The sequence below is a fragment of the Crotalus tigris genome, unplaced genomic scaffold, assembly GCF_016545835.1.
Source record: "Crotalus tigris isolate CLP2741 ecotype Arizona unplaced genomic scaffold, ASM1654583v1 scf7180000019926.259901, whole genome shotgun sequence".
Lineage (NCBI taxonomy): Eukaryota > Metazoa > Chordata > Lepidosauria > Squamata > Viperidae > Crotalus > Crotalus tigris.
Window position 1 is genome coordinate 7440 of NW_024097776.1, and position 70600 is coordinate 78039.

The following is a 70600-nucleotide window of genomic DNA, read 5'->3' on the forward strand; positions in this document are numbered from 1 at the left end:
GAACTGGAGAAGATACAAAATACAAAGACCTACAAATAGAAATAGAAAGACTGTGGCAAAAGCAAGCAAGGGTAGTACCAATAGTCATAGGCTCCTTGGGTGCAATCCCAAAACAACTGGAGCACCACTTGAACACCATTGGCATTGACAAATTCGCTATTAGTCAATTGTAAAAGGCAGCCTTACTATTATTATTATTATTATTATTATTATCATCATCATCATTATTATTATCATTATTATTATTATATTTTTCTGCCTTTTTAATATTTCCTTCTCGGGAGGGGGGGGGCTGACTTCCCACACCACAATACCAGTTACACCACTGCTGGTCCCTCCCAGTGTTTATCCCGGGATCCAAATCACCATCAATGCTGCAGTTCTAATTCTATCCAAGCACAGCAAGAGATAACCAGAGCCACTGGGGGGATCTCTGAGGCTTTCCTGTCTCTTGCGTATCACCAGTGAGCGGGGAAAACATCCCTATCAGCAACCAGAGCAGGAAAGAAATGGGATCTGGCTGCAAAAGTCTCTGGATCATATCTCTGCTCTTTCCTGCCCCCCCTTCTGCATCCAAACCTATCATCACCCAGCTCAAATTAACTTTGGCAAAAAAGAGAGAGAGAGAGAGAGAAAGAGAGATTGGAGCGGAGCAAGGAGCAGTTAAATTTCTCTTTACGTCTTTTCCTTCCTTTATCTCCTCCACCAGTGCTGACCTCCAGATCCCTGATGGCCTTTTAAGAGGCACCAGGAAAGGGGGAGGCACGTTGTTTTGTTATTTTACTGTTCCACTACTCCATCTTTGCACTTAGCTGGGAAGGGACATCAAATTAAAAGTTCTTGCAACACAGCTGGCCCAGGGAAGGGTAGCGTTTCTGCCCAGCTCTTGTAGACTTGATGTCCGCCAATGCCTTCCACTTATGAATCAGAATCAGCACAGAGCTGGAAGGGACCTCGGAGGTCATCTAGTCCAACCCCCTGCTCAAGCAAGAGACCTGATACCATTTTGGACAAATGGCTGTCCAGTCTCTTCTTAAAACCTTCCAGTGTTGGCGCATTCACAGCTTCTGGAGGCAGGCGGTTCCACTGGTTAATTGTTCTCCCTGTCAGGAAGTTTCTCCTTAGTTCCAGGTTGCTTCTCTCCTTGATTCGTTTCCATCCGTTGCTTCTCGGCGCTTTGGAGAATACCTTGACTCCCTCTTCTTTGGGGCTGCCTCTGAAATATTGGAACACTGCTATCTTGTCCCCCCTCATCCTCCTTTTCTCTAGATTAACCAAACCAAATATCATTTTGTTGGATAGGGCCCATTGTTCAAGTCTGTCAAGATCTTTTTGGATCCCAAGTTTATCTTCTGGGGTGTTGGCTCTTCCTGCCAGTTTATTGTCATCTGCAAATTTGATGAGTTCCCCTTGTATTCCCCCATCTAAGTCATTGATAAAGATATTGAAGAGTCCTGGGCTTAAGATGAATAGAATAGAATAGAATAGAATAGAATAGAATAGAATAGAATAGAACAGAACAGAATAGAATAGAATAGAATAGAAATAATGACAAGAATAGAATAGAATAGAAATAATGATAAAAATAGAATAGAATAGAAATAATGATAATAGAATAGAATAGAATAGAATAGAATAGAATAGAATAGAATAGAATAGAAATAATGATAAGAATAGAATAGAATAGAATAGAATAGAATAGAATAGAATAGAATCTGGAAGGGACCTTGGAGGTCTTCTAGTCCAGCCCCCTGCTCAAGCAGGAGAACCTATACCGTCCCAGACAGGTGAATGTCTAGTCTCTTCTTAAAAACCTCCAATGATGGAGCACCCACGACTTCTGGTGGCAAGCTGTTCCACTGGTTAATTGTCCTCACTATTAGGAAGTTTCTCCTTAATTCCAGGTTGCTTCTCTCTTTGATCAGCTTCCAACCATTGTTTCTTGTCCTTCCCTTGGATGCTCTGGTGAACAACCTGAACCCCCACTTCTTTGTGGCAGCCCCTCAAATACTGGAACACTGCTATCATGTCTACCCTATTTCTTCTTTTCTTTAGATTAGCCAAACCCAGGTCCCGCAACCGTTCTTTCTATGTTTTGGTCTCCAGGCCTTGGATCATCTTAGTTGCTCTTCTGTGCACTTTTTCCAAAATCTCACCACTTTTTTGTGTGTGTGTGTGATACGGTGACCAAAATTGGCTGCAGTATTCCAAGTGTGGCCTCACTAGGGTTTTATAAAGCGGTGCTAATACTTCAGGTCATCCTGACTCTACGCCTCTGTTTATGCAACCCAGGATTGTGTTAGCTTTTTTGGCGGCTGCTGCACACGGCTGACTCATAGTCAAGTGATCGTCCACGAGGACTCCAAGGTCCTTCTCACAATTAATTTGCACCCACGCGTGCATTAATGCACTAGATCCAGTCTGGCACACGGGAAGGCAGGGGTCACACACACACACACACACACACACACACACACACACACAGAGATTGAGTGAGTGAGTGAGTGTGAGAGAGAGAGAGACAGAGAGAGAACAGAAAAACACACACAAACACACACACAAAACACACAGAGACCCGCCCGCCCACCGAAGCTTTAAGCCAGCAAGGCAGCGCAACCCGCCGGCAACTTTCCCCCGCGGTGACGTCACCGCGTTCTAATCCCCGGGGTTGCCCCGGGAGATCGAACCCTCCGGCTCCGCCTTCCCTTTCTCCCCCCTTCCCATGGGAAAAGGCGTGGGGAGGCGGGGCCCGGACCTCCCTTCGCCTCCGCCCATTGGCTAGAGGAGCTGCCCTTTCCAGACACGGCGTCCCGCCATTGGACCAAGCCGGCCCTGCCTGCGCTTGCCAGTCTCTGGAAAGGAGAAAAAAAAAAAAAAGGCTGGACGGGAGTCGGACCTCTCGGGCTGCGGCTGGGGAGAAAGCCAGGCGCTGGATGGAGGGCGAGACGGCGGGGGCCCGGGTTGCATGAGACCCCCCCCCGCACACACCGCCCCTCTTTGTCTTTTTTGCAACCCCTCCAGCTTTGCAAAGACCACCCCCCCCCGAAGTTGGCAGAGCTGCACATTTTGCAAGCCGGCCAGCAAATTTGGCATTTCGTGGGGGGCCATCGGGAGGCGCTGGGTTCCCCCCCCCCCCGTGGGCGCAATCCCACCACCACCGCTGGGGCGATTTGAAGGAGCCCCCCCCCTTAACCCCACCCTGGAACCCCCTGGCCGGAGCTGGCAGGGGAGAGGGGGGTGCTTAAGGTTCCCTTGAAGGCGTGGGGGGGTGGGTTTGGGGGGGTCCCCGTTGCCCCCCCCTCAATCAAGTCGGGAAAAGCGGCCCCCCCTCCCCAGAAAGGTTTGGAAAGCAGCTGGGTGGGGAGGGGCGCTGCTGCTGCTGCTGCTGCGATTCCCCCGGACAGATGCCCACTTCGTGCCAGCCCAGATGACCCCGGAAGAGGAGAGCCCCCCAGGAGGGGAGGCTGATGGGGAGCCAGCCGGCGAGCGCCCCTTCCCCAGGCATCTTTCCAAGAGCTGCAACCTGCAGAAGGTGAGGCTAAAAGGAGGTGGGGAGGGGGGAGGCAAAAGGGTGTGGGTGGGATGGGGAGGATCGAGCAGAGACCCCCCCCCGCCCGTGCATTTTTAGGTTTGTCTCTGCCAACAGCTCGGCTTCCCCTTGTCTGTGCCAGATTTCACGAAATTGGTACTATGGGTTCTCCTGCCCGAGCAGGGGGCTGGACTAGAAGACCTCCAAGGTCCCTTCCAACTCTTGTTATTCTATTCTATTCTATTCTATTCTATTCTATTCTATTCTATTCTATTCTATTCTTATCATTATTTCTATTCTATTTCTTATTTCTATTTCATTCCATTCCATCTATTCTATTCTATTCTATTCTATTCTATTCTATTAACTTATTTCTTATTTCTATTTCATTCCATTCCATCTATTCTATTCTATTCTATTCTATTCTTTCATTATTCTATTCTATTCTATTTCTTATTTCTATTTCATTCCATTCCATCTATTCTATTCTATTCTATTCTATTAACTTATTTCTTATTTCTATTTCATTCCATTCCATCTATTCTATTCTATTCTATTCTATTCTATTCTATTCTATTCTATTCTATTCTTTCATTATTCTATTCTATTCTATTTCTTATTTCTATTTCATTCCATTCCATCTATTCTATTCTATTCTATTCTATTAACTTATTTCTTATTTCTATTTCATTCCATTCCATCTATTCTATTCTATTCTATTCTATTCTATTCTATTCTATTCTATTCTATTCTATTCTATTCTATTCTATTCTATTCTTTCATTATTCTATTCTATTCTATTTCTTATTTCTATTCCATTCCATTCCATTCCATTCCATTCTATTCTATTCTATTCTATTCTATTCTATTCTATTCTATTCTATTCTATTCTATTCCCTTATTTCTTATTTCTATTTCATTCCATTCCATATATTCTATTCTATTCTATTCCTTATTTCTATGTCTATTTCTTTCTATTCCATTCCATTCCACTCTATTCTATTCTGTTCTATTCTATTCTATTATCCCATCCTATCCTATCCTATCCTAATCTTGAAATTGGACAGATTAGGACCTTGGAGCTAGCCTCACCAGGGCTGGAGACCATGTTGGGGAAGGCGAAGCAGATCCGTCAGCCCTTCCTTGCTCCTTCCAAATTTCACCCTTTTCACGTGGGGTGAACTTTCCACCTTTTTCACAAGGCTGCCTGATCTGCAAGTCCCAAAACTTAATTAATCAGAATAGAGCTGGAAGGGACCTTGGAGGTCTTCTAGTCCAGCCCCCTGCTCAAGCAGGAGAACCTATACCATCTCAGACAGGTGAATGCCCAGTCTCTTCTTAAAAATCTCCAGTGATGGGGCGCCCACGATTTCTGGTGGCAAGCTGTTCCACTGATTGATTGTTCTCACTGTCAGGAAGTTTCTCCTTAGTTCCAGGTTGCTTCTCTCTTTGATCAGTTTCCAACCATTGTTTCTTGTCCTGCCCTCTGGTGCTTTGGAGAACAGCTTGACCCCCCTCCTTCTTTGTGGCAGCCCCTCAGATACTGGAATACTGCGGTCATATCACCCCTAGACCTTCTTTTCTCTAGACTAGCCATGCCCAAATCTTCATATGTTGTTGTCTCCTAGCCTTTAATCATCTTAGTTGCTCTACTTTACCCTTTTCCTGAAGTCTCAAGATCTTTTTGTAAGGGGGTGACCAAAACTGGATGCAGGCTTCCAGGTGTGGCTTTACTAAGGAGTTGTAAAGCAGTACTCGGCCCTCAACAACTGTCTTGAGATAGAGAAAGACCCAGGAGATGGGGGGAGGGCAGGGATGGATTCCCAAGAAAGACGTGACCCGCACGCTCAGGAACATCTTGTCCGAGGCCTCCATCCCAAATGAGTCATCGTTAAGGGTGGAATTCAGCCAGGTCTTCCTGGGATCCACGGCCTCTGATCTGCTTCCAGCTAGATCACAGTTTAGGGAAAGGGTCCAAAAAAAGAGAATCTTTGTAGCTCGGGGTTGAAAAAAAAGGTCTTTGGTGCTTGGTTGTTTTCTTGCAGACGTTTCATGACCCAAACTAGGGAACATCATCAGTGCTAGAAGGGAGAGGAGGAGGAAGAGGAGGAGGAGGAGGAGGAGGAGGAGGAGGGGGAGGAGGAGGAGGAGAAGGACTGTGGGGTCCTTGGTGCTCTCTGAGCTGGGTTGTTTTCTTGCAGACATTTCATAACCCAACTAGGTAACATCATCAGTACTAGAATAGGAGGAGGAGGAGGAGGAGGAATGAAGGAAGGAAGGAAGGAAGGAAGGAAGGAAGGAAGGAAGGAAGGAAGGAAGGAAGGAAGGAAGGAAGGAAGGAAGGAAGGACGGACTGTGGGGTCCTGGTGCTCTCTGAGCTGAGTTGTTTTCTTGCAGACGTTTCATGACCCAACTAGGTAACATCATCAGTGCTGGAAAAGAGTGGGATTTATGTAATGGAGAGGAGGAGGAGGAGGACTGTGGGGTCCTTGGTGCTCTCTTAGTTGTTTTCCTGCAGAAGTGTCATGACCTCAACTAGGGAGAATCATCAGTATTAGAAGGAATGCGTTTGCGAGGAAGAGGAGGAGGACTGTGTGGTCCCTGGTGCTCTCTGAGCTGGGTGGTTTCCTTGCAGATGTTTCATGACTTAAACTAGGGAACAACCTCAGTACTAGAAGGAATGTATTTGCAAGGAGGAGAAGGAGGAGGAGGAGGAGGAGGAGGGGGAGGACTCTCTGAGCTGGATCTTTTTTTCCTACAGAAGTTTCATGACCCAAACTAGGAGAACACAATCAGCATCTGACGACGTTGTGCCTAGTTTGGATCATGAAACGTCTGCAAGAAAACAATTACACTCAGAAAAAGTTCCCGCTGGATTTGGACACTTCTACAGCGGTGGCGGGTTCGGAATATGACCTCCAGATGGGGTTTCTGGAAGACCATCTAGACTTCCTCAGGCTGAGCTGTTTTCTGCAGACTTCCTTGGGCAAAAGAAGACCTGACATGGCCACCGAGAGAGTCGGCCTCTTGAGACATCCTGTTCCCTTAATGCTACCTGCAAACAGGTTGCTTAATCACACCTGTTGTTGCGATTGCCTCGTAAACAACTTTGGTAATCAGCCCTTCTCATCCGTTGAGTGTTGTAGACCGGAGCTTAATCAGTTCCTGATTTCGGATCTGCAGGCGTGACAAAATTCCCTCGTTTTGTTTTTTTAAAATTTAAAGTCACGAAGGTTGACATCTTCTCTTTGTTGAATTTATTTGGGGAGTTTGAGGTCCATCGACACCCCCCAAAGTGTCTTTTTGAATGGATAAAGTGGCTTTTCTAAATGCAGCCCCAAAACACGGTAAAATTGTGTAAAGTTGTAACCCTAAATCCCTGTTTTAAAAAAAAGAGAGAGAGGATGATTTTTTGGTTTTTTGCTTTCGTGAAAAAAGTCTTAAAATGTTTAAACGTGCAGTGTATTAAATAAAAGCGGTCCTCAATTTATGGCGGTTCGTTTAGTGACGGTTCGAGGGTGCAACAGCACGGAGAAAGTGAGCGTTTTCACGCTTAGCGGCTGTCGCAACGCGATCAAAATTCGGAGAGTAGAGATTGCGAGAAAAAAGGGGAAGTATTAAATGTCGAAATAAGAGAAATTTGGGTTGTTAAATTTTAAGACATTTGGAAACTACTAGAAAATAAGAATATTATATTGCATTATTAACCGGCTGATGTAAGATCCTGGGATGAATTGTGATAAAGGAAATTGGGGTAATTTAAAACTTGGAAAGTATAAATTTTAAACGTTAAATTTAAACATTAATGGGAAACTAAAAATTGGGAAAAACGTATCAGGAGATTGATGGTCTAAACAGTCAGTTGTCTGAGATTGCATAGGTTCTCCTGTTTGAGCAGGGGGCTGGACTAGAAGACCTCCAAGGTCCCTTCCAGCTTCTATTCTATTCTATTCTATTCTATTCTATTCTATTCTATTCTATTCTATTCTATTCTATTTTCTATTTTCTATTTATTCTATTCTATACTATTTTCCATTTATTCTATTCTATACTATCTTCTATTTATTCTATTCTATTCTATTTTCTATTTATTCTATTCTATACTATTTTCCATTTATTCTATACTATTTTCTATTTATTCTATTCTATACTATTTTCTATTTATTCTATTCTATTCTATTTTCTATTTATTCTATTCTATTTTCTGTTTATTCTATTCTATTTTCTATTCTATTCTATTCTATTCTATTCTATCAGAATTCCGTATCAGAACAACAGCTGGAGCACCGCATGTTTAAACTTTCTTAAAAACTGCCTGCAATTGTGAGAAATTTTATTTTTCCAGAGTCGTTCCATATCATTAACCTGTTGGGCAGCCACCATGGCTGGCTTCTCTTCTAACTGGTTTACGCTAGAATTTTGATTTTTTTTATTTTATTTTAAAAAAATATCCTTGTTGACTTGACAAGCCAGCAAAAGAAAGTTGACTGGCTGCTTAAATATTTCCTGCATGAGGTCAAAAAACAGCCACAAAATGCCTGAGGTTGTTCCTCTGGAAATCCAGAAAGAATATTCTGTTTGACTTTAATTGTGGCTGCACCGTACTATACAGTCCTCGGCTTAGCGACCGGCTGCTTAGTAAGTTATGATGCCCCCCCCTCAGGGGGACGGGTAGTCCTCGGTTTAACGACCGGCTGCTAAGTAAGTTATGATGCCCCCCCTCATAGGGACGGGTAGTCTTCGGCTTAAATTAGCAATTAATTTTTTAACGTTGTTGTTGTTAGTTGCGAAGTCATGTCCGACCCATCGCGACCCCATGGACAACGTTCCTCCAGGTCTTCCTGTCCTCCGCCATCTTCTGAAGCTCACGCCTCCTGCTTCAGTGACTCCATCCAGCCCCCTCATTCTCTGTCGTCCCCTTCTTCTCTTGCCCTCCATCTTTCCCAGCATTAGGCCCTTCTCCAGTGAATCCTCATTAGGTGGCTAAAGTACTTGAGTTTCCACTTCAGGATCTGGCCTTCTAAAGAGCAGTCGGGGTTGATCTCCAGGACTGACCGGTTGGATCGACTTGCAGTCCAGGGGACTCGCAGGAGTCTTCTCCAGCACCAGAGTTCAAAGGCCTCCATTCTTTGGCGCTCAGCCTTTCTTATGGTCCAACTTTCACGGCCATACATTGCAACTGGGAAAACCATGGCCTGGACTATACGCACTTTTGTTGGCAGGGTGACATCTCTGCTTTTTAGTATGCTGTCTAGATTTGCCATAGCTTTCCTCCCCAGGAGCAAGCGTCTTTTGATTTCTTGGCTGTAGTCCCCATCTGCGGTGATCTTGGAGGCCAGGAAGATCAAATCTGTCACTACCAATGTCTTGTCTGGGTTTACATTTATCAAACATTCACTAACAGTTAAATTCTATAATCTATAATCCACCTAATAGCTTTAAACGATTTTCTCTTTTCCCCATAGTGTTCTCTTTTACCAACCTTAGGTAAACACAATTCATTGTTTTAATAAATGGTAATTCAACATAGAAGTTTTCTAGTACTTCTACAAATAATAATCACATCCATATAGTATTCCTTTTCCATCTAGTCATTCTGGCTGTCTCATCATAGATCCTGTTTACAGGTCTTGTTTACATTTGTTTTTCCTACAATGTTCTAAACATTTTTACTGGTTAAGATCGTCAACCTCAACTTTTTTTACTTACACAAAACGATGTAAACAAATTTGGATTGCTAAGCGAGACGGTTGCTAAGTGAATTGCTGCGGTTGTTGAGTTGGTCACACGGTCGTTAAGCGAATCTGGCTTCCACCCCCCCATTGACTTTGCTCGTCTGAAGGTCACAAAAGGGGTATCGCCTGTCCCCGGGGATGCTGCGACCGTCATCAATATGAGTCGGTGGCCAAGCGTCTGAATTTTGATCGCGTGAGCGCGGGGAGGCCGCAACGGCCGTAAGTGTGAAACACATAAGCCCCTGTTTTCAATGCCGTTGTAACTTCGAACCATCACTAAACGAACCGTTGTAAGTTGAGGACGAGCTGTACTTATATGATGGGTTCTGATGGTAGTGTTAAGATGTAATGTAATGATAAGAATCACTCAGCAGGGTCTGAGTCTCTTTAAGAGCCATTGTATAAAGGGAAAGCTCTGCTGCTGTGTTCTCTCTCTTCCGTTTCCTGCTGTAACTGTGGTTTGTTGGATCCTGCTGTATTAGCACGTGTATATCTATTGTTCCTGGTGTATGATATTATAGATAGTGTCAGATAAACCACCATTTAATACAAATCACTATTTACTGTGTTTACCCCTGGCTTATCTCACGCAATAAGGCTATGCACTCTCTGACAATAAGCTACCTGTACAGAAGTCTTAACACCCATTGGAAGGGATCAGGTGAAGGAGATCGGAGTTACGCGGACCAAAGTTTTGCAAAATAATTTTAACCCCTCCGGTGGAGGGAGGTGGCTTAGATTAAAAGGTGGCAAAGTTGACTTTCTGATAAGCAGTTCTGGGTAATGAAGGAAAACGTTTGCGAAAACTTTGGCTTAAGAGCTTTGGCAGAGTAGAACGATCACCGTGGGATTCCCGCTAGATGGATTTCCTGGCTCCTTTGTTTTTTCAGTGGGCTTGCCAAGGGGCCAGGCCTTTAAATGGAACCCGATAAAATAAGTTAAAATAACACGTGAATAATCCTACAAGATTGATGTTGGGAGAGAGGGAGGGAGGGAGGAAGAAAATGGAGGGGAAGGAAGGAAATAGGGTAGGAGTGAGAGGGAAGGAAGGAAGGAAGGAAGGAGAGGGAGGAAAGAAAAAGAAAGGAAAAGGGAGGAACGAAGGAGAGAAAGAAGAGGGAGGGACGGAGGGAAAAAGGAAGGAAGGTAGAAGGAAGAGAAATAGGGAAGGGAAGGAGGAAGGGAGGAAGGAAATGGAGAAGGAAGGAGAGAAAGAAAAAGGAAGGAGAAAAAGAAGGAAGGAAGGAGATAAAGAAGAGGAAGGGAGGAAGGAAGGGAGAGAGGGAAGGAAGGAAAAGGGGAAAGGAAGGAAGGAAGGAAGAAAAAGAAAGAAGGAAGGAAGGAAAGAAGGAAGAAAGAAGGAAAGGAAAGTGAAAGGAAAGAAAAGGAGGGAAAGGAAAGGAGGAAGGAAAGAGGGAAAGGAAAGTGGAAAGAAAGGAAAGGAAGGGAAAGGAAAGGAAAGGAAGACCCAACAGTAGCCCAAACTCATTGCTAGACCTAGAAAAGCTCAGAGACCACTTACTTCCCACAGATTATTTTGCTCCCCTTTGGGGGCTCTGGGAAGAAGCCCCCGGTGTCCACCGGACCTGAAAACAGAGCATCCCACAAGAGGGGGGGGGTCCCTCTTTTTTCCAAAAGTTTTTGAAAAGTTCTAGTCCAGTCCCTTGCTGAAGCAGGAGACCCCCTACAGAATAATAAAGTTGGAAGGGAGCTTGGAGGTCATCTAGTCCATCCCCCCACCACCACCACCCAAGCAGGAGACCCTTCCACCATTTCTGACAGATGGCAATCCAGGTCTCTTTTTGGAAGCTTCCAGGGATGAAGCTCCCACCACATCTGGGGGCGACTTCCGTTCCACGGGCGAATTGTCCTCACTGTCAGGAAGTTTCTCCTTAATTTCCAGGCTGAATCTCTCTTTGATCAGTTTCCATCCGTTATTCCTCGGTTCGGCCTTCGGGTGCTTTGGAAAAAATAGGTTGACACACCCCCTCCCCCTCCACTCTGCGGCAGCCCCTCAAATCTTGGAACAGCTGTTTAATGAAACATCTGCAAGGAAAGCAGCCAAGCTCAGAGAGCGCTAAGGACACCACCGTTCGACCCTGACCTTCAAATACTCTTTTCTTTTAACTCTTGAGTCCTGTTTCCCTCCTCCTCTTCTGCTCTCCTGCTTTTCCTTGCTTTAGCTTCCTATTCCCGGACTTGCTTTGCTTCATTTTGCAAAATGTCCCTTCCCCAGATCGGGACCTGTGTGTGATGGGAACGTGTGTTTGTGTTTTGCTTCCTGCTGATTGCAGGGAGTTGCAGTAGACTGATAGTGCACCTCGTTACAGGCCAAATCGGTGAGAGCAGCCCAAAAAAATGCCTTAAATTTGTGCAACCACGGCTGATAACAACTTGAGGCTATTCTTTGTCAGCAGAAAGAACCTCTCTTTTGCAAGTTGAAATACGGTCACACCTGAGGGGATACCACTTTTGCTATCCCCCCATACGTGGGGCAGATCCCACGAATGGCTGAATACACGGAAGAAGGCTCCTGACACGGAGGTTTTCTTGGGGTGGAACTGCCCCGAACCGAAGTCCGGGAACTACTTTATTGATTACAGTATGCAAATAAGCATTGATTACATGTGATACATTTGTGCCATACATATAATTTCTTGCTGCGCCATAAGCTTAAAACCACTCCCATTACTTAGTCTCAGAGCATGTCAAGAGTACATGTCATGTTTGACCTATATTGCCCACCTGGCTACACAAAACAAAACCCTGTGGTTAGTGCCTTCTCGAGCTTAGTTCTGCATAACATCCTGTTTAACTGTCATGCGGTTTGCCATTTGTGTTACGAGCTAGCGAGCTTTGCCGCAGATGTTTCCTCAAGAAAGGGCAAACAAAGGGCAAGGAGGGGGCGAGGAGGGGGCTACAACTCCAACATCTCCCCTGTCTTTTTCTAATTAAAGGAAAAATCATCTTCTTCACTGCTAAGGGTTATGGCTAAAGGGTCCGGTATGTCCATGGTTGGCAGTTTCTTGTACCTAACCAGGTGTATGGTCCTCTTGTCCACCATACCCTCCACAGTGCTTTGTATCAAGTTTCGAAGAAGGGGAATCAGGCAGGGAAGTAAAAGGAGACCTAACAAGATTACACCAAACATGAAGGCTGCTTGCTTCCAGTTCCTAAAAATCCCGCCCCAAAAATCCTCCTTCATCCAAGATCCCAGTCCATTTTTGTACAGGCACATGGACCAGCTTACGGAGTTCCTTAGTCAAATCTGCAACTACCTTTCCGGTTTCATCAATTTCCAAACAACAGTTGGTCAAATTAAATTTTCCACACACTCCTCCCTCCTTAGCAAGAAGATAATCCAAAGCCAAGCGATTTTGGTAAACAGCGGTGCGCAGCTTGTCCTGAGCAGTGGCAAGAACGGTTAAAGCGGCTGAAATGCATCGGCTGCGTAACTCAAGCACAGCCTGCAAGCGAATAATGCGATTAAGCATATATATGGGGGTCCTATAACCCCAGGACCCATCCTCAGCCCAAGTGGCAGGATCGTAGTAGGCAATGATTCTTTCGGGTGGCCATTCATCGTCCTTCCAGTTGCCCACCCGTATACCTGCATAGCCTTCCGAGGGCACATCCCTCTTTTTTCTACCCCAATTGTCATACACCGGGGCACCCAGGGTCTGTTTAGCAGTCAGGGGAAGGAGGAAAAAGGAAGGTTTGATCCACCCTAACACACAAGCCCCTAACCAGTCTGGAGGTAAGTACTCGTATGCAAAGGAACCGCATACCCAATACATGCCTTGCGGTGCTGTCCAATTGAGAGAAGACCTGTTGAGATAATTGAAAAAGGTATGATTTAATAGTGCAGGAGTGGACTCGTTGGTGGGGGACACCCACTGACCTTCTTCCCATTGTCCACGGCAAAGAAGCATACCAACAGGGATGGAGCCATTCTTGAAAAAGCAATTAGTTCCTATAACATTTGTAGTCAAGGTCCACACCGCAGGGTCTTTCAGGTTTCTAAAAGTAAAATTAGCAAATGTTGTTTGATTGTTTAAATACTCAGGATCTGCTTCATGAACCTCCCATGGCCATTGTTCCCCCATGTTGGTACCTCCGCAAACGAAACAATTTTTAACACCCAATGCAGAGCCTATTTGTTTTGCAAATTCTATGAAAAGGTTTCGTGCTTTGTCAGATATTAGGGGAGACGCTTTGGCCTCTAATTTGGCTAGATGATCATAAACTGACCATTCAATTCTTTGAACATTCTCCAAGTTCTGGACCTTTATGGTGATGTGTGTCAATGGGTCTCTTCCAGATCCATCAATGCCTATGCCATAGGTTTCCATGGGGGGATGATTTTTTTCTATTTCTATGGTTACCTTGTTGCTATTTGATTGTCGGACAAAGGAACGAACAAGGTGCTGGTTAGTATTGAGTGGATTATAGCAACCCCTGTATCCCCCATTCGTGTGCAGACAAATTGCCCGCCAGGCTGTGTTTTGGTAGTTGTACCAACCGATGCAGGGCTGTGGAAACTGATAAGGCTCTAGGGGTTGGGGTCTAGTGCACAAGTACTTGTGATCGTTGTTATAACCAGCAGGTTGTGTCCCACAGCCACGGAAGGATTTTTTTTGACATGGCACTGCAGACATCAAAGGTTATAGCCCAAATTTTGGCTTTAGTGACCACTGTGTGATTCACGTACCATAACCGAGCTGCTTGAGGCGGTCCCTTGACAACCCCAATGCCTGCCCAAACGGAGATGTTATACCGTGTGGGCAGGGCCGGGTTATGACACGTGAATGACAACCTGTTGGCGCAGGTCACATATTGAGTTTTGTTAAAAATACAAGAAGATTTCTGGGGACAGGGAGTCGGTACAATATTGGAATGAATCAGGGTAAGAACAGTTGACAGACCTTGTTTTACCTCAACGATGCACCGGTCACAACTGGCATCCACCTCCCTGCGCACTCTGCGAAGGAGTTGTAGTCTGGTTCCAGTTTGGATTTTTCTGATTGGTATTTTTAGCCTTGTCACCCTCTGCAAAGGCCACCCACATAGCCAAAAAAATACATAGCATAAACAATGTCAATATTATGAAATGATATACAAAATGCGAGCAAGACATGCGCGCGGTTAGCAAATCAGTAAATGTCAGATCACCTCGAATGAAGGGACATCGTGGCGGATCCTTATAGGGAGGAGGGGAGTCTTCGGAGGACCCCCGACCGTTTTCCTGGTAGATCGGGGGGCTATCCGGAAGTCCATACTCGGGAAGCGGTGGGAAAAGCGAGGGGTCTGGTTTCCCTCCGAAGTCAGGAATGGATTCAGGCATCATGATGTGAGGGAGGATCAGGCTCCGATGCAATGGGTGGGGCCGCAGGTTTGCAAAGGTAGGGTCTCACTTGCTTCCCTGGCACCCACAATACTCGATCAGGCAGTTAAATTGCTGCGTAGCCTCGCCCCCAGGTGATGAGATCAGCCGGACCTTTCCAAGTAGGATCAGGCAACTCGCGATAGTACACTGGAGGGCGCAAATCTTTGGTTGTCGGTGACTCTGGCGTGGCAAAGTGGCGTTGCGCTGCCGACAGAGGCGGAGTGCCTGTGAGGTTCAGAAAATTGAGAGAATAAAGTGCTCGATTTAAGGTATCTTGCAGTGAGGGGAGGCCAGGAGTTATTTTCTCCTGTTCGAATCGTTTTAGCATGTTTTTTAGGGTCTGATTAGCACGTTCAACGATCGCTTGACCGGTAGAATTCCAAGGAATCCCAAACTTGTGGACAATTCCCCATTTCTGACAAAAGGAGGAAAACGGCGCGTTGCAATACGCTGAGCCGTTATCTGTTTTTAATTCTTTGGGGCATCCCATCACTGCAAATGTACGGAGACAATGATTAATTACGTGCTTGGTAGCCTCGCCCCTTTGGGGGGAGGCCATAATGAAATTTGAAAAGGTATCAATTGAAACATGTAAAAACTTCCACGGGGAAAAAGGGGAATATTGAGTGACATCCATTTGCCATAGGGAGCAAGTGGCCAACCCGCGTGGATTGACTCCCATGGGTATAGCATGTGCTTGCAAACTGCAGGTAGCACATTGCTGGATGATGGCCGAAGCCTCGGCCGATGTCAATGACAACTGTTTCATGAGGGCTTTTTTATTTTGGTGAAAGTAGCTATGACTTTCCCAGGCCGTGAGCAGAGTCATGGGAAAAAATTGATGAGACTCTTTACCCAAAGGTTCCTTTGCTAAAGGCTCCTTTGCTGCCGCATCCGCCCTTGCGTTACCTTCTGTCAGCATGCCTGGAAAGGGCTGGTGACTTCGGATGTGGGCGATAAAAAAAGGGTGGACACGGGCATGGATTAAGTCTTGTAGCTGACAAAAAAGAGCCATTAGAGATGTATCTAACGAAGGTGAAAGATAGGACTGAAAGATATTACTAACAACATGAGCAACATACAAGGAGTCAACAATCAAGTTAAAGGCAGAATCTTTAAACATGGAGAAAGCCAATACAGAAGCGGCCATTTCAGCCCTTTGGGCAGACTTGTGGCCATGAGTGCGATGGGTTTGCCAAACACCATCTTGTAAGAAAGTACAAACGCCTGTGTGGGCGCTTCCATCTGCAAAGACTGTGGGGGCAGAAGGAATAGGAAAGGACACACATGGAGATTGCCATTTCACTGGGACAGTTTGGACAAGAGTCAGACGAGGATCAGCAGGAAAATGGTACTTAGCCTGTCCTGGCCACTGGGCTAGAGCAGCCTGGAGTTCTTCGGATTCCCTGTACACCTGTTCCCACAGAGGGAGTCGCAGGGGGACAAAAAGAGCAACTGGCTCAGTGCCTGTTAGTTGGCGGCATCGAGCACGTCCTTTGAACAACAGAGAAGCATACAGGGAGAAACGAGAGGTGATAGTTTTGCGTGGAGTGTGAGGCAAATGCATCCATTCAACAATCAACAAGGGCGAGGCAATTTGAACCACAACCAGAGTGGGTACAAGAAGGGTGTTTAGAAGTATGAGAGACAAGGGAACATCAGGCAAGACACGATCAACCCATTTGACAGACAACATTCGAGTGATTAATTCAAGAACTTCCAGGTGTTCAGATGTTAGAAAAATCTTGTCACCGGGAGATTTGTGACCTTGCAGGGCTGAAAAAAGAGGTGCCAATTGCGAGGTGGTTAAGCCCATGTATGGTCGTGCCCAATTGAGGGTTCCCCAAAATTGCTGCATCTGAACAAGGGTAGCAGGATTGGGAAGTATTAGTTGGGGCACTATTGGAGAGGAATTGGAGGCCATCACCTTATGGCCCAGGTACAAAAATGGTTCTTTTGTTTGAATTTTTTTGGGTGCCACTGTCAGTCCATTGTTAGCCATATGGTCTCTGAGCTCAGAGGCCACAGTGGACACGGCATCAAAACAATCAGAAGAGGCAATTAAAATATCATCCATGTAATGATAAAATAAAAAGGTGGGATACTTCACACGAAATGGCTTCAACAAAAAGGAAATAAAATATTGGCACATTGTAGGACTGTTTATCATTCCTTGAGGCAAAACGGTCCATTCAAAACGCTCAGATGGGTATGCATTATTAAACACTGGTATGGTAAAGGCAAACAATTGGCGATCTTTGGGATCCAGAGGGATGGAAAAAAACGCATCCTTTAGATCCATGATAATTAAAGAAAAATTTTGGGGGATTAAATTTGGGTTGGGAAGTCCCAGTTGGAAGGATCCCATAGGAGCAATCAGTCTATTTATGAACCGCAAATCCTGCAAAAATCTCCAATTCCCAGATTTCTTTTTTATTACAAAAACAGGTGAGTTGTATGGACTGGTAGATGCGACCAGATGGCCCAATTGAAACTGCTTAGTGACCAGCTGTTGTAATGCTTCCAATTTTTCTTTTGTCAAGGGCCACTGATCCACCCAAACAGGAGTGGGATCCAAAAGAGTGAGGGATAGAGGGGTGGGGGCAGTTTTTGCCGTTCCTAAAAGGTTAATGTGGCCCCAATTTGGGATAAAAGATCCCGACCCCAAAGATTAACTTGCAGGGGAAGAACAACAGGGCGAATACGTGCCTGTTTGTCGGTGTGAAAAGAAGTGACTAACAAAGGCGAGGTACTAATTCGGGCCGTTTGGATGCCTCCCACGCCTCGGACGGCAGGGGAAGAGGTGGTAGGCCAGTCAGCAGGCCACTCAGAGGTTCTGATTACTGAAATATCCGTTCCGGTGTCTATAATAATAATAATAATAATAATAATAATAATAGTAGTAAAGTTGGAAGGGACCTTGGAGGTCATCTAGTCCAACCCCCTGCTCGGGCAGGAAACCCTACACCATTTCGGACAAATGGCTGTCCAGTCTCTTCTTAAAAACTTCCAGTGTTGGAGCATTTACTGCTTCTGGAGGCCAGCTGTTCCACTGATTCATTGTTCTCACTGTCAGGAAGTTTCTCCTTAGTTCTAGGTTGCTTCTCTCCTTGATTAGTTTCCACCCGTTGCTTCTTGTCCTGCCTTCAGGTGCTTTGGAGAATAGCTTAATTCCCTCTTCTTTATGGCAGCCCCTGAGATATTGGAACACTGCTATCATGCCCCCCCTTGTCCTTCTCTTCGTTAAACTAGACATACCCAATTCTAGCAACCGTTCCTTATATGTTTTAGCCTCCAGTCCCGTTATGCCTGAAAAGGAACGATAATTTAACACAAAGGTAACAAAAGGCTTAGAAGAATGAATAGTGGAAGTGAAAGCAAGCAGTAGGTGGTCAAGAGAGTGCTTTCGGTAGTTGTTAAGAGAGGGGTTGGGGGGAACAACTGGTTCCATGTCCTCATAAGCAAGGGGATCAAACTCCAGGGCCACTGGCATCACAATTGCAGCAAGGTCTTCCTTGTATACGATCAAAGGAGCATCAACAATGCAAATTAGAGCCAGAGAAGAAAAATCATCAGAGTCAACCAAGAAGGGGGAAGCAAGAACACCGCGGGAGATGAGGTCTCTAGCTGGATAGCAAAGCAAGGGAACTTTTGTCGGCATAGAAACATCAGGTAAAGTAAGAGGAAGAAAATATGTAAGTCCGGGTATTTGCATAGAAACAGTTTCGGCAGCAACAGCATGCATAGACGTTATAAAGGTTTCTTTTAAGTTAAATGTGGACAAAGAATCAGCCTTGGGGAGAGGGCTGGCTGAGTGCCCCCCCCACTAGTTTCCCTGGTTCTGATTGTGACCGTTGGCAGATTGAGGAGGGGGATTTGTGCGACACTGGGAAGCCCAGTGATAGCCCTTTTTACAACGGGGGCACACAGTTTTTGGCCTATTTTGATTTGAATTTGAGTGGTTTGCGCCGCCCCCAGGGGCACGACACTGTGCTCGAAAATGACCGGGCTTGCCACAGTTAAAACAGTTGCCATTTTTAGATGCCTCCCCTTTGATGTTTTGCAATGCCATTGCTAAGGTTTCCATGTTGTGGACATTGGTGCCGACGATTCGACATGCTTGGATGTAATCTGCCAGTTCGGCATGAGGCTCGCTGAGAAGAGGCTGAATGACACGTCTGCAATCTTCATTGGCATTTTCATAAGCAAGTTTTTTAATAAGTTCTTTTTGTGCTATGGGATTCCGGATTTCTCTAAAAACTGCCTTTTGCAACTGATCAATGAAATCTCCATAGGACTGGCTGGACCCTTGATGAATTTTTGCAAACGACCCTGCGGCAAAGGAGCCTGGGTCATCTATCTTTGAAAAAGCATTTTGCGCTGCTAGACTAGAGTGAGCAAACACAGGGCGTGCCATGTTCTTTTGGACATTTAATTGTGCTACCGTTACAGATTCCATCTGGGGGGGGGGGGTTTGAATGCCAAATTGATATGGCGGCGGGGGGTCTGGAGCCCCGACCATGGTATTCTTGTGTATTTTTAAATACTCCATGACAATCCGCCAAGTGATCAGTATTTTCGGCGGAGCCCTAGGGGACTCATGAAAATACGTTCCTAATTTAGTCCATACAGATTCTTTGAGTGACCCCTCTTCGGGGTAGGTTGGGCATTGTTGATAAATATATTTTAGCAGACTGACCAGGTCTGACTTGGTGGGAACGGCCAGATTTTTCCCATTATTAAGTTGGGTCTTGGTCAATTCCCTAAGTTCGTGGAGGTGTTTGACCTGAGGCTTAGAGAATTCTGCCCCCATACTCACGAGTTTGGGAGGGTGCTTCGTTCTGCGACGACCGGCCCTGAATTGCAGTAGGCGTCCCGCCGAGTGAAATATGAGGGTACCAAGAGATGTCTGGGAGGGTGTTTCGTTCTGCGACGACCGGCCCTGAGTTGCAACAAGACATGCACTCGACTTGCGGGTCGAATCACGTCGGGGTCACCACCTGAGGGGATACCACTTTTGCTATCCCCCCATACGTGGGGCAGATCCCACGAATGGCTGAATACACGGAAGAAGGCTCCTGACACGGAGGTTTTCTTGGGGTGGAACTGCCCCGAACCGAAGTCCGGGAACTACTTTATTGATTACAGTATGCAAATAAGCATTGATTACATGTGATACATTTGTGCCATACATATAATTTCTTGCTGCGCCATGAGCTTCAAGCCACTCCCATTACTTAGTCTCAGAGCATGTCAAGAGTACATGTCATGTTTGACCTATATTGCCCACCTGGTGACACAAAACAAAACCCTGTGGTTAGTGCCTTCTCGAGCTTAGTTCTGCATAACATCCTGTTTCACTGTCATGCGGTTTGCCATTTGTGTTACGAGCTAGCGAGCTTTGCCGCAGACGTTTCCTCAAGAAAGGACAAAGAAAGGGCAAGGATGGGGCGAGGAGGGGGCTGCAACACCAACACACACCCAGTCAGCTGTGTAGAAAGAAGTTTAGGATAGAGTAGAGTAGACTAGAGTAGAGTACAGTAGAGTAGAGTAGAGTACAGTAGAGTAAAGTAGAGTGTAGAGTAGAGAATATGGAATAGAATAGAATAGAATAGAGTAGAGTAGAGTAGAGCGGAGCAGAACAGAACAGAATAGAACAGAACAGAACAGAACAGAATAGAATATATGGAATGGAATGGAATAGAAATAGGAATAGAATAGAATAGAAATAGAATAGAATAGAATAGAATAGAATAGAATAGAATAGAATAGGAATAGAGTAGAATAGAATAGAATAGAATAGAATAGAATAGAATGGAATTAGGAATAGAATAGAATAGAAAGTAGAACAGAACAGTAGTATTTCTGCTTCTAGCACTGATGATGTTCCCTCCAAGGTCCCTTCCAACTTTATTATTATTATTACTACTACTACTACTACTACTACTACTACTACTTTGGTAATAAAATGTCTGCAAAGAAACAACCAAACTCAGAGAGCTTCAAGGACCCCAAAGTTGTCATTGTCGTCGTCCTCCTCCTCCTCCTCCTCCTCCCCCCTCCCAACCCTACTGATCAGCACTGATGGTGTTACTAGTTTGGTAATAAAACATCTGTAAGAAAATTACCAAGCTCAGAGAGCATCAAGGACCCCACAGTCCTTCTCCTCCTCTCCCCCTCCTCCCCCTCCCCACAAACCCTACTAGCGCTGAGGCTGTTACCTAGTTGGGTAATGAAATGTCTGCAAGGAAACCACCAACCCGAAAGCAACGACCCAACAATTATCCTCCTATTTTCCTTTCCTTCTTTCTTTCCTCCTTTCCTTTCCTTCCCTCCCTTTTCCTCACCTCCTTTCCCCTGCCCTCTCTCTTCCTTTCCTTCTTCCCTTCCTCCTTTCCTTTCCTTCTTTCCTTCCTCCTTTCCTTCCCTCCCTTTTCCTCACCTCCTTTCCCCTGTCCTCTCTCTTCCTTTCCTTTCCTTTCCTTCTTCCCTTCCTCCTTTCCTTTCCTTCTTTCCTTCCTCCTTTCCTTTCCTTCCCTCCCTTTTCCTCACCTCCTTTCCCCTGTCCTCTCCCTTTCCTTTCCTTTCCTTCTTCCCTTCTTCCTTTCCTTTCCTTTCCTTTCCTTTCCATCTTTCCTTCCTCCTTTCCTTTCTTTCCCTTCCCTCCCCTCACCTCCTTTCCCCTGCCCTCTCTCTTGCTCTCCTCTCCTTCCCCTCCCCTCCCCTCCCCTCCCCTCCCTCCCTCCCCCCCAAACAGCCAAGCTCAGAGAGCACCAGGGACCCCCCCCCCCATTTTAACCCTGAGCTACAGATGTTCCTTCATGGGGGACTTCAGCGGAACGGAATGCCCTGTCCTTTTTTTGTCCCCAGTTTGTGAAAGAAAATGGGGAGGGGGGGGCAGGCCCCTAGCCTAAAGGAATTCGGACATACTTGTACTCTCCGTTGCTAAGGCTCTGTGGGGGGGGGGGGGGGGGCTGTTTCATTCTTTGTCCCGGCCCAGAAGGAACGAAGGCTTTCTCTGGAGGTCATCCGAGGGTGCTCTACGTTGCTGACTCACCCCTCACTCACAAAAGGGGCCTTTTCTTCCCACGTCTGGAGAAACTTAAAAAGTTTTCATTTCACCATTTACTGGAATGGTTTCTCCTTATAATAATAACAACGCCAGTTCCCTCCCCCCCCCTCCCCAAGATGAGTCAGCTTGGGCCAATTTTGGAAAAATTAAAACTTCAGTGGGATTATTTCACAATGAAACTGCATCGCCCCTCACTTTGCTTTTAGTGATGATGATGATGATGATGATGATAACGATAACAATAATAATAATAATGTGCACTGAAATTAGTATATCAGGAAGGCTTACTGACTACTGGAGAGACCAAACTGGCCTACAAGAAAGACCAAATGAAGAACAGAATAGAGGCATGGGAAGACAAAGCACTACATGGCCAATACATGAAAAAAATAGCTGGGAAAGCAGATAATAATAAAACCTGGCAATGGCTAAGAGCAGGAAAATTGAAGAAAGAGACCGAGGGACTAATTCTGGCTGCACAAGACCAAGCCTTAAGGACAAATGCATACAAAGTCAAAATTGAGAAGACAGCAACAGACAGTAAGTGCCGCCTATGCAAAGAAGCTGAAGAAACAGTGGACCACTTGGTAAGCTGTTGCAAGAAGATTGCACAGACTGATTACAAGCAGCGGCATGACAAAGTAGCAACAATGGTGCATTGGAAGATCTGCAAAAAATATCATTTGCCTGTAAGCAAGAACTGGTGGGATCATAAAATAGAGAAAGTCATAGAAAATGATCAAATTAAACTGCTCTGGGACTTCAGAATTCAAACAGACAAGCACCAGCAACATAACACCCCGGACTTACAAATTGTCGATAAGAAAGACAAAAAAGTCTGGATAGTGGATGTGGCAGTGCCTGGAGACAGCAGAACAGACGAGAACTGGAGAAGATAACAAAATACAAAGACCTACAAATAGAAATAGAAAGACTGTGGCAAAAGCAAGCAAGGGTAATACCAATAGTAATAGGCGCCTTGGGTGCAATCCCAAAACAACTGGAGCACCACTTGAACACCATCATCGGCATTGACAAATCCACCATTAGTCAATTGCAAAAGGCAGCCTTACTAGGAACTGCTTCCATCCTGCGACGAGATCTGTAACACCCTCAAACTGCTATCACATCTCCCCTAGTCCTTCTTTTCTCTAGACTGGCCATACCCAATTCTTGCAGCTGTTCTTCATCGTTATTTATATTATATTATAGATAATTATTAATGGAAATACTTCAACAGAAAGCTTCAATTTTGATTTGAAGTAGGGGTTTATTTTTAGGGGTTTTCCCCCCACCACTTCCGTCAAATATGAATGCATGGTCTAGAAATTAAGCTGGAAACCCAACACGTGGTTCCGTTTGCAAAACTCTAGATCCCTGAGAGCAAGTTAACATTGAAATTTTAAGGAAATTTATAAGAAAATATCCTAAAGGTGGAAAGGACCTTGCATCTTGCTCCCAAATGTAAAATAAGTCTTGCAAAGTCAATTCATCCTAGCAAGATCGCTGCATAAATAAATACATTTGTTTTCATCTGCTGTATGAACAGCGATGCAATAATACCGTAATGTATGTGTGAACCACTTAACACAACTCTGGAAGGTGCCAGGTAAATATTACCCATGCTTTTAATTTAATTTGTGCTTGGAAGATCCAGCTGGTAAGATATGCAAATCAGTCCAATATTTCACGTGCTTAAAAAAAACAACAACCCTCATTTATGCCTTTAAGATCAGCCTTTTTCAAGCTCTAAGGAGAACCCTCATTTTAACAGGGAGACTACTATTATTATTATTATTATTATTATTATTATTATTATTATTATTACTACTACTACTACTACTACTACTACTACTACTATTATTATTAAACATTTAATCGTCAGTTCAATTCACAGTCTGGGACTGGTAAAAACTTAGCAGTTTTTACTTAAGAGCTGTTAAGGTAGCATCTGAGCAAAGTCAGGATATTCAGATTTAATCAATTCAAAATATCCATGTATCTAGGCAGCGCTTTGGGTACTGCAGACTTTTCCCCACTTTTCCATAGTTGTGATCTCAGGCACGTTGTGAGCCAGACCTCTTTCTGTTTGGATCCGAAAGTCCCACAGGATCTTGACCTGTTCATTTTCAAGAATTTTGGTCCATTTGATGTTCCCGGTCATTTTGGCTGCATTCGAACCCAAACTTCTGGCAAAGATTCTAATGTATGTAATAATTATTATTGTTGTTTTTGTTGTTGTTGTTATTTTTTGAATGTTCACTTGATTGAGGTTCATGTCTAAATAATAATAATAATAATAATAATAATAATAATAAAGTTGTAAGAGACCTTGGAGGTCATCTAGTCCAACCCCCCGCTCAGGCAGGAAACCCTATATCATTTCAGACAAATGGCTGTCCAGTTTAAAAATTTCCAGTGTTGGAGCATTCACCGCTTCTGGAGGCAGGTTGTTCCACTCTAACGGCCAAGAACTCAAGGGTCAAAGGTACAAGGACAGGAAACTGGGATAAAGCCCATTCTAAAATATGAACAGATCGAGCTCCTGCGGGAGATTATTTTGCTTTTCCAAAAACTTTGCTGAGTCTCATTTTTCTTCAAGTTCACTTTTCCCGAAAGCTATTTAAAATGCCAGCTTCTGGAGGCAGGTTGTTCCACTGGTTAATTGTTCTAACTGTCAGGAAGTTTCTCCTTAGTTCTAGGTTGCTTCTCTCTTCGGTTAGTTTCCACCCATTGCTTTTATCCTGCCTTCAAGCGCTTTGGAGAATAGCTTGATTCCCTCTTTGGGGCAGCCCCTGAGCTACTGGAAGACAGCTATCATGTCCCCCCTCGTCCTTCTCTTCATTAAACTATACATACCCAATTCCAGCAACCGTTCCTCATATGTTTTAGCCTCCAGTCCCCTAATCAGCTTTGTTGCTCTTCTCTGTACTCTTTCTAGAGTTTCAATAACAACATCTGTCAAGGTTCCGACCGACGAACCCAACCAAGCAAACACCTTTGAGACATTCCAATCTCTTAATATAAAACTTTATTGAGTACATCACTTTGGCATGTATGAAAGCAAAACCAGCTCTAGCAAACCCCAACCCCCAACCCCTATAGTAAAAAAATAGAATTTCCCCTCCCCTCCACGAACAGATCACATTGCCCAATGCGGTGCGATGATATTGTTATGAGAAGATGTCTCTGAGTCGGGTCAGGCATCTGGTGAATCGTCCTTGATTCTCATGGTCTGCCTTCTTTATCTTTGTAGCCTGCATTCCAATTCTCTATCCTCCCCCCCCCCCAATTCGTTGGCAAGCTAAGAAGCAATAGTTGCAGCAGCAAAGCGAGCTATGATTTTGGCAACTTGATCATGACGTCATAGATAATCGGTTTGTGAGATTTTTTTGGTTGCAGCCACTGATAAAGTAATCCCCTGTTTCAGCTTTCTCATCGTGTAAGTGATAGTTGCTGTTGTTACCGACATTTTGAGTTTTTGCTTTCATGGAATTGGTCTGCAGGTCTGCTTGTTCTTGGGCAGCCAAAATGAAGCCTTCAGTTTCTTTCTTCAGCACCCTTGATCTCAACCATGTTAGCTTTGCATCTATCTCTCCTTCAGGGACATTGTTATTATTGTTGTTGTTATTAATTTCTTTTTTGTCAGGGTTGTGATTCCTTGGCCCAGACCCAACGCACCAGGCTGCAACACCGCCGTGCAAGAATCAACCAGCAGATCAACAAAGAGATGAGGATGAGAACCGGCGCAGAGAATCTGTTCAGGTTTGTGTGGGCTAAATTAGCATCATAAAGGCGATTGTGAATTATGCTGTTCACAGCAATAAGACAAGTCACTAGAAGACGTAAACAAGGATTGTTTTGCTTGCTTGAAGAGTGAAAAACCAAAAGCAGCAACTTTGAGGCAGGTGGTATGCAAAGTTTTAATTAAAGAGCCAGCTGGGGACCCCCCACACATACCCTCTTTTCTGTCTGATGCTCAGCATTTTGTGGCTGCTTGGTGTTCAGAAACTAAGAAAAGGGAGGGAAGAAAAACATTTGTAGATGCACAGCAATGCGCAGGACTGCTTCCACACCCACCTAGTCCAAAGGAGGGAGATGTTAGTTTAAAACATTCAAAATGTCCATTTTAGAGAGGTCTGTGCACCCCGTTTATATCAATGTCTTCATTAAAGGCTTTTTCAAGATCCGTTGCCATTGTGCTAAATTCTCAACCAGTGCAATTTCTGACAGTTAAATAGGAGCCAGCTGTGTGCTGCAGCTGCCAAAAAAACCAACACAGTCCTGGGCTGCATTAACAGAGGGATAGAATCAAGATCAGGTGAAGTGTTAATACCACTTTACAAGGCCTTGGTAAGGCCACACCTGGAATACTGCACCCAGTTTTGGTCACCACGATGTAAAAAAGATGTTGAGACTCTAGAAAGAGTGCAGAGAAGAGCAACAAGGATAATTAGGGGACTGGAAGCTAAAACATACAAGGAACGGCTGCTGGAATTGGGCATGTCTAGTTTAATGAAGAGAAGGACGAGGGGAGACATGATAGCAGTGTTCCAGTAGCTCAGGGGCTGCCGCAAAGAAGAGGCAGTCAAGCTATTCTCCAAAGCACCTGAAAGCAGGACAAGAAGCAACAGATGGAAACTCATCAAGGAGAGAAGCAACCTGGAACTAAGGAGAAACTTCCTGACAGTTAGAACAATTAACCAGGGGAACAACCTGCCTCCAGAAGCGGTGAATGCTCCAACACTGGAGGTTTTTAAGAAGAAACTGGACAGCCATTTGTCTGAAATAGTATTGGGTTTCCTGCCTGAGCAGGGGGTTGGACTAGATGAGGATGAGGATGAGGATGATGGAAGGGACCTTGGAGGTCATTTAGCCCAACCCCCTGCTCAAGTAAGAGACCCTATTCCAGTTCAGAACAAATGGCTGTCCAGTCTCTTCTTAAAAGCCTCCAGTGTTGGAGCATCCACAACTTCTGGTGGCAAGCTGTTCCATTGATTAATTGTCCTCACTGTTAGAAAGTTTCTCCTTAATTCCAGATTGCTTCTCTCCTTGGTCAGTTTCCAACCATTGTTTCTTGTCCTGCATTCAGGGGCTTTGGAGAATAGTTTGACCCCCTCCTCAAATACTGGAAGACTTTCTCTTCCCCCATCCTTTTCTCTAGACTGGCCATACCCAAATCCTGCAACTGTTCTTCATATGTTTTAGTCTCCTGGCCTTTAATCAGATTCCTTTGGCTCAGCCTGAACGGAAACGCCGAGCGTTGCAAATTGCAGTTTCCAGGGTGCCTTCCCCTCGTGTGACACATACCAGGCTGTGACGCTCCTGTGTTGGGGCATGTCAGTTTCCCAGCCCAACAGCTGTCCAAACAAGATTGCTGAGATTGTATCAGGTGGGACACATCACTGGTGCTAGAGGAGGAGGTCTCACCCTTAATTTAATGAGCTGTTCAAAGCTGCCAGGGGGTAGAGAGTGGGGGGGGGGGGAAAAAAGCAAGTAGTTCATAGGTCTAGAATTGGGAAGAGGGAATCTTGGGTTGTTAAAGCGGACGCAGCTTGCCCCTTATCAGAAGCCAGCTGGGAAAGTTGCCCGTTGGGGACGTGACCCTGGGATGCTGGATATGACGCCAGTGGCCAAGTACCCAAATTGGGATCCCGGGACCGTGGGGAGCACCCTTACAACCGTCGTAGTGCAAAGAGACTTTGATAAGTCCTTGCACTACAAAAAAAATTACATCATATTTTTGCACATGACAAAAAAGATGGTGAGATTTTGGAAAAAGTGCAGAGAAGAGCAACGAAGATGTTCAGAAGCCTGGAGACTAAAACATACAAAAAAAGGGTTTCCTACCTGAGCAGGGGGTTGGACTAGATCAGCAGACGGGGGGGGGGAATAAAAAACAAACAACCTCACCCCACCCTTACTGCCAATCCTCAGCAGAAACGCTCACAACAATGAAAACCTCGGACAGGAGGAAGAGCGCCACCAGGTGGGCAGGCAGGTGTCTTGCTCGGCTGTGGCTTGGGGGGCACTTTTTTCAGTACCACTGTAACTTTGAACAGTCACTAAGCGAACTGTTGTAAGTCGAGGACTACCTGTACTTTATCACTTTTTTCCTTTTTTGGGGGGGGTCGTCAAGTTTTTGACACCTTGCTGGTGGTCCTCAGATGTCGCCATATCCTAAAAGGGGTACAATGGGTGAAAAGGTTGAAAAGCCCTGTCCTATGTCACTTTGTTCCATGCCGTTGTGACTTTGAATATCACTAAGCGAACCATCGTAAGTCGAGGACTGGCTGTAGAGAAGAGGTATAAATCATTTTTTTTCCCCTCCTCTTTTTTCTTTGGTCTCAGGGCCACCCGCAACCACAAAGTCAAGGAGACAGTTGCTCTGGAACTCAGCTATGTCAACTCCAACCTGCAGCTGCTCAAGGAGGAACTGGAAGAACTGAACAGCTGCGTGGAAGTCTACCAGAATGACAGGTTAGAGATGATTGGCACCTGTCCGTTTGGGGAGGGGAAAGTTCCGGAGGTGGACCGTCCGGGAAAAAGGAAAATGCAGTTGCCCTCTGCTACGTCCAAACATTCGGTCAGAGCATGCAGAGTCTGAATTTTGATCACGTGACCCCGGGGATGCGGCGACCGTCGTAAATATGAGTCAGTTGCCAAGTGGCTGAGTTTTGATCACGGGACCCCCAGAGACATGGCGACCGTCGTAAATATGAGTCAGTTGCCAAGTGGCTGAGTTTTGATCATGTGACCCCCGGAGACGCAGCAACTGTCGTAAATAAGAGTCAGTCGCCAAGTGGCTGAGTTTTGATCATGTGACCCCGGGGTCGCGGCGACCGTCGTAAACATGAGTCAGTTGCCAAGTGGCTGAGTTTTGATCATATGACCCTGGGGTCGCGGCGACCGTTGTAAACATGAGTCAGTTGCCAAGTGGCTGAGTTTTGATCACGTGACCCCCGGAGACACGGCAACGGTCGTAAATATGAGTCAGTGGCCAAGTGGCTGAATTTTGATCACGTGACTTTAGGAATGCTGTGACGGTCGTGTGAAAAGCAGTCGTAAGCCACTTTTTTTTTAGTACTGTTACAATTTTGAACAGTCACTAAATGAACTGTTTTAAGTTGAGGATCACATGTAATTGGACTTTCTCTCTCTCTCTCTCTCTCTCTCTCCCAGTGACTCAGTTAGCGTCCCAATGATCCCGCTGGGGTTGAAGGAGACCAAGGAACTGGACTGGGCATCTCCTCTGAAGGTAATTTCCAATTTCCTAAAAACTGAGATCGATTGAGAATTGAGGGAAGCTGTTTTACACGTAGCCCCCGACTTGCCACGGTTCATTTAGTGACCGTTCAAAGTTACGACGGCACTGGAAAAAGCGAATTAGGACCCATTTTTCACACATAACGACCGTTGCAGCATCGCCGTGGTCCCCTGATCAAAATTCAGATGCTTTGCAACTGGCTCACACTTACGACGGTCGCAGCACCATGGAGTCGTGTTTTGCGAACTTTTCACAGATTCACTTAACGACCGTGTTACTAGCTTTTTGTTTGTCGGAAGCTGGCTGGCAGGGTCGTAAGTGGCTTCACTTGAACCCAGGACCCTGCCACCGTGGCGAATACACGCCGTTTGTCCAGAATTTCGATCCCAGGGCCGTGGGGACGCTGCCGCGGCCGTAAATATGAGGACGCGCTGTCAGTCGCCATTTTTCAGCACTAACCTAAGTTGGCACAATTGCTAAATGGACAGTCGTAAGTCAGGGACTGACCTGTAGGTCTCTTAGATGTGGATGAAATATTCCTACATCAGTTATTTACAGGGAGCCCTCAACTTACCAACGGTTTCATTTAGTGACCGTTCAGAGTTACGACGGCACTGAGGGAAAACAAAGCCGCTTCGGATCGTTTTTCACAGTGGCGACTTGCGATCAAAATTGGGACGTTTGGCAACCGACTCGTGTTTATGACGGTTGCAGCGTCCTTGGGCCAGGCGATTCCTGTTTTGTGACCTTTCGGCAGGCAAAGCTGGTGGGGAAGCCAGATTCGCTTAACGACGGGGTGATCGGCTGCCAGGGTTCGCTTAACGACTCTGGCGAGAAAGATCCCAAAATGGGACAAAACTTGTTTAGCCAACGTCTCGCTTACCGACAGAAATGGCACTGCGGTCGTAAGCCGAGGACCGCCTGTCCTTCGACAGCTTGATTTCGGAGGACTTTAAGGTGACCTTGAAAGTGGGACTTTCAGGCGAGGACAGACTAAAGTGTGTTATTTTCTACACAACTCCAGGCCGTGATTAAAGACCACTACAACGAAGAGGAAGACTCCTACAAGGAGGAGCTGAAAGCCCTTGTAGATTTACGCCAGGTAGGTGTGATCTTCGAGGAAGAGGCGTTGGGGGGCAAAGGCGCCTGGCCTGGGTGTGTACAGGTAGTCCTCGACTTAACCACGGTTTGTTTAGTGACCGTTCAAACTTACAACGGCGCTGGGGAAAAAAAGGGATCAACGACCACTTTCACACTTACGACGTCGTACCATTCCCCAGGATCACGTGATTTACATTCAGATGACAAGTGACTCACACTTACGACGGTCGCAGTGTCCCCCGGGGTCACGCGATCCCTTTTTTTGCGGCCGTTTGACTGAGCAAAGTCCGTGGGGGAGACGCCAGATTCATTTAACAACTAGGGTTACTTACTAACTTAACAACTGCAGCCGTTCCCTTCACCAGAAAAGTCATAAAATGGGGCAAAGCCCACTTAACGACATACACTTTGGATTGGGGTCGAAAGTTGAGGACTACCTGTATTTTGTGTTTTCTGCTTGAGCAGCGGGTTGGACTAGAGGACCTCCAAGGCCCCTTCCAGCTCTGTTGTTCTGCAAGGGTCTCCTGCCTGAGCAGGGGGCTGGACTAGAGGACCTCCAGGGTCCCTTCCAGCTCTGTTATTCTACAAGGGTCTCCTGCCTGAGCAGGGGGCTGGACTAGTGGACCTCCAAGGCCCCTTCCAGCTCTGTTGTTCTATAAGGGTCTCATGCCTGAACAGGGGGTTGGACTAGAGGACCTCCAAGGCCCCTTCCAGCTCTGTTGTTCTGCAAGGGTCTCCTGCCTGAGCAGGGGGCTGGACTAGAGGACCTCCAGGGTCCCTTCCAGCTCTGTTATTCTACAAGGGTCTCCTGCCTGAGCAGGGGGCTGGACTAGTGGACCTCCAAGGCCCCTTCCAGCTCTTTTGTTCTATAAGGGTCTCATGCCTGAACAGGGGGCTGGACTAGAGGACCTCCAAGGTCCCTTCCAGCTCTGTTATTCTGCAAGGGTCTCCTGCCTGAGCAGGGGGCTGGACTAGAGGACCTCCAGGGTCCCTTCCAGCTCTGCTATTCTGCAAGGGTCTCGTGCTTGAGCAGGGGGCTGGACTAGATGACCTCCACGGTCCCTTCCAGCTCTGTTATTCTGCAAGGGTCTCCTGCCTGAGCAGGGGGCTGGACTAGAGGACCTCCAGGGTCCCTTCCAGCTCTGCTATTCTGCAAGGGTCTCGTGCTTGAGCAGGGGGCTGGACTAGATGACCTCCAAGGTCCCTTCCAGCTCTGTTGTTCTATAAGGGTCTCATGCCTGAACAGGGGGCTGGACTAGAGGACCTCCAGGGTCCCTTCCAGCTCTGTTATTCTGCAAGGGTCTCCTGCCTGAGCAGGGGGCTGGACTAGAGGACCTCCAGGGTCCCTTCCAGCTCTGCTATTCTGCAAGGGTCTCGTGCTTGAGCAGGGGGCTGGACTAGATGACCTCCAAGGTCCCTTCCAGCTCGGTTATTCTGCAAGGGTCTCCTGCCTGAGCAGGGGGCTGGCTAGATGACCTCCAAGGTCCCTCGCAGCTCTGTTATTCTGAGTGTCTCCTGCCTGAGCAGGGTGCTGGACAAGGACCTCCAGGTCCCTTTCCAGCTCTGTGCTATTCTGCAAGGGTCTCGTGCTTGAGCATGGGGGGCTGGACGTATATTACCTCCAAGTCCCTTCCACCGTTATTCTGCAGGGTCTCCTGCCCTGAAGACAAAGGGCTGGCTTAGGACCTCCAGTGTCCCTTCCAGCTCTGCTGATTCTGCAGGTCTCGTGCTTGAGCAGGGGTCTGTGACTATATTACCTCCAAGGTCCCTTCCAGCTCTGTATATTCTGCAAGGGTCTCCGGCCTGAGCAGGGGGCTGGACTAGAGGACCTCCAGGGTCCCTTCCAGCTCTGCTATTCTGCAAGGGTCTCGTGCTTGAGCAGGGGGCTGGACTAGATGACCTCCAAGGTCCCTTCCAGCTCTGTTATTCTGCAAGGGTCTCCTGCCTGAGCAGGGGGCTGGACTAGAGGACCTCCAGGGTCCCTTCCAGCTCTGCTATTCTGCAAGGGTCTCGTGCTTGAGCAGGGGGCTGGACTAGATGACCTCCAAGGTCCCTTCCAGCTCTGTTGTTCTATAAGGGTCTCATGCCTGAACAGGGGGCTGGACTAGAGGACCTCCAGGGTCCCTTCCAGCTCTGTTATTCTGCAAGGGTCTCCTGCCTGAGCAGGGGGCTGGACTAGAGGACCTCCAGGGTCCCTTCCAGCTCTGCTATTCTGCAAGGGTCTCGTGCTTGAGCAGGGGGCTGGACTAGATGACCTCCAAGGTCCCTTCCAGCTCTGTTATTCTGCAAGGGTCTCCTGCCTGAGCAGGGGGCTGGACTAGAGACCTCCAGTCCCTTCCAGCTCTCTGCAAGGGTCTCCTGCCTGAGCAGGGGCTGTACTAGAGACTCCAGGTGCTCTGCTATTCTGACAGGTCTCGTGCTTGAGCAGGGGGCTGGACTAGATGACCTCCAAGGTCCCTTCCAGCTCTGTTATTCTGCAAGGGTCTCCTGCCTGAGCAGGGGGCTGACTAGATGACCTCCAAGGTCCCTTCCAGCTCTGTTATTCTGCAAGGGTCTCCTGCCTGAGCAGGGGGCTGGACTAGAGGACCTCCAGGGTCCCTTCCAGCTCTGCTATTCTGCAAGGGTCTCGTGCTTGAGCAGGGGGCTGGACTAGATGACCTCCAAGGTCCCTTCCAGCTCTGTTGTTCTATAAGGGTCTCATGCCTGAACAGGGGGCTGGACTAGAGGACCTCCAGGGTCCCTTCCAGCTCTGTTATTCTGCAAGGGTCTCCTGCCTGAGCAGGGGGCTGGACTAGAGGACCTCCAGGGTCCCTTCCAGCTCTGCTATTCTGCAAGGGTCTCGTGCTTGAGCAGGGGGCTGGACTAGATGACCTCCAAGGTCCCTTCCAGCTCTGTTATTCTGCAAGGGTCTCCTGCCTGAGCAGGGGGCTGGGCTAGCCCCTTCCCACTCTGTGTTGTTCATGGCTCTTGTGTCTTTCTCCCAACTTGTGTCCCCAACAGGCCATGCGGGCACCCAGCCGGAACAAAGCGGGACTTGAACTGCTGACGGAATATTACAGCCAGCTCCACTTCCTCGACAACCGCTTCGTCTCGCCCAGTAACAACCTGGGACTTTTCTTCCATTGGTCAGTGGGCCTTTTCAACCTGGTGGAGCAGAGAATCAACAGAAGAGAATCATTGTAACTCGGGATTGAACTGGGGGGTCCTGGGTGCTCTCTGAGCTTCATGGTTTTCTTGCAGACGTTTCATGACCCAACTAGGGAACGTCATCAGTGCTAGAAGGGAGAGGGGTTTGTGGAGAAGTGGGGGAAGGAGAGGAAGGGGGGGAGGAGCTGGAGGACGACTGTGGGGTCCTTGATGCTCTCTGAGCTTGGTGGTTTTCTTGCAGACATTTCATGACCCGACTAGGGAACATCATCAGTGCTAAAAAGGAGAGGAGTTTACACCTTCCAGCACTGACAGTGTTACCTAGTTGGGTCACAAGACATCTGCAAGGGAACCCATCAAACTCAGAGAGTAGCAAGGACCCCACAGTCGTCGTCGTCCTCCTCTTCCTCCTCCTCCTCTCCCCCACCCCATTCCCTTCTAGCACTGATGATGTTTCCTAGTTGGGTCATGAAACATCTGCAAGAAAACCACCCAGCTCAGAGAGCACCAAGGACCCCACAGTCCTCCCCCTCCCCCTCTTCCTCCTCCTCCCTGCAAGCCCAACTCTCTTTAGCACTGATGATGTTCCCTAGCTGGGTCACGAAACGTCTGCCAGAAAACCACCCAGCTCAGTGAGCACCAGTCTCCCGCCCAGTTCGACCTCCAGCTACAAATATTCTCTTTTATTGGACCCTTTCCCTAAAACGGTGATCTAGCTGGAGCCTTGCCTCTCCAGTGCCGTGTGGTTTTACCGCTCTGCTCTAACCCTTTGCAGGTACGATTCACTGACCGGGGTGCCTTCCCACCAGCGGGCCCTGGCTTTCGAGAAAGGAAGCGTGCTCTTCAACATCGGTGCTCTGCACACCCAGATCGCAGCCCGCCAGGACCGCACCACCCTGCAGGGGGTGGACTGCGCCATCGAAGCCTTCCAGAAGGCCTCTGGTACGGCGCCTATTCCACCTTTCCATTTAGGGGAGGGAGGGATTAGTGTTGTGATTCCTCGCCAGCCAGTGGACTCGGCAGCTGAGTCTGAGGAGGAGGAGGGGCCTGGAGTGACATCAGAGTCAGAGGAAGGCTCTGAGGAGCTCCAAGATTTACAGTCGGACGAGGAGCCCGGCCCCTCTACTTGCGCTCAGGCTGAGACACGGCTGTGCTGGGAGTCTGAGTTGGACAGTGATGAAGAACAGCTGGGACAAATCCCGGATGCACGAAGGCGCAGGCAAGAGAAGTGAGTAGGACAGAGGAATACAATGGGACGGCTGCAAAGGCAAAGGAGACGGCATTAGGAAGCCACACCTGGGCTGCATAATAAAAGGAAAGGTGTGGGAGGTGCTGGTGGCCGAAGACAACCGTTCTGTCATGGGTTCCAACTAATGAAGCACTTCAAAGAACTTTCAGGCATGTTTCCTAAAGTCTTTATTACAGAGCTACAAATTGCCAGTCACCATCATAGACGTTTTGATACCAGAATCTGACTTCCTCTCGCTGGCATCAAACTTTTCTTGCTAAACCCCTCCCTTATCTTGCAGTCCCAAGTCACATTATCCAATTAGTGTGAAGGTCAAAAGTTTACTTCCTCTTTCTTTCCCCGGGCTTTTTACCCCCCCACTCTAAGCTATGTATTAACCCAGTAAATACCAGACAGTTTTGCATATTGTCAAAGCAAGAATATACAATATTTGCAGCATTGACACGTTCGTGTTGAGGAATCGAGTTTCTGTGAACTGTGTTTTGTTTGCCTTGGACATGGACTCAGGTCTGTGAATAATAAAAGGGGGTTGGTTTTTCTTGGGGTTCCTGCCTGTTTCTTGGAAGAGTGGTTTCTCCATGTGAGCGTAACAAGGACTCACGTAGGCTGGGGCAGAACAGTTAGGCGGAGATAGCGTTGAGGTGGGATTCGTGCGACGTGGGATTCTCCACCGAGGTTACCAGGATGCAGCTCAATCTCCATCTTCTGAGAGCCCTCCACTTAACGACTTGGAATTTCTGCCATCAAGTGAGGTTTTCTACGTGGGTCGTGCCCAACTGTGGCCCCCTTTGGGAAGCAAATTGCGACGGTTATTAAGTGAATCAGGCCCTCGTTGCAGCTCACTTGGGTCTCAGACGGCGGTCCCGCGATCCCAGGACACGCTAAACACGTGCCCAGTGCTTGAATTTGGGTTACCTGGCTGCGGGAAGTCTTGCAACGCGGTCGTCTCTTTTTTCCCGGCGCCGCTGTAACTTCGAACGGCTACGAAACACGCCGTTGTAAGTCGAGGACGACCGATCAGCGCCTTGTGCCCAGGAAACAAACCCTTTCCCTGGCTGAATGAAATCTCTCCTCTGATTTCCCCCAACCTGCTAAGACAGAGGTTTCCAAATGGGGCCCCTTTACGACTTCTGGACTCCCAACTCCCAGAATTCCCTTGCTGGCTGGGGAATTCTGGGAGTTGAAGTCCACCAGTCTTCAAGTGGCCGAGCCTTGCAGAGCCCTGGGCTAAGGCGATGGTGGGGCTCCCCACTAGACTGCAAATCACCCCAACTTAGTAGAGCTTAGTTTAACCCATAGTGCAAATCCAAGCCTTTCCCTTCCTCTTCTCCTCTCCGTCCCTCCCTTCCTTCCTTCCCATTCCTTCCTTTTTCCCTTCCTTTCCCCTTCTCATCTCCCTCCCTCCCCTCCTTTCTTTCTCCCTTCCCATTCTCACCTTCTTTCCTTCCCCTTCTCATCTTCCTCCCTCCCCTCCTTTCTTTCTCCCTTCTTCGTCTCGCCTTCCTTCCTTCCCCTCCTCATCTTCCTCCCTCCCTTTCCCCCTTCCTTTCTTCTTCCCTTCATCTTCTTCTTCCCCCTTCCTTTCTTCCTCCCTCCTTCCCTTCTCCTTCTCATCTTCCTCCCTCCCTTTCTTCTTCCCTTCATCTTCCTTCCTCCTCCCTCCCTCCCTCCCTTCCCCTTCTCATCTTCTTCCCTTCACCTTCCTTCCTTCCTCTTCCCATTCCCTTCCTCCTTCCCTTTCCCTTCTCATCTTCCTCCCTCCCCTTCTCCCCTTCCTTCCTTCCTCCTTCCTTCCCCTTCCTATCTCCCTCCCTCCTTCCCTTCCCCTTCTCATCTTCCTCTCTCACCTTCCTTCCTTCCTTCCTTCCCCTTCCCATCTCCCTGCCTCCCTCCCTTCCTTCCTTCCTCTCTTCCTCCCTTCCCTCATAAACTTCCTTATTCCCAATTTAAGACCTTTCCCAGATATTCGCCTGCCCCGTCTGCGGAGATTTGGGGGCGAGTTAGACCTCCTTAACTATTGTGACCACTAAACCCGTAAAACAGTGGTTCTCAACCTTTTTAATGCCGCGACCCCCAACCGGTTGTAAGTCGAGGACTACTCAACCGATCGTAAGTCGAGGACTACTCAACTGGTGCAGCCCCGTTTGCAGAACGGGGCTTTTGGCAGGCTCAGCAGGGCAGAGACAGCCTGGACAATTCCTATTGGCTTTTGAAAGCCAATAGAATGAGACTCTATTCAAGAGAGTCTATTCTATTGGCTTTCAAAAGCCAATAGAATAAAAGGGAGTAGCACAGCTAAGGAAAAGGGGGGAAAAATGGCGGACAGCCTTGTTTGGCGACCCCCGTGAAATGGTCATTCGACCCCAAATGGGGTCCCGACCCACAGGTTGAGAACCGCTGGTCTAAAACGAATCGCATGCCAACTCGAGAAGCCATCCTTGGCTGGGCTACTCAAGACTCAGTCCTATTGAGTTCAATAGCATCGACTCTTGCTTCAAGGGGCCTAGAGTTGGGGCCCTTCCAGGTAGTCCTTGACTTTACGACCGTTCGGTTTAGCGACTGTTCAAAGTTACAGCAGCTCTGAAAAAAGGTAACGACCGTGTTTTTCCTGCACGTACGACCATTGTCCATGTAGACACTTGGCGACGGGCTCGTATTTACGACAGTCGCAGTGTCCCGACGGGAGGTGTGTGTGTCACGTGACCCCCTTTTGCGACCATCAGTGGGGAAGCCATTCAACCACCAGGTTACTAACAAGTTATAGCAAGAAAAGCCATAAAAATGGGGCGAAACTCACTTAAGAACCGCCTGGCTTCGCAAAGGAAATGTTGGGCTCCGCGGTGGATGTAAGTCGAGGACTTCCCCTGTGCTTGATCTCAGGCCCGCCCTTTTGCTCCGTGTGCAGGCGCCTTCAACTACCTGAAGGAGAACTTCTCCAACGCCCCCAGCCTCGACATGAGCAGCCCCTCCCTCAACATGCTGGTGTGGCTGATGATCGCCCAGGTGCAGGAGTGCGTCTTCGAGAAGGTCCTGTTGCTCGGAGCCCAGAGGGACTTCCTCGCTTGCCTGCAGCTGGCCCAGGAGGCGTCCCGGGTAGGGCATCCCGGCGCAAGGGGGCGCCAGGGGGAGCGGAGGCATCGGGGTCCCACCAGAGGGGATCCTGCGCAGGGAGGGGGGAGGTTCGCGCTCTGAGCTGGTGGGCTGGTTTCTGAACGTAGCGTTGAACAGGCTAGGAAACCTCTTCAGCGGAGTTCAGGGGATGTCATTGTTGGGGTTCTCCTGCGTATAAGGGCTTCGGGTGGAGAGTAGGTCTGTGATGGGGAGGTCACGTGAGGTGAGGGTCTTGGGGTGGATCATGACAGGTGAGGGTCTTATGGGTCAGGTGTGGGTCACATCAGATGAGGGTCTTGTGATGGGTTTTGTGATGGGTCAGGTGAGGGTCATAGGTAAAAGTCTCGTGATGGGTCAGGTGTGGGTCACGTCAGGTGAGGGTCTAGTGATGGGTCAGGTGAGGGTCATGTTAGGTGTGATGGGTCACATCAGGTGAGGGTCTAGTGATGGGTCAGGTGTGGGTCAGAGGTGAAGGTCTTATGATGGGTCAGGTGAGGGTCTTGTGATGGGTCACGTCAGGTAAGGGTCTAATGATGGGTCAGGTGTGGGTCACAGGTGAAGGTCTTATGATGGGTCAGGTGAAGTCTAGTGATGGGTCAGGTGTGGGTCACAGGTGAGGGTCTAGTGATGGGTCACATCAGGTGGTCTTGTGATGGGTCAGGTGAGAATCATAGGTGAGGGTCTTGTGATGGGTCATGTCAGGTGAGGGTCTAGTGATGGGTCAGATGAGGATCACAGGTGAAGGTGATGGGTCAGGTGAAGGTCTAGGGATGGGTCAGGTGTGGGTCAGAGATGAAGGTCTTATGATGGGTCAGGTGAGGATCTTATAATGGGTCATGTCAGGTGAGCGTCTAGTGATGGGTCAGATGAGGATCACAGGTGAAGGTCTTATGATGGGTCAGGTGAGGGTCTAGTGATGGGTCAGGTGTTGGTCACAGGTGAAGGTCTTATGATGGGTCAGGTGAGGGTCTAGTGATGGGTCAGGTGTTGGTCACAGGTGAAGGTCTTATGATGGATCAGGTAAGGGTCACGTCAGGTGAGGGTCTTGTGATGGGTCACATTACGTGAGGTGATGGATCTTGTGATGGGGAGGTCACGTCAGGTAAGGCTCCTTGGTAGGTGAAGTGCTGGTGGAAGTGGGGGATTGCGCGGGATGGTTGAGGGCCGGTGCTGTCGCTGGTTGTCTGTGTGGTTGATTTGAATTTTGTGGGGTTCGTAGGCTGGTTGTAGGTCGATGGGTCTGTGGATGGAATTGCTGGCGGAATGCCAGCCTACTCAACCCTCCCCCTAGCCATCACGTCACCTCCCAGCGACCCTCACCTGAGGTGACCCACCCTCCACCCTCCTCCTTCACCCCAGCTACAGATATTCACCAAGCCCTGCACTGGCCGTGGAAGCCCAGCCAGATGTGCTCCTGGTGGCCATCAAGGGAGGGTGATGGCCTCTTTCTGGCCTCCTTGGGCTTCCCGTCGTCATCTTGCCCCCCTCCCCTTTGCCTCCCCAGGTGGAAGAGGTCTACTCCTTGGTGCACCAGACCATGGACCAGCCCCAGGTCAAAGACTACGTGCCCTTCTCCTGGACCTCCATGGTGCACGTCAAAGCCGAACACTTCAAGGCTCTCTCCCACTATTACGCCGCAGTGGCACTTTGTGACTGCCCAGGTGAGTAACCACATTTGTCAAGAGCTTCTTCTGTTCCCACAAAGGACCATCTGAGGAGGGGGGGAGGAGGAGGAGGAGACGGCGGCAGGGGACTCCGTTGCGTAGGGAAAAAATAGATCTGAGCTGTAGGGTGTCCGTTGATATGGTGAAGCCTCTTTTTTCCTCCTTTCCTTTTTTCCTTCCTCCCTCCCTCCCTCTCTCCTTCCTTCCTTTCTCCCTCTCTTCTTTTTCTCTCCTCCTTCCATTCTCCCTCTCATCTTCCTTCCTTCCTTCCTGCCTGCCTGCCTTCCTCCTTCCCTTCCCCTCATCTTCCTTTCCTTCCTGGATGATTGAGAAACTCCATCTGGGAGTTGAAGTCCACAACTCCTAAAGGGGGCTCTCGTTCCCCACCCCTGTTCTAATCCATCTTGCTGGCTCAGGAATTCTGGGAGTTGAAGTCCCGAAGTCCTAAAGGGGGGTCCTCATTCCCCACCCCTGGTCTAAACCAAGGAAGGTCCAGCATCTCTCCATCCCTTCTTCCAACCAACCTTCTCTTTGTTTCTGCAGCCTCGTCGGAGGTGGCTTTTCCCGAGCATGAGAAAGCATTCCTCCAGTTTCACGTCTCCACGCCGGAAGGACCGGCTCCTTCCTTGCTTTTGCAAGACCAGGAAGCCCGCCGGCGACTGGGTGAGTGACACCTTCCCTTCCTCCCCCCCCCCCAAAAATCTTCCTGGGTGCAGAAATGAGGGCAAGAAGTCAAACAAGAACAGGGACCCCTTCTTGATTGCAAGTAGTATCCAGGAATCCTCAACTGCTCATTCAGTCTCCGTTCAAAATTACCACGCCACTGAAAAGAGTGACATCATCATAATAAATAATAATAATAATGATAATAATAATAAAAGTTGGGAGGGACTTGGAGGTCATCTAGTCCAACCTCCTGTTCAGGCAGGAAACCCTACACCATTTCGGACAAATTTCCGTCCAGTCTCTTCTTAAAGACTTCCAGTGTTGGAGCATTCACAGCTTCTGGAGGCAGGTTGTTCCACTGATTAATTGTTCTCACTGTCAGGAAGTTTCTCCTTAGTTCTAGGTTGCTTCTCTCCTTGATCAGTTTCCCTCCATTGCTTCTTGTCCTGCCTTCAGGCACTTTGGAGAATAGCTTGACTCCCTCTTCTTTGGGGCAGCCCCTGAGATATTGGAAGACTGCTATCCTGTCCCCCCTCGTCCTTCTCTTCATTAAACTAGACATACCCAATTCCAGCAACCGTTCCTTATATGTTTGAGCCTCCAGTCCCCTGATCATCTTTGTTGCTCTTCTCTGTACTCCTTCTAGAGTCTCAACGTCTTTTTTTACATCGTGGTGACCAAAACTGGATGCAGGATTCCAAGTGTGGCCTTACCAAGGTGTTACAAAGTGGCATTAACACTTAATGTGATCTTGATTCTATCCATGTGTAGGTCAAGATCTATTTATTGAATCTGCAAAGGTTTCTGCATTGATTTGAAAAGACATTGAAAAGCGATGAGCTTTCGTGAGCTGTGTAATAAGAATGACCAATAAGTTATAAATCAATTCCAATTATTAAAAAAAATTATTTAAAAATTGTTTAAGTTTTTAAATAAAAGTTAACTAGACATCCCCAATTCCAGCAACCGTTCCTTATATGTTTTAGCCTCGTCCTCTAATCATCTTTGTTGCTCTTCTCTGTACTCTTTCTAGAGTCTCAATATCTTTTTTGCATCACGGTGACCAAAACTGGATGCAGTATTCCAAGTGTGGCCTTACCAAGGCCTTGTAAAGTGGTATCAACCCTTCACGTGATCTTGATTCTCTCCCTCTGTTGATGCAGCCTAGCACTGTGCTGGCTCTTTTGGCAGACTTACAACTTACGATCCTCACAACATCCCCAGGGTCATGTGATCAAAATTTCAGCACTTGACATATACAGATAGTCGTCAACTCCAAAGTTCCTTCTAATTCTGTTCTTCTGTTCTATTATTTAGAACAGGGGTCCTCAACCATGACAACTTGAAGACTTCTGGACTTCAACTCCCAGAATTCCTCAGCCTGGCTGAGGAATTCTGGGAGTTGAAATCCATAAGTCTTCAAGTCTCCAAGCTTGAGGAACCCTTGATTCAGACCTCTGTCTCCTAGCCAACCGCCAGAACTTTGCATTGTGACCTTCGTTTGTTGTGGATTCTGAAAAGGGCCAACATTCCCATCCCACTTCTGGGAAGAATGTAGACTCGGTTCCATAAGAGTCAACAATTTTTTTGTCGGTGTGAATTGTAGATCTTTTTCTGGTAGAACTACTTCCGTTGTTTTGTTTTTTTTAATTTAAGTCAGTTCCATCTACTCACACGATTCTATTTAAATTTAGGGTAAGAATACTGTTTTTTTTAGCCCTCTGGTGAAATTTAGAGGATAATTTCGCGAGGGCAATTTCCCAGTTGTGTTGAGGAATGGAGCAAGTTTGAGGTTTCTTGTGCACTGAGGTGTTTATGAGACAGATCAGAATCAGAATAGAGGTCTACTCCTTGAGCTGGAAGGGACTTTGAAGGTCTTCTAGTCCAATCCCCTGCTCAAGCAGGAGACGCTATAGTATTTCTGATAAATGGCACTCCAATCTCTTCTTAAAAGCCTCCAGTGATGGAGCACTCACAACTTCTGAAGGCAAGGTGTTCCACTGGTTGATTGTCCTCACTGTTAGGAAGTTTCTCCTTAGTTCCAGGTTGCTTCTCTCCTTGATCCGTTTCCATCCATCGTTTCTTCTCCTGCCCTCAAATGCTTTGGAGAATAGCTTGACTCCCTCTCCTTTGGGGCAGCCCCTGAGATATTGGAACACAGCTATCCTGTCCCCCCTGGTCCTTCTCTTCATTAAACTAGACATGCCCAATTCCAGCAGCCGTTCCTTATATGTTTTAGCCTCCAGTCCCCTGATCCTCTTTGTTGCTCTTCTCTGTACTCTTTCTAGAGTCTCAACCTCTTTTTTACATCGTGGTGACCAAAATTGGATGCAGGATTCCAAGTGTGGCCTTGTATGTTTTAGCCTCCAGGCCTTCAATCATTTTAGTTGCTCTTCTTTGCCCCTTTTTTCAAAGCTTGTTGAATTGCTTGCCTTGATATCTGGGGAAGTTAATCATCATCATCATCATCATCATCATCATCATCGATAGGTAGACAAAAATGCCAAGTCCAGTCTGAACATCTGGCTGACTGTGCGATGATCAATAATAATAATAATAAAGTTGGAAGGGACCTTGGAGGTCATCTAGTCCAACCCCCTGCTCAGGCAGGAAACCCTATACCATTTCGGACAGATGGCTGTCCAGTCCCTTCTTAAAAACCTCCAGTGTTGAAGCATTCACCGCTTCTGGAGGCAGGTTGTTCCACTGGCTAATTGTTCTCACTGTCAGGAAGTTTCTCCTTAGTTCTAGGTTGCTTCTCTCCTTGATTAGTTTCCATCCGTTGCTTCTTGTCCTGCCTTCAGGCGCTTTGGAGAATAGCTTGACTCCCTCTTCTTTGGGGCAGCCCCTCAAATACTGGAATACTGCTATCCTGTCCCCCCACCCGGTCCTTCTTTTCTCTAGACTGGCCATACCCAAATCCTGCAACTGTTCTTTCATATCTTTTAGTCTCCAGGCCTTTAATCATCTTAGTTGCTCTTCTTTGTACTTTTCCCAAAGCCTCAACATCTTTTTTTTTTTTTTTTTTTTTTTTTTGTAGTGTGGTGACCCAAACTGGAGGTAGTATTCCAGGTGTGATCAACCAGTGGCCAAACACACAAGGCTGGTGTTGGGGCTGTGGGTTCTAGTCCTCCAAGGCGGACACGTGTTGTGTTTTGACAGGGAAAGCTCACCTCAAGAAAGCTATCATCAAGCATGAGGAAGCCATGAGGATCCACAGCTTGTGCAAAATCCTGAGGAAGATGGATATCCTGCAGGAGGTCCTCTCGCTGGCCCACAAACGTTCCCTCAGCAAATATTCCGAAATTGACCACGAGGAAGATTTCTTCGAAACGGCAGAAGCCCCCGACATTCGCCGTGAGTGTCAGCGCTGCCACTGAGCAGGGCGGCAGCCATTTTCCTGCTCGTTCTGGGTCACCACATAGAAAAGAAGGAGGGGGGCTGCCCAGATGCTTTGCTCGTCATAATACAGTGGTGGCCAAAATGGTGGAAACCTTTTGGGAAAAGTATATTTTTGAGGTTTGATGGCTAATGACACCACTTTTCTTTGGCGCAGTACCATAAAAGTGTATATCAGTAGAAAGATAATTTAATCAAGAATGTAATGCAACAAAGTTTGTTCAATTATCTGTACTGTATTCTATGAAAATAGCCAAATAACCAGAAAAAGGAAGCACAACTTGCTTAGATTGATCTCAGGTAGCTTTCCTTCATCTGATTGTAGCCAATGAGCACGAGTGCTTAGAGAGCCAATCGGATGTCATCTTGTTTTGGCCATGAGCCAATCAGATCACAGTAGGATCCACTGATTGATGAAGAGAAGGACGAGGGGGGACATGATAGCAATGTTCCAGTATCTCAGGGGCTGCCCCAAAGAAGAGAGAGTCAAGCTATTTTCCAAGGTGCCTGAAGGCAGGACAAGAAGCAACGGATGGAAACTAGTCAAGGAGAGAAGCAACCTAAAACTAAGGAGAAACTTCCTGACAGAACAATTAACTAGTGGAACCACCTGCTTCCAGAAGCGGTGAATGCTCCAACACTGGAAGGTTTTCAAGAAGAGACTGGACAGCCATTTGTCTGAAATGGTATAGGGTTTCCTGCCTGAGCAGGGGGTTGGACTAGATGACCTCCAAGGTCCCTTCCAACTTTACTACTACTACTACTACTACTACTACTATTATTATTTATTTATTGAAGCTGAGAGGAGGACATTTGTCAGTGTGTTCTGTGATCGCTATCAAGTTGGTTGGGTTTTTTGTGTTCTTTCCTTTTGTGAGCTTGTAAAATGTAATAAAATTAAAGTCATGGTGCAAAGAGTTGACTGGTCGTCCAGGAAGCAATGTAAAATAGTATTATTAAGTGAACAAGGCTACAGTTATAAAGAAATTAGAAGGAAAATGGGTGGAAACTTAACCAAAGGTGGCATTTCTACTGTACACTTTTCCCAAAAGGTTTCCACAATTTTGGCCACTACTGCAATCTTTTGTCCCATGGGAACCAAGGTCATGGGTTGCTCCCGCGCCGGCAGGCTGGGTGTCGTAGAAAAAGCCCACCAAATGATTGCATTGGGGAACGGGGTCGCTTGCATAGTTTTATGGGAGGGATTTTTAACTTTGCGTTGGGGAATTATTACGTGTGTATCCAGGCTTGGCTTCACTCTTGACCGTGCCAGTACTTCGTAACTAATAAATGTGTTCTTTGAGGGATTTCGCAAGACTTGAGTTTTGCTTTATTCGTCTCTGTCTGTCGGAACCATGACGGTAAATGGACAAGTGGATATGGATTGAGCTTTGCCTCCCAAGAGCCAGTGCCAAGCTTGTCTAGATCTGAAAACAGAATATAGAATAACAGAGTTGGAAGGGACCTTGGAGGTCATCTAGTCCAACCCCCTGCTCAGGCAGGAAACCCTATTCCATTTCGGACAAATGGCTGTCCAGTCTCTTCTTAAAAACTTCCAGTGTTGGAGCATTCACCACTTCTGGAGGCAGGTGGTTCCACTGGTTAATTGTTTAACTGTCAGGAAATTTCTCCTTAGTTCCAGGTTGCTTCTCTCCTTGATCAGTTTCCTTCCGTTGCTTCTTGTCCTGCCTTCAGGTGCTTTGGAGAAGAGCTTGACTCCTTCTTCTTTGGGGCAGCCCCTCAAACACTGGAAGACTGTTATCATGTCACCCCTAATCCTTCTTTTCTCTTGACTAGACCTACCTAATTCTTGCAACTGGTTTTTTTTTTAAAGTTTTTGTTTTTTCGGTGAACTTAGAGAAATTTGGCCTTTGCTATCCTTGAGCCTCGAATGAATAATCCTTTTGGCTCAAAAAGGGGTAAAATTGGAATAATAACAGAATAACAGAGTTGGAAGGGACATTGGACATCTTCTAGTCCAACCCCCAGTTCAAGCAGGAGACCCTATACCAGGGCTAGACAACCGTGGCTCTTTCGTGACTCGTGGACTTCAACTCCCAGAATTCCTGAGCCAGCCATGCTGAGGGGAAAGGGAGAGGTTCCCAAGCTGAGCCATGCTGGCTCAGGAATTCTGGGAATTGAAGTCCGCAAGTCTTGAAGGGGCCATAGTTACCCCATGCTGGCTGAGGAATTCTGGGAGTTGAAGTCCACGAGTCATGAGGTGGCCATAGTTCCCCCATGCTGGCTCAGGAATTCTGGGAGTTGAAGTCCACGAGTCATGAGGGGGCCATAGTTCCCCCATGCTGGCTGAGGAATTCTGGGAGTTTAAGTCCACGAGTCATGAGGGGGCCATGGTTCCCCCATGCTGGCTCAGGAATTCTGGGAGTTGAAGTCCACCAGTCATGAGGTGGCCATAGTTCCCCCATGCTGGCTCAGGAATTCTGGGAATTGAAGTCCTCGAGTCATAAAAGAGCTAAGGTTGCCTACCCCTGCCCTATACCAACTCAGATAAATGGCTGTCCAATCTCTTGTTAAAAAATTCCCTTGATGAGCACCCACAACTTCTGGAGGCAGGTTGTTCCACTGGTTCATTGTTCTCACTGTTAGGAAGCTTCTCCAGGTTGCTTCCCTCCTTGATGAGTTTCCATCCAGTATTTCTTGTCTTGCCGTCAGGTGCTTTGGAAAATAGGTTGACACACACACCCCTCTTCTTTGTGGCAGCCCCTCAAATGTTGGAAGACGGCTATCGGGTCACCCCTAATCCTTCTTTTCACTAAGTCGTATCCAATATCTAAGATCTAATATCTAAAAACAGAGCCATTCAGGGCTTGAAAGATTAAATTAATACTTGGAATTGTGCCTGGAAATCTCATGTAATGCAACACCCACAACATAGATGCCAGGTAGCTATAACAGTTGTGGCCTCTTGGCACGCAAGTAGCTCCATTTGGCTCTAATTCCAGTTTCTGATCAATCTTCAAGGGTGGTGCCACTTGCCATACATTGCAGTAATCTACCCTGTGATGACAAGGACAGGAATGAGGGTCACCACATCTAGATGGGTTGGGGTTAACATGTTGACCAAAACAGGGTGAAGACCCCCTAGGCCACAGCTTCCACCTGCTCTTCCGATAGGAACCACGAGTCCAGCATGACCCCTTAAGTGACAGACATTATATTTTCATGTAACAACAGCTTTTGGAGCAGACAACACAACAAGGTTGGGTTTAATCATGGCCTCCGTTGACCAGTATCAAAGACATCTTGCTTTGGTGTTTCGTGAAGGATCAAAGGACTGATTATGCTCACTGAATTGTGTTCAACTCTCCCTTCATGGCTTCTGAAATTCTAAGTCTCATCCCGGCTCTTTTTCAGAAGTTCTGAAATGTTCTAGGTTGTTCTAGTCCAGGGGTAGGCAACCTTGGCTCTTTTATGATTCGTGGACTTCAACTCCCAGAATTCCTGAGCTAGTATGAGGGAAACTTTGGCCCCTTCATGACTCGTGGACTTCAACTCCCAGAATTCCTGAGCCAGCCTGGCTCAGCTTGGAAGCCTCTCCCTTTCCCCTCAGCATGGCTGGCTCAGGAATTCTGGGAGTTGAAGTCCACGAGTCATAAAAGAGCCAAGGTGGCCTAGCCCTGCTCTAGGCTGAAGGACTAGGAACTTGCCCAAGGGTCAAATTCTGTATTTAGATGCATAGAAAACACACTTTTGTCGTTTTAGGCCTGTCTTCAGGGTGAACTAAAGTATGGAAGGAACCAAGTTCCCAAGTTGTAACGTTCTCCCCTCTTCTTGTGTTTTTCTAGCCAAAACACACCAGAGACCTGAAATCAAATCTCCCAATTTCTCCAAGGTGAAAATCACAGACATCTTTCATCGGCTGGTAAGTTTGATACCTGCTGCGAGAGGACCGTGTTGTGCGGACGGTTCTTGAAAGAACCGGAGCTAAAAAAAAATCCTGTGTGTTGTGATTTCCAGTGTACACTTGTGCATATCAATGCATGCTTCTCCCGCTTTGACCCAGGAAAGTGGATGGACACAAGCTGATGGAGTAAAAATTGGAGCTTCCTGATAGACTTAGTTGCCCTCAAGTCCATTCTAAGTCCAGGAGATTGCAAGAACCGACGTTCACCATCGCACTTTGTCTCCAGCAATCATTCATAGTTATTTCCAAGGACAGATGTTTCATCATCTCCTTGATTCTGTCCGTCCTTTCCTCAGCTTTGTCAGGGGTAATCGGTAGCTCTTCCAAAGATTTTTCCAGTCAACCAACACATTATCTTTCCGTTCTACTTTTCTCAGCTTGGACAAGTAGAATAATTTTGTCTAGGTCAGGGGTAGGCCACCTCGGCTCTTTTATGGCTCGTGGACTCCAACTCCCAGAATTCCTGAGCCAGCCACGCTGAGGGGAAAGGGAGAGGTTTCCAAGCTGAGCCAGGCTGGCTCAGGAATTCTGGGAGTTGAAGTCCACAGGTAATGAGAGGGGCATAGTTTCCCCATGCTGGCTCAGGAATTCTGGGAGTTGAAGTCCACCAGTCATGAGGGGCCATAGTTCCCCATGCTGGCTCAGGAATTCTGGGAGTTGAAGTCCACCAGTCATGAAGGGGCCATAGTTCCCCATGCTGGCTCAGGAATTCTGGGAGTTGAAGTCCACAAGTCATAAAAGAGCCAAGATTCCTCACCCCTGGTCTAGGGCAGGGGTAGGAACCTTGGCTCTTTTACGACTCGTGGACTTCAACTCCCAGAATTCCTGAGCCAGCTACGCTGAGGAGAAAGGGAGAGGTTTCCAAGCTGGGCCCTGCTGGCTCAGGAATTCTGGGAGTTGAAGTCCACGAGTCATAAAAGAGCCAAGATTGCCTAGCCCTGGTCTAGGTCATACTTCCTTGTGTCCCATCACCAAAGTAGATGAGGTTTTGGTATCCTCTCAAAAGAAGAGTGATCTTCTCCTTGGCTGTTTCCCTCTGCCCAACTTGTAACTGAGCTTCAAAATTTACTGCTCAGTTAAGCAGGAGTAGCCATAAGCGTGGAGAAATCCAAAGGACATGAAGTCACTTGTGGAGAACAATCTAGCAGAGGCTCTCCACATTGGTTCAGTAGGCTTGGAGAAGCATCTTTCTGTGAGAGTTAATGGGGAAGAGTGATCAGAGTGACAACTGCAATGGGGACTCCTTGGTGTTCTCTGAGCTTGTTGTTTACATGCAGACGTTTCATAACCCAACTAGGGAACATCATCAGTGCTAGAAGGGAGTGGGTGTTTGCAGTGGAGGAGGAAGAGGAGAAAGGGAAGAGGAGGAGAAGGAGAAGGAGGAGATGGATCCTTGGTGGTGTCTGAGCTTGGTGGCTTTCTTGCAGACATTTCATGACCCAACTAGGTAACGTCATCAGTGCTAGAAGGGAGTGGGTGTTTGCAGTGGAGGAGGAGGAGGAGAAAGGGAAGAGGAGGAAGAGGAGGAGGAGGAGGAGGATCCTTGGTGGTGTCTTGTTGGTTGTTTGATAATTGATCTAGTCTTGATATTAATCTTTAGATCTCTAATCTCTAGAGAGCAAACCCCACATTCTTCTAGCACTGATAAAGTTCCCTAATTGGGTCATGAAACATTTGCAAGAAAATCACCAAGTTCACAGACCACCAAGGACCCCACAGTTCTCCTCCTCCTCCTCCTCCTCCTCCTCCTCCTCCTCCTCTCTGCAAATCCCACTCCCTTCTAGGACTAATGATGCTCCCTAGTTGGGTCATGAAATGTCTGGAAGAAAACAGCCAAGTGTCAGCTGTCCTCTGCCAGCTGCTGATAAACTCCCAACACAGAAGGAACAGGTGACCAGCAAACTAGAGAGCATCAAGGACCCCACATTCCTCCTCCTCCTCCTCCTCCTCCTCTTCTCTGCAAACCCCACATTCTTCTAGCACTGTCTGCAAGAAAACAGCCAAGCTCAGAGAGCACCAGGGACCCCACAGTCCTCCTCCTCCCTTCTAGCACTGATGATGTTCCCTAGTTGCGCCATGAAACGTCTGCAAGAAAACCACCCAGCTCAGAGAGCACCAAGTTCATCCCAGAGCTACAAATATTCCCTTCTGTTAACTAGTGTAATGTCTGAACGTCCTGGTGGCTCAGCCCAGCCCCATCTCTCCCTGCCCTGTAGCGCACCATCCCTCTGTTTTTGTTTTTCCGCCTTAGGGGCCCCTGTCCATTTTCTCGGCCAAAAATAAGTGGCATCCCGCACGGACGGTGCACTTGGTCCGCGGAGCAAACGGCTTTGGATTCACCCTCCGAGGCGACTCACCAGTCCTGGTTGCCGGGATCATCGCTGGTGGGTGCGCGGCGGTGAGTTGCCCGGTCCTGTAACCGCCAAGGTGGGGTCCAGGTTGCTTTGGAAATCTTCTAGGCCAGTGATGGCGAACCTTTGAGAGACCGAGTGCCCAAACTGCAACCCAAAACCCACTTATTTATCGCCGGGTGCCGGGTGGGTGTGGCCCACTGAGTGGGCGTGGCTATGGTGGTCGTGGCAGATTGGGTGGGTGTGGCCAAGATGGGCGTGGTCACCTCAATGTTGCTCGTGGGGAGGGACACCTGTGGGGGCCGGGCAGGGTTGGGGGAGATCCAGGCGGTCTCTGGCAGGTGGGGCGGTGGGCAGGAGACTCGTCCTGCGGGGTGAGGCGAGGCAGGGCAGGGGTGCCATTGACATGGGGTAAGGCAAGGGCCAGGGCAGCTGCTGCCTGACACCATCGGCCCCCACACACAGAGGCCAGCGAGCACATGAGAGCCATGAGTGTCCATCAGCAGCCACAGCCTGCTGGCCCCTCGACCGGCGCACTCTGGCGCTCTGCAGCCCACTGCCAGCAGTTCAAAGACGCCGCCTCTGAGTTGGATGGCCAGCCAACAGCTGAGAAGGCAATGCAATGGGTCGTGCCCAGGAAAAGGAGCGCATGCGAGGCCAGGAGGGACGGGACAGCCATTTGTCCGCAATAGTATAGGGCAGTGGTTCTCAACCTTTTTAATGCCGCGACCCCCCACCGGTCGTAAGTCGAGGACTACTCAACCGGTCGTAAGTCGAGGACTACTCAACTGGTGCAGCCCCGTTTGCAGAATGGGACTTTTGGCGGGCTCAGCAGGGCAGAGACAGCCTGGACAATTCCTATTGGCTTTGGAAAGCCAATAGAATTAGAGTCTATTCAAGAGAGTCTATTCTATTGGCTTTCGAAAGCCAAGAGAAGAAAAGGGAGTAGCACAGCTAAGGAAAAGGGGGAAAAAAATGGCGGACTGCGTTGTTTGGCGACCCCCGTCAAATGGTCGTTCGACCCCAAATGGGGTCCCGACCCACAAGTTGAGAACCATTGGTATAGGGTTTCCTGCCTGAGCAGGGGGTTGGACCAGATGACCTCTAAGGTCCTTCCAACTTTATCATTATTATTAGTATTATTATTATTACTAGTTGCCATCTCTGGGGCATGGCGCATGTGCCCACAGAGAGGGCTCTGAGTGCCGCCTCTGGCACGTGTGCCATAGGTTCGCCACCACTGGCATAGGGTATTCCCAGTGTGTTTTGGAGGGGCTGTCGGACCTGCCAGCTGTTGGCTCCATTTGTCGAGGACCGTACAGTTTTATTAGAAGCCACAGTGCATCGCAGGAACGCGTAGCACGGAGAATCGCCCGCCAAAACCCCTCTTAATTGCCTCCCATCACTGACCCCCCCCCCATATGACGAGTCGGGTTGAAGCAAGATGCTTTCAGAACGATGACGTAGGCTGGTGTGCAGCTGCTTTCTCCTCCCAGCTGGGTTACCTTGAAGCAGCATCTCAAGGAGATGCAGAAGTTACGCTTTCCCCCCACCCTCCCCAGAGTTCACGCAGACTGTCAAAGCACACAAGCGGGTGTCAGAAGGCAGCTGACAGGGGCAGCCTTGGGTCAGGGTGGAAATCTGATGCTGGGAGTCATTCAGTAGAAGCTGAAGAACACCCAACGAAGTTGATCAGACGGGTCAGTTGGTTCTTAGCCAGTTAGGTTGGTCTTCGGCCAATAAGAGCCGTGTCCGTGCATCTACAAAAACAGATGCCTCTCTAAGGATTTGGGGGCCTGGGAGAACAGATAGGTGGAATCTGAGTCCCTGGACGCAGACACAAGGACGTACTTCATCGCTCAAGTCAACCAAGAAGGGGGTGACCTCGGCCACCGTGAGGAACCTCAAAGGGAGAGCATGCAAAATTAATGGCCGAGAAGGATAGTCTGTCGGCAGCCGAGAGGTAAACCGATCTCGCTAACGCCGAGTGTCCAGAAGACCAGCTGCCAGATGGCAAACAACGGGGTAGGGTGGGGGGAGTTGTTTTGATGGAGCTAATTCGGGTGACGTGTTTCCAACCCTACCTCTTTTTCCGTGCCCCTCCTGCGGCGTGTTCGTCTTGCGTCGCTCTTTCCCGGATGACCTTCCCCAGGGTCTCCCCCCTCTCCCCCCACCTGAACCAACTCCAGCAAAATCACGCCCGCTTCTATCTGGACAGGAAGCTGGCTTGAAGGAAGGGGACTACATTGTCTCCATCAACGGCCAAGACTGCAGGTGGTCCAAACACGCCGACGTGGTGCAGCTGCTGAAGGTGGCCGGAGAGGAAGGGGTGAAGGTGGGCGTCATCACCCTGCTGCCCCCGGAAGGGCAGAGTGCGGTAAGGCGAGGAGGAGGGGGGGCGGGGGCGGTGGATGATGGGATACGGTGGAACCCAATTGTTCTGGAACCTTGGGGGAGGGGTGTCTCTTAAGAAGGCTCGCCATCTTTGACAGGGAGTGAACAAGGGTGTTGAAAAAATTGACTTCTGGCCGTGTTTCACCCTTAGGACTGTTGCGTTATTCCCCTCCCCCCCGTGGTCACGTGATCAAAATTTGGGACGCTTGGCAACTGGTTCGTAGTTACGATGGTTGCAGTGTCCCGGGATCCCCTTTTGCGACCTGCAATGGGCAAGCCAGATTGACTTAAGAACCAGGTTGCTAACTGAATAAGTGGCAGTGATTCCCTTAACAACTGGGGTGAGAAAAGTCTTAAAATGGGGCAAAAACTCCCTCGCGTAAAGGTCTCGCTTAGCCACGCAAACCTGGAGCTCAGTTGTGGTCGTAAGGCGAAGACTAAACCTTTTTCTTGATCCTTCTGGCCTTCCTTTTTCTCTGTCTGGTAAATTCGCAAGATTCGTTTTCCTTGGCATGTATCTGTGTACACCCGAACTAGATTGTGTTTTTTCTCTGGGTCATATGTGTGTGTGCATGTTGGTAAATTATTGTTGTTGTTGTTTTTAAGTTTTTAAGAAGAGACTGGACAGCCATTTGTCTGTAGTGGTATAGGGTTTCCCGCCTGAGTAGGGGGTTGGATTAGATGACCTCCAAGGTCCCTTCCAACATTATTATTATTATTATTATGGATCATCGCACAGTTATTATTACTACTACTACTATTATTATTATTATTATCATCATCATTTAATATTTATCATTATTATTTAATATTTATCATTATTATTTAATATTTAATTATTTAATAAAAACAGCCACTGTAAGAGGGACCTTGGAGTCCTAGTGGACGATCACTTGACTATGAGCCAGCCGTGTGCAACAGCAGCCAAAAAAGCTAATACTATCCTGGGTTGTATAAACAGAGGCATAGAATCAAGATCATGCAAAGTGTTAGTTCCGCTTTATAAAACCCTAGTGAGGCCACACCTGGAATACTGCAGCCAATTTTGGTCACCATATCACAAAAAAGATGTTGAGAGTTTGGAAAAAGTTCAGAGAAGAGCAACTAAGATGATCCAAGGCCTGGAGACTAAAACGTATGAAGAACGGCTGCAGGACTTGGGTTTGGCTAGTCTAAAGAAAAGAAGAAATAGGGCAGACATAATAGCAGTGTTCCAGTATCTGAGGGGCTGCCACAAAGAAGTGGGGGATCAGGTTGTTCACCAAAGCACCAGAGGGAAGGACCAGAAACAATGGTTGGAAACTGATCAAGGAGAGAAGCAACTTGGAACTAAGGAGAAACTTCCTGACAGTGAGGACAATCAACCAGTGGAACAACTTGCCACAGAAATTGTGGGTGCTCCATCACTGGAGATTTTAAGAAGAGACTGGACAGTCATCTGTCTGAGACGGTATAGATTCTCCTGGTTGGGTAGGGGGCTGGACTAGAAGACCTCCAGGATCCCTTCCAGATTCTATTCTATTCTATTCTATTCTATTCTATTCTATTCTATTCTATTCTATTCCATTCCATTCAATTCCATTCCATATTTTCTATTCTATTCTATTCTATTCTATTCTATTCTATTCTATTCTATTCTATTCTATTCTATTCCATTCCATTCCATTCCGTTCTCTGTTCTATATTTTCTATTCTATTCCATATTTTCTATTCTATTCTATTCTATTCTATTCTATTCTATTCTATTCCGTTCTCTGTTCTATATTTTCTATTCTATTCCATATTTTCTATTCTATTCTATTCTATTCTATTCTATTCTATTCTATTCTATTCTATTCTATTCTATTCTATTCTATTCCATTCCATTCCGTTCTCTGTTCTATATTTTCTATTCTATTCCATATTTTCTATTCTATTCTATTCTATTCTATTCTATTCTATTCTATTCTATTCTATTCTATTCTATATTTTCTATTCTATTCCATATTTGCTATTCTATTCTATTCCATATTTGCTATTCTATTCTGTTCTGTTCTATTCTACTATATTCTATTCTATTCTATTCTATTCTATTCTATTCTATTCTATTGCTTATTATGTGTATTATGTTTATTATTATTAATCATCACACAATCTGCCAGATTTCTTGTTGTTATTATTATTATTATTTTGGTTGTGTTTACGCAGTGTATATTGGAGCTGGATACCTCCTGAGAACGGCGTACAATGAAGATCTCATCTTAACGTATTCATGTACATTTAAAGTGTCAATAACATTATTCTATCCTCTTTTTCTACCCTCCAGAAGTTGGACAAGAAGCCGACAGCCACAACATCCGGCGCGGCTGCTGTGCTGAAAAGCAACAAAGAGAACAGCCGCAAGTCCCCCCTGCCCAGCAAAGCCACCGGGGGTCTCCTGGCCTGGGGGCGGAAGAGCAAGCGCAGCAAAAGCTGCAGCTCCGGGACCCTCCCCTTCGCGCTGGGGGATAACGCAGCGGGCCGCTGAGCCCCCACAGTTCGTGCCCAGCCCCATCGTCATCTCCGGACTGGAGAAGGGGATGGACATTCCACCTGGCAGATGTTCTGGGATCTCTTCAGACGAGACTCATTTGGGGACCAGCGTTGTATCACCTTGCTTTGTGGGTGGGGGGGTGGGGGGGCGAGGGAGGGAGGGAGGGGAAAAAATGTGCCTTGGGAGAGAAATTAATTCTGCACCACTAAACTTCCTGACGACTTAAGATGAAGTTCTCGTCATTATGGGATGGCTGCCTCTTTTAAGACCAGGTAGCGGAGACCAGATAACGGTGGGTGGCCGTCTTGCCTGGTCGGTGAATTTTTTATTATTATTATTATTATTTTTTCCTGGGCGTTCGTTGTTGGAGGTTGGGCTGGAGGGACTTTGAAACGGAAGTGGTTTCGAATCTTACCGGGATCTCCGGGGTGAGAATTTGGGAAGACCCTAGACCAGTGGTTCTCAACCTGTGGGTCGGGACCCCATTTGGGGTCGAACGGCCATTTCACGGGGGTCGCCAAACAACGCTGTCCGCCATTTTTTCTCCCCTTTTCCTTAGCTGTGCTGCTCCCTTTTATTCTATTGGCTTTTGAAAGCCAATAAAATAGACTTTCTTGAATAGAGTCTAATTCTATTGGCTTTCAAAAGCCAATGGGAATTGTCCAGGCTGTCTCTGCCCTGCTGAGCCCACCAAAAGTCCCATTCTGCAAACGGTACTGCACCAGTTGAGTAGTCCTCGACTTACGACCGGTTGGAGGTCGCGGCATTAAAAAGGTTGAGAACCACTGCCCTAGAAAGCGTTCCCTGTGGAGGAATAGCTGGGGACCGGGGGCCACCCAAGGCCCAGCTTGGCAAAATAGAGGGTGGGCTGGCCTGTCCTTGGGAAGAAGGGCACAGCTCTCTTCAGCCCAAATTGGGGGGAAGGGGGGTTGCAGTCCCTAGTGAGGAGACAGATGCGAAAAGGCTTATGGGAGAACAGGAAGTTAGGACATCAAACTGCCTCTGAAGGCTAGGAGGACAGCGGCAGTGGCTTGGTACCAAGAGGGTGGCCAACAGGAGAGGATGTTATGGGGGGTGGGAGTGGGTGAGGGCAGGCAGAACCACAAAGCTTCCCCCTTTGGGCTTCAAGACAAGGTGTGCAGGATCCACAACCAGGGAGAAGAGTAGAGTTAGGAAGACCGAAACGTTAAGGACAATCTACTTGGTGGATGGTGCCACTTCCACCTGCTCCAGATTTCCTCTCTTGATGCTCAGTCTCTTATTGAGGATGGAGGGGGACAATTATATTCCCCCCCTTTTTTGGGGGGGACTCATCTAGGTCGAACGTTTTCAGAGTTCCAAACCAGGGCTGAACCCTAGTTTGTTGGTTTGTTTTAGGATGACATATGCAGCTAGCGTGTAACCTTTCTCCAATCGGTGCTTAGATGGGGAGACGCCAGAGTTAACAGAGCTGGAAGGGGCCTTGGAGGTCTTCTAGTCCAGCCCCCTGCTCAAGCAGGAGACCCTTGCAGAATAACAGTTGGAAGGGACATTGGAGGTCTTCTACTCCAACCCCCTGCTCAAGCAGGAGGTACTTGCAGAATAACAGAGCTGGAAGGGACCTTGGAGGTCATCTAGTCCAACCCCTTGTTCAGGCAGGAAACCCTAGACCATTTCGGACAAATGGCTGTCCAGTCTCTTCTTAAAAACCTCCAGTGTTGGCGCATTCACCGCTTCTGGAGGCAGGCTGTTCCACTGGTGAATTGTCCTCCCTGTCAGGAAGTTTCTCTTTAGTTCTAGGTTGCTTCTCTCCTTGATTGGTTTCCATCCGTTGCTTCTTGTCCTGCCTTCAGGCGCTTTGGAGAATAGCTTGACTGCCTCTTCTTTGGGGCAGCCCCTGTTCTAGAGCCCGATGTGAGTAGCTGGGAATGGGCTTTTCTTCCCAGCTAGGCACCGACTGCTTTCTTCTGGGGACAGTTTGAAGCTGCTCTTGGGATGGTCCAATGGTTGCAGGACTTCCATTACCAGAACTGTAAGAATTTATCTGGCCCAACATGCTGGATACGGCGCTGTTTGGAAGACTGGGGACATGGGGACAAGGTGACTGGTGATTGTGGGGCCAACAAGGCTCTCTTTGGTGAACTGATCCACCGGAAAGCTGTGGGCAGGGCGACCATCCTGAAGCTGCAAAACACGAGTGTTTGTGCCCCAAAGGTGCTTTTTCACGAGGCAACTGGATCTTCTTGTTTTTCCTTTGAAGACGTTTCGATTCTCATGCACAGAAGCTTCTTCAGCTCTGACTGGATGGTGGGGAAAGGAAGGATTTCTACTCCTTGCTGACTTTTTTCTTTCTTTCTTTTTTCTTTCTTTTTCTTTCTTTCTTTTTTCTTCCTTCCTTCTTTTCTGTCTCTGTCTCTCTCTCCTATCCTTCTCCCTCTTTCCCTCCCATCTTCCTCTTCCTCTTTCCTTTTCATCCTTCTCCCAAAGATGCTTTTTCAAGAGGCAACTGGACTGTCTTGTTTATATTTGAAGATGTTTGGATTCTCCTCCAAAAAGCTTCTTCAGCTCTGAGTGGATGGTGGGAAAGGATTTATACTCCTTGCAGACAGCTGGTCATTTGCATCCTGTTAGAGAGTCGTTGAGGCCACTTGGGGGTTTGTAGTAGTAGCGCAAACGGGTTTATCCATAACCCATCTGTATTACTCAGGTGACCCTGGGGTCACAGACAAATCTCCAAGTGGCCTCAACAACTCTCTAAAAGGATGCAAATGATGAATAATGAATGGAAATGAATGAATAAAAAAGGAAAATGACCAACTGTCTGCAAGGAGTATAACTCCTTCCATTCCTCACCATCCAGTCAGAGCTGAAGAAGCTTCTCAAGTGAAAAGCAAAACGTCTCCAAAGGAAAAAAACAAGGCAGTCCAGTTGCATCTTGAAAAAGCAGCTTTGGGAAAACCAGGACCTGGATGACGGAGAATCTCCATAGACATTTGGCTGACGGTAAGATTATGCAGGATCCTTCTTACTCAGGGGTCTTCAAACTGGGCCCTTTGATGACTTGTGGACTTCAACTCCCAGAATTCTTCAGCCAGGCACAAGTCATCAGAGGGCCAGGTTTGAAGGCCCCTGGTCTGGATCCCCAAGCCCGCAGTTTCATCAAAATGGCCAACTGAGGAATTCTGGGAGTTGAAGTCCACCAGTCATAAAAGGGCCAGGTTTGAAGGCCCCTGGTCTGGATCCAAGCCTGCAGTTTCATCAAAATGGCCAACTGAGGCATTCTGGGAGTTGAAGTCTACAAGTCATCAAAGGGCCAAGTTTTAAAACTCCTGTTCTATCTGGACGTTTGAGAAGATTCCTTCTCCGTGGAAGCCATTGGCCGTGTGGTGTTTGAAGACCAGTTTCTGTGCTTTTTTGCAATTTTATTTAACAGCGACGGTGCTGCTTGGACTTGAGGATTGACTTTAGAAGTCCCTTCCAGTGCCGGATGTTAGTCTTGGGAAAAAGGTCTACGGCAACAACAACAAAAAAGTGTGCCTCAAGTGTACGCCATGTCTCTCTCTTGACACTCTCCATGCTAGAGTCGTGTGCTGCAGCTGCCAAAAAAGCCAACACAGTGCTGGGCTGCATTAAAAGAGGGATCGAATCAAGATCAGGTGAAGTGTTAATACCACTTTACAACGCCTTGGTAAGGCCACACTTGGAATCCTGCATCCAGTTTTGGTCGCCACAATGTAAAAAAAGATGCTGAGACTTTGAAAAGAGTGCAGAGAAGAGCAACAGAGATGATTTGGACTGGAGGCTAAAATATATAAAGGACAGTTGCTGGAATTGGGAATGTCTAGTTTAATGAAGAGAAGGACGAGGGAGGACATGATAGCAATGTTCCAATGTAGCTTTAGGAAAACTAGAGACATTGAGCTAAATGAACTTGTGAAGGAAACAATAAAAGGAATGCAAAGTTTTGGCCTGCCATTGCTCAGCTCAACAGACTGATTCAACCAGTTTCAGACTGTTATTTTCCTGGTTTCTCCCAGGCATCATTTTACAGTATATAATCTATTTCTCATAAAAGGAGTATTTGCCTTGCCTTCGGTGGAAAGCTAGATAGAATGCAAGGTTTAGGAGCCATGAGGGTATAAAAAAACACCCTGAAATGTGTTAATTAATTTAATGTGGGTTAAATGAGAGGCAGAAGGGACTTGTATAAAGACTCAAGAGAGAAATTACAATAAGATTGTAACTATAATTTGCAAAGGTCAAGAAGTCACTCCTATGTTTCTTAAATCGGAGGGGTTTTTTCTCTTTTTAATTGCTTGCACTTTTTTTTTCCTCTTTCCTGTTTTCTTTTGATTTGGCTTCTATTCTACGGAAAAAAAATCTTCATAAAACATAAATAAAAGAACAACAACAATTGAATCCTGTTTGCTGGAGTGGGTGGTCAAGGCTATTTTTCCACCAGCTGCCTCTGACTGATAAAACACTCCAATTATCACTGTAATTGAGCCCAGAATTAATATCATCAATCATTACAGTCATTAGGCAGGTCATCCACCTGATTTTACAGGATTGTTTGCAAGCATTAAACAAACGCAGCAGTCCTTAAGTCAATCCATTTTACCCATGGGCTTTTTTTTTTTTTTTTTTTTTTTGCCAGAAATTGGAAGCAAACACTGGAAACTGTCAAAAGACCTCAAAAATCACTTTTTTGGCTGCTGCTGCCCACTGCTGGCTCATAGTGAAGTGATCGGTACATTAGGCATGGATGCACACGCATAAGTGCACTGGGGAAAAAATAACAGTTGGCTTTAAAATAAAAGCTGCATTAACAGAAGGATTTGAGCAAGATCGCGTGAGGTACTAATACCACTTTATAAAGCCTTAGTAAGGCCACACCTGGAATGACTGCATCCAGTTTTGGTCTCCACTCAGATGTTGAGACTCTAGAAAGAGTGCAGAGAAGAGCAACAAAGAAGGTCAGGAGAATGGAGGCTAAAACATATAAGGAACGGTTGCTGGAATTGGGTATGTCCAGTTTAATGAAGAGAAGGACCAGGGGAGATGTGATAGCCATCTTCCAATATTTGAGGGTCTGTCACAGAGAGGAGGGGGTCCACCTATTTTCCAAAGCACCCAAAGGCCAGACAAGGAATAACAGATGGAAGCTGATCAAGGAGCGATTCAACCTGGAAATAAACTTCCTGACAGTGAGGACAATCAACCAATGGAACAGGAGTTGCCTTCAGAAGTTGTGGGAGCTTCATCACTGGAGAGTTTCAAGAAGAGACTGGACTGCCTTCTGTCAGAAATGGAGTAGGGTCTCCTGCTTGGGAGGGGGTTGGACTAGATGACCCACAAGGTCCCTTCCAACTCTTGTTATTCTAATTCTAAAAGCAAACCATGTGGGCTGGACAGGGACAGCCAAAGGGCCAGATTGTAGTCCTTTGGCTTGGAAAAAAAAAAAAAGAGGGGGGTCACTGGTGCCATTTCCCACCCAAACTCAAATAAAACCACCCCAGGGGATCGGCCGGGATGTCCCCATTCCGAAGACCACTTGGCCTTCTTCGAATGACAAGGAATAAGGATCAGGCTGTAGGTCTCCATGGAAAGGAACGAGCTGAGTGATAGTAAGGTACTGGGGGTAGCTGAGTTCTGTGTCAGTACAAGCCCTTCCCTGCCCACCAGAAGCAAGATCTGGGATCTCAAACAGCTTACTCTAAAGTAGTAGGAAAAAAGAGGTCTTACAATATAGCTTAGGACAGAGGTCTTCAAGCTTGGCCCTTTTATGACTTGTGGACTTCAACTCCCAGAATTCCTCAGCCAGGCATGAGGGAACTATGAACCTTTTATGACTTGTGGACTTCAACTCCCAGAATTAGCCAGCCAGCGTGCCTGGCTGAGGAATTCTGGGAGTTGAAGTCCACAAGTCATCAAAGGGCCAAGTTTGAAGACCCCTGTCTTAAAGCATCCTGGCTGAGGAATTCTGGGAGTTGAAGTCCCCAAGTCATCAAAGGGCCAAGTTGGAAGACTGTCTTACAGCATCCTGGCTGAGGAATTCTGGGAGTTGAAGTCCACAAGTCATCAAAGGGCCCCCGACATTCCTAGACTGTCCCACTGAAGTGCACTCTTCTCGTGGAAGAAACATGATGGCCTAGCCTTGTTCTGCTTCCGGTGATGTGGCTGGCAAGTAGTGACATTCTGAGTGTGTCTCAACCTTAGCAAACTGAAGAAGCGTGCCCCAAAGCTGCTTTTCCAAGAGGCAACAGGACTTTATTTTTCCTTGGTTTTGTTTCTCATCCAAGAAGCTTCTTCAGTTCTGACTAAATGGTAGAGAATGGAAGGATGTATTTGCCTTGCAGTCATCTGGTCATTAGTACTCTTTCTGAGAATTATTAAGGCCTTTTGGAGCCTTATCTGTGCCCTCGGGGTCACCCGAACAGTGCAAATGGATGGGGAATCTTCTTGGAACTGCTGATTGTGTTGTACACTGGAGATGGGCGGTGTCATATCCCTCCCCGTTGAGAGAGGGCTCTTCAGTCTTAATGTAGATGGCCTCTATTGACCCCTCTTTCAAACCAGCAGTCCTCTCTGTCCAAGTTGTGGACTTTGCGGTCTTCAAAAGAAGGTCTTTCAAACGCAGGTGGACTGCTGGATCTCGTCCCGATGGGTTTGTTCTCCTGTGTTGTGCCAGGTGTTTGTGAAGTGGCCATTTTGTTTCTCCAAAGTGCAGATTTGCAAACGTCTCACTGTGTCATGCCGCATATATAACATGGTTTGAAGATGGGTGGATTTCAACTCCTGGAGTTCCCCAGCCAGCATTCACACATCTTCAGGTTGCTAAGGTTGAGGCACGCTCAGACTCTTAAGGCAGGGTAAGGGACGTAAAGTGCTTGGTGGACTTCCTTGGTGTGTGTGTGTGTGTGTGTGTGTGTGTCCCCTTCATTTGCCTACCGTAGGCCATTCAACCGTCTAAAAATCAAAATCCCACCAAATGTGGCAGCGCATTTTTTTTCTTTTTCGGAAAGAAGACCAGACCTGTTAGGAGACAAGAGTCTGCGTGTAACCCTTTAATCGTCATCAGAAAGCTTCATTCCCAAGAGCAGGAATAAATATATTTCTGGAGGGGTTCAGGTGGGGTGGGGGGAAGAGGCAAAAGGCTGGAAAGCAACAACCGAATAAATAAGGAAAAAAATGAGCATTCTTCTCACGCACAAATAAAGGAAGGTTTGGCATGAATATTTACAACTCGGAACTCCGTTCTGTGGTTAGCCAACGGCTTGCAGCGGTTTTCCCGCGATACCTTTGTAACCGCTTGGGACTGAATTCATATTTCCCTCCCCCCACCCCAATTCAGCTGGGTTGGGACTGCAATTCCCATACTCCCCAGCGAGGATAGTTGGATTTGCAGTCCTAACGCTGCTGGAGGTGGATACCAGATTGGGAAGAATCTTTTATGATGAAGTGTTTCTCAACCTTGGCTGTTTTAAGACGGGTGGACTTCAACTCCCGGAATTCTCCCATCTTAAAAGCGAGCAAAGTCAAGAGACACTGCTCTATATAATAAATTCTCTCCAGAAGGACAGAAATTTTTGTTCCTGTTGTTAAAGATGAGGTTAGGCTCCCTTCATCCGCAATCAGATTGGCTTGTGTCTACCCTGCAAATTCCCCCCCAAAATTCATAGCCCTGACACAAACGGCTGTTTGTCCAGCATCATTCTGCTCGATCGATCTAACCCCCCCCCCCAAAAGCCCCACTTAGATTCCCAAGCAGCTGGCTTTTTTTTTTAAGGCAGTTTTCCTTCCTGGTTACCTAAAAAAAAAAAAAAAGGCAGCTTGGGCCCCGAGACTTTCTAGGTTGATCGTGCAAAGTCGAAGATCGTGAGAAAAAAGAAAAGAGCCCAGACTGGGATCAAACGCTCTTTCGGTGTTTCTCACCCAAATAAAAGTAGGGATCCTCCACAGTGGTGGGATTCAGCCAGTTCGCACCAGAACCGGTAGCTTAATCTTTCGTTGCCCAGGCCCAGAACGGACTTCCGGAAACGGCATCCACGCAGAGAACCGATTGTTCGCCAATTTGAACCCCACCACTGATCCTCCAGCCAAAAATGATCTACGGGGAACCTGAGCTGCTAAGGCTGGGAAAGAGCTTCCGGAGTTGATTGGATTCTTTTGAGTATGATCCTGGCTGGAAGACTGGTGGCTCCGATGAAGTGGGCGCGTCCATGTGGCTGTGGCCAATTGTCCTCGCTGAACTATTCTACGTGGTCCCTTTCCGGTCTTACGAGAGGAACCATCTTTGTTTGACTTTGAATAAATGTGTCCCTTAGAGAGAACAGAGATCGGCCTCTTTGCCCACATCGGGTCTGATCCATTTGGAGATCCCTCTGCATTCCGGTTTGTTTGGGGTGGAGAGGCCCAACATGGATTGCACCGAATCTTGCATTCCGGCCAATCAGCCTGGCCTTGTTCTGGACTGGTCCCACGCTTCCTACTCTCACGTGTTGACTTCTGACAGTTGTGTCATTCTCTCCCGCCCGTGTTTGGTGGGGAAACAACGAACAAGGTGGCTATGTAGCTCCTTCAGGCTTTATCCTGCACCGGGATGTGACTTAGGAGTAAATGCTCTGCACTGGGAATAATCTCAAGATAAGCGAGTTTGAGAGATGGGATGTTCGTTCTTTCTTTCTTTTTTCTTTCTTTCTTCTTCTTTTCAAGAAGCAAGTTGCAGGTAAGAGGGCTCTGGTCTGGTGGAATAAAAGGCACTTTCTCTGGAAATCCCAAGCCCCTCCAAGCACTGCTAAGCACCCAAGGGTGAATGGGACCCTCCTTCTCCAGTTGGCCAGGAACAGCCGATAATCCCTCGGAGCACACTTGCATCATTCTCGAGAAGCACTGAAAGAGGCTAGAAACCATGGCCGCCGCCGTGAGTCAGGCATAGCACAGCAGAGTTGTGGACAACACCGTTCCAAGGAGTGGGCTTGCCTTGGTTTGCTTCACTACAACAGCTTATCTAACCCAACAGGCCATCATCCTGGTTTTTGCTCACGTGGAGAGAGAGGGCCTTAGAGCTGATATGGGTCTGAAATACTGTAGGACAGGGGTCCTCAACTGTGGCAACTTTAAGACTTGTGGACTTCAACTCCCAGAATTCCTCAGCCAGCAAAGCTGGCTGAGGAATTCTGGGAGTTGAAGTCCACAAGTCTTAAAGTTGCCACAGTTGAGGACCTCTGCTGTAGGATACAGGAGGGCGAGAGAGAGGTGGTGGGACAGAAGCCCTGCAGTGTTATCAGAACTTACTACCCCTTGTAGGCCAGACTCATGGTTAGAGTCCAAGATGTCCTCCATCAACTGTCCCATCCAGGACCACCCAGTTTCTCGTACACGATGCCTCTCTTCCTGGTTCTCTACACACACGTGCACGGACGCGAGAGAAAAAAATGTTCCCGTTCCTGGACCTAGGGGAGGGAACCTACGTTCCTACAATCCCAGAGACATCTCCTCAACGCTGGGAAAGGGATGGAAGGAGAAGCAAAAGCCAACTTGTTTCCACTTTCTGGTTTTTCTTTCGTTTCAGGAGGCTGAGAGTTTGTGCTTTGGTCCTCGGAAAGAAATCGGACTTCAACAGGGGACCTTGAGAAACGAGAGGTGGAAGGGCGAGGCTCACGCCTATTGAAGCAAGCCTGGGCAAGGAGCCCATACCCACCTCCTCCCACGTTGCCTGGAGAAAGCATTTCGTAGCTGTTGCCTTCCACCCCGCAATCCCTACCTCTAAATGCCTTTTTTCTTTTTTTCGGGCCCCTGAAGGATGTGCAAGATGGGGACGACCATTCTGGACAGAGAACCTTTTATTTTCAACACTACTGCTGGCCTCCTCCCATTTCTGACCTAGGGAACAGCACTTAGGACTTCCTTGGGGGGGGGGGGGAATCTGGAAACCTGGTGGAGAATGCCCCAGATCCAGCCAAAGTCTTATCTCACTTAAGGTGCTGTGAGGAATTGGTTGTGGACAGCTTCTTCCTTCCAAAGCACCGAGTGCAGGAATGGGTGTTGAGATGAGGTTGGGCGGGAATGGGGGGCAACTCCAGCGTTGGGGGGCACCCCACTTCTTCTCCCCACCGCTCAACTGGGGAGCTGCGAGGGTCAAGGAGGGCCTGGCCACCTTTGCACACGTACATACACACCCCTCCCGTAGGGAGGAGAGGGGTAAAGATAACGCGCCGGTTCTGTATCGCGGGGTTCAAAACTCTGCCCGTCCTTATCCTGCTTCTGTTTCCAGGGTGGCATCCCCAGGCCTTTTGTGAGAGTACTGAGATGTAGAGATGGAGGGGGGGGGGAGTGCGTGGCTTGCTCCCCCCCCCCTTTTGGCAGTGACTGTGCTGCAACAAGGAAGGAAAAAGGGGCTTTTTTTTCTTCCCCAAATCTTAAAAAGCGGTGTTTGAGCCTCGCCAACCAGCTGGTCCATGCCTTGCAGAGTGCCACCCCCTCCCCACAGAGGTCTCAATGGTCAATCTGATGGCACCTTCCTCCCCCCACCCCTTCCACAGAAGCAGTCCTGGGAGCCCATCTGCTTTCCCCGCAACGCCAGCCTTCGCGGACTGCATCCTCTCCCCGCTCGTTCCCTTACACCCTTTCGGCTGCCATCTTGGACCTTCGGCCCCCACCACCACCGCCGCCACCATCATCGACCCATTCAAACGTTCCCTCAGCTGCCCGAACCAGGTAGTGAGCCCCCGTTTCCGTAAGACCAGACTTAATTTTGGGGAAGGGGGGGGGGTTGAACGGGCTTCTGCCCCTTTCTACCGGGGTCCGCAGTTTCTCCCCGAACGGTGTCGGATTGTCCGTTTACGTAGACTTTCCGGATGGACATCCTGGTCGGGAGGTGTCTGCAAAGGGGAACGGCTAAGAGGCAGCCTCGTTTTGTCCACAGCACAGCCTCCTCCACCCCACCCCGCCCCTCCAAGGGTTTCCTGGGCAATGTCAGGTGCCCGCGTTGGCATTAGCCAAGATTGGCAAAGTCAGTGGGCCCGCAGCGTTCCCTTCAGGTGTTTAAACCAGGTGGCACCTCCTTGCTGCCGTTGAAACTTTGGGAGACGGGAAAAGATCCGGGGTGAGGGGTGTCCGACTGCGGTTCGATCCTGTGGGCACAGGGGCTATAGCACGCCCTCCATGAAGCCTGTGTCCAGGTGCTGGATGAGTACCCGGATGAAGGACATTTCTTTGCGGGTGTTTTCAAAAATAATCCGTGGGTCGTCCGACTGGCAGCGTAGGCAGTTGGGGGCCATCACCATGGCGAGGTTGTTGACGTCCATCTTGGTGATGGCCACGTTGCCCGGCTGCACAAACACCTAGTGAGGGAGAAGAACGGAAGAGGTGTGGGTTACTCTGTAGGGCACAGCACGCAGCTGATAAAACTCGATATATTACGAAAAGCCTTGTACTCGCAAGCTTTAACTGGACAAATCGGTGCACCGTAGAGCAACGGAATCAGAATAGAGCTGGAAGGGACCTTGGAGGTCTTCTAGTCCAGCCTCCTGCTCAAGCAGGAGATTCTATACCAGTGGTTCTCAGCCTTTTTAATGCCGTGACCCCCAACCGGTCGTAAGTCGAGGACTACTCAACTGGTGCAGCACCATTTGCAGAATGGGACTTTTGGCGGGCTCAGCAGGGCAGAGACAGCCTAGACAATTCCTATTGGCTTTGGAAAGCCAATAGAATTAGACTCTATTCAAGAGAGTCTATTCTATTGGCTTTCAAAAGCCAAGAGAATAAAAGGGAGTGGCACAGCTAAGGAAAAGGGGAAAAAAATGGCGGACTGCGTTGTTTGGCGACCCCCGTGAAATGGTCATTCGACCCCAAATGGGGTCCCAACCCACAGGTTGAGAACCACTGTTCTATACCGTTTCAGACAACTGGCTGTCCAGTCTCTTCTTAAAAGCCTCCAGTGATGGAGCCCCCACAACTTCTGGTGGCAAGCTGTTCCACTGGTTAATTGTCCTGACTGTAAACGAAGTTTCTCCTTAATTCCAGGTTGCTTCTCTCCTTGATTAGTTTCCATCCGTTGTTTCTGGCCCAGCCTTCAGGCGCTTTGGAGAAGAGCTTGACTCCCTTTTCTTTGTGGCAGCTCCTCAAAACAGTTTTTGAACCACGTTACTCCCAAATGGATACAGAATGCATCCAAAATCCAGGTAGCTTATGAATTCCCATGTAACTGAAATTTGGCAGCACTTTATGACATTAACATGGTCATAAAACAGTTTTATGACATAACATAAAACGCCTTGAAGCATTTCCTGTGCTGATGTTTGACTGTGCTATGCAGTTCAAGGTGAGCTGTTTTCAAGGCAAATACATTTCTGAACATATCCCAACTTTTCCAGGGAAGGAAAGGACATTAGAAACTCTGTTGATATTCTACACCAGTGGTTCTCAACCTTTTTAATGCCGCGACCCCAAGCGGTCATAAGTCGAGGACTACTCAACCGGTCGTAAGTCAAGGACTACTCAACTGGTGCAGCACCGTTGGCAGAATGGGACTTTTGGCGGGCTCAGCAGGGCAGAGACAGCCTGGACAATTCCTATTGGCTTTGGAAAGCCAATAGAATTACACTTTATTCAAGAGAGTCTATTCTATTGGCTTTCAAAAGCCAATAGAATAAAAGGGAGTAGCACAGCTAAGGAAAAGGGGGGGGGGGGGAAATGGCAGACTGCGTTGTTTGGCGACCCCCGTGAAATGGTCGTTCGACCCCAAATGGGGTCCCGACCCACAGGTTGAGAACCACTGTTCTACAACAAAGGCATGATAAGTTGGAGAAAATTTGAACTTTGTTTAATGCAGCGGTTCTCAACCTGTGGGTCGGGACCCCATTTGGGGTCGAACGACCATTTCACGGGGGTCGCCAAACAACACAGTCCGCCATTTTTTCCCCCCTTTTCCTTAGCTGTGCTACTCCCTTTTATTCTCTTGGCTTTTGAAAGCCAATAGAATAGACTCTCTTGAATAGAGTCTAATTCTATTGGCTTTCCAAAGCCAATAGGAATTGTCCAGGCTGTCTCTGCCCTGCTGAGCCCTCCAAAAGTCCCATTCTGCCAACGGTGCTGCACCAGTTGAATAGTCCTCGACTTACGACCGGTTGAGTAGTCCTCAACTTACGACCGGTTGGGGGGTCACGGCATTAAAAAGGTTGTGAACCACTGGTGTAGGTGGAGAAAGCCAGACCAACCCCATCCCTCTAGGCACGACAGGTTTGCAGGAGGCACGTTTGGGATCACGCTTACGTTCCAGGTGTGCGTTCTCAGCCCAGGTGTGGTCAAGGGGACACGCCCCCCACCCCCCGCACGCTGGACTCTTGGCGCTGCCTTACCTGGAGGAAGCGGATGAGGTAGCAAAGCACCATCTTGTTGATCCTCGGCAGGGAGTGGATGACGGCGATGGCAGCTTCAGGATTCTCGTAGTGGGTGATGCACTGTTCGTAAAAATCGTGCGGGATCAGGGGCTCCTCAAGTTCACGATACCAGAGCTTCAGCAAGGAGGCTGCAAGGAGAAAAGTCAGGAGTCAGAAAGATCCCAGGAGAATAAACCAGAAACTTTCCTTCTGGGTCTAACGGGAAAAAGACTTCGGGGGGGGGGGGATAATTTGAAACTCTGATTTTATATATTCCACATGTGGCCTTGCCAAGGCATTGTAAAGTGGAAGTATTAATACCACTTTACAAGACCTTGGTAAGGCCACACTTGGAATCCTGGATCCAGTTTTGGTCACCACGATATAAAAAAGATGCTGAGACTCTAGAAAGAGTACAAAGAAGAGCAACAAAGATGATTAGGGGACTGGAGGCTAAAACATATAAGGAACGGTTGCTAGAATTGGGTATGTCTAGTTTAATGAAGAGGAGGGGGGGGACATGATAGCAGTGTTCCAATATCCCAGGGGCTGCCCCAGAGAAGAGGGAGTCAAGCTATTCTCCAAAGGGCCTGAAGGCAGGACAAGAAGCAACGGGTGGAAACTAATCAAGGAGAGAAGCAACCTAGAACTAAGGAGAAACTTCCAAACAGTGAGGACAATTAACCAGTGGAACAACCTGCCTCCAGAAGCGGTGAAGGCTCCAACACTGGAAGTTTTTAAGAAGAGACTGTGTAAGGACCCACCCCACTTTGCATCTTAAGAAGACAGAACTCTTGGAATAATTCTTCCAACAGGAATCCTTTATTAAGAGAAAATGGTTGCAGGCATGCTAGACAGGACTTGGGGTTCAAGCTCTTCCATTCAAGGTTTTAAGGGGTTCCCCAGTAGTCCCACCCAATCAACCCCCCTTCCAGTGATAGTTTCAAGTATCACAATTCCACCCCCTTTCTTCTTTCTTCCGTCTGGATGGAGACTTCAGATAACTACATGAAAGGCAAATACCCTCCTTTGGTATGCTAACACTTCAAAGAGCTGAATTCAGCATTCAGCTCTTTGAAGTGTACTGAAGGAAGTGAGGGCCATAAAGCCCCTTTGTTCTCCCCCTTCTCTCCCTCTTATGGCAGAATCCAAAGATGGCAGAATTGGGAGTTTCTATATTTGATAATTAAAGATGAAATATAATTGGATTCTGACAGACTGGACAGCCATTTGTCCGAAATGGTATAGGATTACCTGCCTGAGCAGGGGGTTGGACTAGATGACCTCCAAGGTCCCTTCCAACTTTATTATTATTATCATTATCATTATCATCATTATCATTATTATTATATTCCTATTATTATATTATATCATCATCATCATTATTATTATTATATGTCGACGGCAGCAAGATTGCTCTGAGCACAAAAGGGGAAGGCTGTTTTGATTCCAACCCTGGACGAAGGGCTACGAAACCTGACAGAATTGGCAGAGAGAGCTAAACTGAGAGTTTTGATAAAAAATATATCAGTGCTTTTGTTTCTGCTTGGAAACCGCTTCTGGACTTTGTGCTCGTGGTGGGGAGAAAAAAAGGATACTTTGATTTTGGGTTTTATGGGTCAGATTGATTGGTCAATATGGAAATGGCTAGTTCATAGTGCTATGTAGAGTTGAGGTTGGATGTTAATGCCTTCTTTTACTGGAACAGAGGGAGTCGGACGTCAACACTATTTTTTTTCTTTTTCCCTGCTTTTTCCACACTTCTCTTTTTCCCCTTTCCCTTTCTTTTGTTCCCTATTATTTGCTTTTGTGTTTTTGTATTTTATAAGTGAATAAAATAAAAACATATATATATATATATATACACACACACACACACACACACACACACACACACAAGCATATAGACAGACAGACAGATAGACAGACTGACACACAAACACAAAAATACTATATATGTGTGTATATTAAAGTATAAATAGGTACAATGAGATAGATAGATAGATAGATAGATAGATAGATAGATAGATAGATAGATAGATAGATAGATAGATAGATAGATCCAATTTTACGTGGGAGAAAACCCGAATAACCAAAGACCTACATAGATAGATAGATAGATAGATAGATAGATAGATAGATAGATAGATAGATAGATAAACACACACACACAAACACACAAAAATACTATATATGTGTGTGTGTGTGTATTAACGTGTAAATGGGCACAATGAGATAGGTAGGTAGGTAGGTAGGTAAATATAGAGACAGACAGACACATATGGATAAATGGATGGATGGATGGATGGATGGACGGGCAGACGGACAGACAGACAGATAGATATTCTGGTTCATTTGTTTAATTTGAGTTCATTGTAACCATGGATACCATGGATTGAGTGAACTCTTTAAGTCAGTACAGACAGTCCTTGACTTACGGCCAAGTTGAGCCCAAAATTCCTATTGTTAAGCCTCGTTGCAGTATCCCCAAGGATCACGTGATCCAAATCCGGGCGCTTGGCAACTGACTCATAGTTATGACGGTCGCAGCGTCCCCAGGGTTATGGGATCAAAATCCGGGCCCTTGGCAACCGGCTCGTATTTATGAAGGTTGCGACCTTTTCACCAAGCCAAGCCAATGGGGGGGGGGAATCCAGGTTCAGTGTGATTAATTCAACCACTACAGCGATTCGCTTAACGACCGTGGCAAGGGAGGTCATAAAACGGGGCA

At 47.5% G+C, this 70600-nt stretch overlaps 2 protein-coding genes across 4 annotated transcripts in view; one reads left to right on the top strand and one right to left on the bottom strand.

Annotated features, from left to right (window-relative positions):
- The first annotated feature begins 3271 nt into the window (after positions 1–3271).
- Positions 3272–54637, top strand: RHPN1 (rhophilin Rho GTPase binding protein 1). The gene is made up of 15 exons (XM_039364910.1): positions 3272–3532; positions 25372–25487; positions 28074–28202; positions 28905–28980; positions 30014–30091; positions 33091–33215; positions 34013–34179; positions 37392–37579; positions 39102–39258; positions 39805–39924; positions 43090–43284; positions 47133–47209; positions 49503–49649; positions 51821–51979; positions 54302–54637. Exons 1-15 carry the CDS (start codon positions 3428–3430, stop codon positions 54500–54502), a joined length of 2040 nt encoding a protein of 679 aa, XP_039220844.1. The 5' UTR covers positions 3272–3427; the 3' UTR covers positions 54503–54637.
- A 6902-nt stretch (positions 54638–61539) lies between these two features.
- Positions 61540–70600, bottom strand: part of ARHGAP39 (Rho GTPase activating protein 39) — a 142645-nt gene continuing 133584 nt past the window's right edge. For 2 of the 3 annotated variants that reach the window (XM_039364909.1, XM_039364908.1), the window contains 2 exons: positions 67849–68018; positions 61540–65832 (listed from right to left, as the gene is read on the bottom strand). In XM_039364909.1, the coding sequence (XP_039220843.1) occupies positions 65638–65832; positions 67849–68018 (365 nt within the window). In that variant the 3' untranslated portion in view covers positions 61540–65637. Of the gene's footprint in view, positions 65833–67848; positions 68019–70600 lie in introns of those variants that run through there. The other variant, XR_005559333.1, reaches the window with a different exon arrangement.

Coding starts and splice junctions, on each gene's coding strand:
- RHPN1 (XM_039364910.1), top strand. CDS start 3,428: ATGACCCCGGAAGAGGAGAGCCCCCCAGGAGGGGAGGCTGATGGGGAG. Junction 33,216..34,012: donor CTGGGACTTTTCTTCCATTG/GTCAGTGGGCCT, acceptor AACCCTTTGCAG/GTACGATTCACTGACCGGGG. Junction 47,210..49,502: donor CAGACATCTTTCATCGGCTG/GTAAGTTTGATA, acceptor TTTCCGCCTTAG/GGGCCCCTGTCCATTTTCTC.